Below are 72,089 nucleotides of genomic sequence, written 5' to 3'. Positions count from 1 at the left end.
TGTGTTACTTATTGTTATTGTATTTGACGTGGTAATAACTTTGATGTGATTGGTTTGGATAGAAGTGTCTAGACCGTATGACACTTGGCATTTTTATATTTCTTTTCACTTTTAGGTGTTTGTGGCAATCTTGTTTTTCTCTTCTTTTTTCTTTTGGTATCCAACACTTGGAGTGATTTGTTTCCTTTTAGTTGACTTTTCTTTGTTTTTTTCCTTACAATTTATAACAAACTTGATTCATAGTTGATAATAATTTTGGTTACAATTAAGTTTATTTTATGTTTGGTATGAATTGTTAGTTAATTATAATTATTTTGTCTAATTATTTATATTCAGTAAAATATTTATTTCATATGAAAAATAAGATAAAATAATCTCATAAAATATTCTTACTTTATCTCATTTCGTGTATCAAACTACCCCTAATCTATGGATATTGCTGTGTTAGTCAAGATTTTTTTTCACATGATATTGATATGGTTAAGATGGCTAGGAGTGTGTTTGGATAAGCTTGTAAATTGTTCAAATTAACTTATTTTATTTTCAATTTAAAAGCTAAAATCAATCGTAAGTCTGATTGTCGTCAATTTATAATGTTTCAGCTTTTATGAATTTTGATTTTAATCAAATATTTTATTGTTTTATTCTTAATATCTTAGGATGCTCCCCAATTCCACTTCAAACCCACCCCCCACCCCCCCAAAAAAAATTTGTAAAAAAAAAAAAAAAAACTCTCCATTCCATTTTTTGTGATCGTCCTTTTCCATATAAAAGTATTAGAAAACACTTAATTATCATATATAATTTAAGTATGTCTTAATCACTTGAGCAAAACAATTGTTTGTCGTCATCTTTTTACGAACACGTCAACTAAATTATCAATTTCAGCATGTGTATTCAAATACACGTAACTCCCCCTCCCCTTTCATCTTTGTTTCCTTATATTATGAGAGAAAACCATATTCATCCTAAGAAGCAAGTAGTTTAAAGATTAAATGAGAAAATGTCACATTGAGATAGTTTGATCATATCCTACACCTACAGATGCACCGATTCATATATGATAACGGTGAGTGCTAGTGTTAAAAGAAGTCGATGTTGACTTGAAGCCACGTAAAAAAAAAAAGGTTGTCTCAAAAGATCTATAAATCCTTGGAATCAATATAGACTTAGCTACATATAGGACACAGTGAAAAGAAAAAGATCCATAAAGATAATATTTAGCAATTCATAGTACATTTTAAAGTCTTAGAGAATTTTTTTTCTCCTACTTATTTTTATTAGTGTGCACGTGTCATAATTTTATGATGATAAACAGTAAGAACTAAGAACACATACAATCAAATCAATTTATTTGGAAACTAACATAGTAGTGTTATTTTCCATCATATGCAATAGTGACAACAACTGAAGCAACCTCAATGATCTCCAATTCAATCTTGGGTCATAAGTATTCCACTCATTATAAGACCATGATAAGTGACCAACAAAATTGGGCTTATTGGTCCTTAAAGATACATGGTTTGATGTTATATGGGCCAAGGGTAATTGGCAAAACTTCAACATGAAGAGCTTCTTGATAATAGAAGGAAATGACATTTTGATACAATGAAGCACTGTTTGTTCAGAAGGGCAATCCATGGCCCTTCTGTAGTTCCTTCTCAGTAGTAGGGTTGCCACATATAGGTCGTAGGATAGGGTTGGTGGTACCTCTCTGCGGCCAATCTTCCTAATTAAGCCCGGTCTGAGCTTAAAATGTGTGAAATCCATCCTATTTCATAAGAACTTTGAGACCATAGCATCTTACTCAAAAGCTTCAACTTTTTTCGTAGTATTGTCATGCAGCTGCCCATCTAGAAAAGCAACATTATAGTAATATTATGCACAGCCTTTTAACAAGTAACAATGACATCAGCCAAAAAAATCTAGTTCATGAGTTATCTTGAAAGGTTATATTTAATTGTCTTTTCATAACGCACGTGAGCACTTGGAGCCTTAGGTCCCTTCATATTTGTATCCACCTTATGTTATTTTTGGTTAGCAAATGAATTGATTGTCCTAATCCACTCTAAAAATTAAGAGAATGGAAAATTTCCTTTTGTAGATTTAATTGAAATCAATTCTCATGATTGCGCCCTTATCGTAAGGAGAAAATCACAAGGAAAAAAAAATCAGAATTATTACATTCAATAACATACCATATAATATAGTCATCAAAGGAATTCTATGAAGCAAATCTCCATGTGAGTTTGATTTCAATAACATCCCAATATTTTATTTCATTTCATCCTTTTAAATGTGAGTTTGATTCTTTTTATGGGCTAAACCCCTCAATTTTTAAATTTTTTTTTTTTTTGACAACAGACGACAACGAGATCTTAACCTAGGACCCCTGCTTGCCTTGATACGATATTAAAGTGTGGGATGCTCCTATTGAAAAATCCATTCAAACGAATACGAAGTTCAACTTAAAGTAAATAGATTAATAAAGAAAAAGACATAATATATAAATATGATCCTAAACTTTACATCAAAACTATAACATTGACCTTAAATTTTGACAGTGCACAAATAAGCCCTTGAACTATCCAAAACATAAACAAATAAACATTTCAATCCTATGTGGCAAAATTCGTGTGCACACGCAAAACTGAGCGCGGCAGAGTTGGAATTGAAGTATTTTTTTGTTCAACTTTTGTATAATTAAAGGGTCTATTTGTGCACTGACCAAGTTAAAGGTCATACTTATAATGTGTTTTTTTAATTAGGTGGCACCATATGAGTGGATTAGTAATCCACGTCAGAGCAAGTGAGGTACATGCGTGAAGCTGCAAAATCGGAGTATTTTTTTGTTCAGATTTTATATAGTTAAATGACCTACTTGTGCACTATCAAAGTTTAAGGTGTGTTATAATTTTGTGTTAAGTTTAGGGTATTATGCCTAAAGAAAATGATTCTTAGTTGTTTTTAAAATCCAAGTGGCTGTTGGCCCCAAGAAGGCAACTTGTCTTGTAAAAGTATTTCTAAGTGGGAAACCATACTGGAAAATTGCAAAAGTATTACTGGTTCTTAACTGTTAAATGATCAAAAAGGATAAAGACATTCCCACAAGGAATATGTATGCATATATGGACCTACATAATCATCAAACAACCAAGCTAAGTTGTTTTCTGTCTTAGTTGAAACCATGTAAGTTTTAGCACCTATGTTACATGCCATGTTATGCCACTCTGTCAAATGCATTATTATCTTATTTTCTCTTATAAAATTTGTATTTCAGCTCTGTAGTAGGTATTTCCACTTTGGTTAATTGGATCTCGTTCTTTTCAGCTCTTGCCTGCCCTCTTTTTTTAATTATTTTTTTCAATTAAAGTCAAGGTAGATCTTTTAGTGCATTAGTGAGTTAATTCCAAGTGCTTTGTGTTAATCAATTGATAAAGAGTGATTAGTACCCTTTAACTACTTTTATTTGATATTAAAGTGTTTGGCCTACATTGGTCAACCAGTTTATGAAATAACTTTTGAGGTTGAGTTAGTTCCCAATTCCATTTTATTTCTCAATGTTGAACTTCGATGTTATTCTATTCACGCGGTTATCTAGGCTAGATATGCCGAGAAGTTTTAAGTGTCGCACACTAATTAAAAGGAATGAATTATTGTCTTGATGTTGTGTTATCTACGCTCCAATTGTCCATGTTTGAGGTGTGAGAAAGTGTTAATTGTCCTACATTAGTTAAACGAGTGTGGACTATGTTCATTTAATTAGCTAACTTTTGACGTTGAGTAAGACCAGACGGACATTTTGTTGACATTAATATTGATGGAAACACAAAGTGTGTGTTTGGGGGGGGGGGGGGGTAACTAGTGAACTATTTTATTCTTCTAGTCTTTTTATTGGTAATAAAGATTTGTCTTGATGCAAGTTCATAGCCAGCTCATTCCACCAAGGATTAGCCCCAAAACTTATCCCATAAATTTCACACAATCCCCTCTTACTACTCCACAAATCAACTCACCATTCACATATTACTCTCTATCCCACCTTTCTCTTCCAACAATGGCTCATCAAAAGCCTCTTTCTCTCATTCTTCTATCTTTAATCCCACTTTTCTTCATTCTTTTTCCTCAAACAATTCAAGCTCAATCTCCAACAGCACCAGCTCCAGCACCCACAGGACCAATTGACATCTTTGCAATCCTCAAGAAAGAAAATCAATACAACACATTCATCAAATTCCTCAATGAAACACAAGTTGGAACCCAAATCAACAACCAAGTCAACAATTCCAACGAAGGCATGACAGTTTTTGCACCATCAGACAATGCATTTAACAACCTCCCAGGTGGCACACTCAACAAACTGAATGACCAACAAAAAGTACAACTCATCCAGTACCATGTCATACCAAAGTTCTACACATTTGATGACTTACAAACAGTTAGCAACCCTGTTAGGACACAAGCAACAGGACAAAAAGGTGAGCCTTTTGGACTTAACTTTACTGGACAGAACAATCAAGTGAATGTCTCATCTGGTGTTGTGACAACAAATATATACAATGCTATAAGGAAAGACCGCCCATTGGCTGTTTTCCAATTAGACAAAGTTTTGTTGCCTGTGGAGTTTACTGATGCTAAGGCTCCATCTACTGATGATGCACCTGCCCCTTCTGGTGACACTACCAAGAAAGGTACTAGTGCTGATAATACAAAAGCTAACGAGCCATCACCAGCCAGTACTACTCCAAATGATGCTAAAAGGATTAGTGTTGGAATTCTTGGTTTGATTTCTGGTGTTTTCTTGATGGGAGCACTTTCTTGAGTGGCAGGTTATAACGGACATGTGGGGTTCGGAGAAGGACTGGACCACAAATTATACAGCTCTTAAATTATGATCTTTTGCTTATAAAAATTCATTCCTGCCATTTTGTAACTCCCTCTTTTTTTACTTTTATCTTCTTGATGTTTGATTGTTGTTTGTTAATTTTTACGATTTGATTCTTTTTGTGCTGTAATTTCTTCTTCTTATAAGTATTACAGTTGTACAATCTTGCAAATACAGTTGTGCTTTCTTTTATTTACTTGTTTATTCTCCATTGTGGTGGTGGGGTGGAGTAGGTAACTAATGTTTTGGAATATCTTTGCTATTTCTCCATCAAATGCTAACAAACATGTTTTGATGTAAAAGAAAATCACATGCAACCTTGACTTTAGAGAACTAGAAAATGTCAGCATGTAGTTTAGTTGGGATATCAATTTAGAAGTTATTGTTTACTCTATTACACAATTCAACTATTTTAAAAAATAAAGTCTTGGCCTTTATAAGATCAATCTTTTTTTAAGATTGAAGGCTCATTTGGTAGATGATGAACCAACATTAAACATCTACTCGTATCAAAATGAAAAGCAAAGAAATAATTCATTTTGCGCTCGCCAAATTTATTCTTTTTCGACCTATTCTTATAGGCACAACACGAAGCCTTTATTCAAAAGGTTCTCATGCGGTGTTAACATGATTTATTAACTATTAAGTCTTATAACATATTTAGGTGGAGTTCACGTTTAAATTTGTTTGAAGATTAACTTATATACTGATAATATAAAGAATTTCTTGCACTAACTATCAGATTGCTCAGATTACTCACTACAGCCATACTTTCTAAAAGATTTGACTTATAACTACCTAATAAAAACTATTCATTATACCAAACTTAAAACTCATTTGTAAAAACTATGTTAAGGAACCAAGTAATCAGCAAAATTTACCATCTTGGAATCTGTTTAGTCAACAGAACTAGCTTATATATATCTCTTGGATAATAATTATTTTCAAATGAATCAACGTAATAATGATGATAATAAATTGACTCAAATGAAAAAATAATTGTGGCCAAGTGGCCATGTTGTCAAGATTTTCTCACTAATATATCATATCTAAAGATTTTTTGGTTAAAGTTCTGAATAGTTATTGATTAAAATCGATATGTAGACATGACACTTCAAATTAATACATTTGGGAATGTTGATAATCTGGGAAATTTTCTCAGTCTGTCCAATCAAACATCAAAAAAATCAATTTCCGAAGAAAATATTGTTTAGCACTGTTAAATGTAACAAATATAGCAAATAATATACAACAAACCAGTTTCTAAATGTGTTTTATACAAGGATAAGTAGTGTTTATAATGGAACACAACTTTAACTTCAACTCTAACTTAAAAAATAAATAAATATTATTTTCATGACCAAACGGAGTCCAAAATTAAGGGAGCAGGATAAATTGAATCATTGAGTAGTTAAAGCATAAGTTATGATTACTAAAATCTAAAACAGAAATTTGAGAAACTCAAAAACAAAAGAGGAAGGAGGAAAGCTTGAGCTTGACTTGGTTTACTTAGGCCCAATCTCACAGAATTAATTGGTCCAGTCGAACCTGTTCAATGACATTTAAAAAGGCTAAATTTCACATATAATCAATTTACATCTCTGTTAATTAACTTCTTAATCTAAGTTTTAGTAATTATAATTTATAAGTTTTAGCTAGTGATTAAATGTATTTTGAACTCGAATATACAAATATTAACTAGCAAATTTTATTACTATTTCATTTATGTTTAGAAATTAAAAAGGAAAGAGTAGTGATTCACTTTCTGTATTTTCGTCAATATATCTTTTTCAATTTTTTTTTTCACATGGATTATTCCAAACCCCACTATGTGGGAATACACTGGGTTTGTTGTTATTGTTGTTGTTGTTTTTCACATGGATTATTATATCTTACTTTTAATTTTTGAATATGAAAATAGAATTCAAACTAAAATTCCTCCAATTTTTTCATATGACTTCAGAATTTAAAATATAATTTTAATGTATTTATACATTTAATGTATGTATCCACAAAAATTAGCTATAAAGAGAAACACAAAAGTAGAATTGCTCCAAATGAAAATTAACTCTGAATTTAACATTTAAATACAAATACAAACGCTTTCGATTCATATTCTTCAAGACAAATACGAATTAATACAAATTCAAAAGTATAAACTGAATATAAATTCAGATTATATAGATAAATGTACAATTCAAATGTATAAATGTATACAAATTTAAAATGTATGTGAAAGAAATTTAACAAAATAATATCAAAATACAAATGCACCGATGAAAATATACCAACAAATTCACTTCATGACTAAATATAATTTATAAAAGATACCTTTGAATTATATACAAGCACATGATAGTTATATACATATATGTAATGTATAAAACATGAAACAACATATTTTATATGAATCAAAAACTGATTATATAATTTATATATATATTTTATATATGTGTATATACTAATACATGACAATTGTCTAATCGTATAAGTATTTGTATACTTCTACATTTTTAAGAAGTTGGCATTGTATACATATATTTGTGTGTAACTAAAAGAAAAGAAAGATATATAAACATGCATATCTGTTTTATACACATTCATACCAGTATACTTTTGGGGAAAGAACAGAAATGGTACTTCAAATTAAACTATTTCCATGAAAATGACCATGAAATTTAAATTCCACTTTCTAACCATTTCAATTTATTGGCTTGTTCTATACTGTTTCTACACACCTTCTATACAATTTTTATACAAATCTTATACATATAAATATTCTATACGAAAATTATACAGTTTTGATACATAATTTATATAATAACTGTACATTTTTTTTACACGTTTTATACAACAATTATATAATTTTTATACATTTTCTATATATTTATATATATATATATATATATATATATATATATATATATGTATATATATATATTGTAAATATACATATTTGATAGAACTATATAATTTCTATACATATATCTTATATAGATACATATTCTATTTAATAATTATGTCGCTTTTATATAAAATTTAATTATTATTTCTAAACAATAGAAAAAAACAGAATATTTGATCAATTAAAAAATTTATAGAAAAAAAAATTGAAATCTATAATTTATATCTATAATCTATTAAAAGTGTGAAAAACCCTTAGAAAAGTGATTTGAACATTTTGCCCTTCATTAAAAGTCTCCATTTTATACAAAATAGTCTTTTCACCTATCCTTATTATTTTAGTAATATTAAATATTTACTATATTACAAAAAAAAATTCTTTACAAAAATAGAATTCCTTTTCCATCATCTAAAGAAAACTTACCATTCCTAATTTAAAAAGGATAATCCAAAAAATTCAAATAGAATATTCATTTATTTTAATAAACTATAAATATAGGAAGTCCATAATTTACCAAACTCTATTTCTACGTGTAGGAAGTCCATAATTTGATTCAAACATTGTGGTTTGTGTGGTCCGAGTAAAAAACAAACAATAAAATTTTCCTTTAAATTAAATACATATATGGAAACTTTACAATGATAAAAGTAAGAACTCTTATGGTTATAAACAACTTCTTTATTGTCATTGCAGTTGACGTGAACCTTTTTTTTTTTAGAATAATAGAATTGTTAAATTTTGCTTTTGTCTATTCGAAATCGTGGTAGTTTATATTTATCTTGAATTATTTGTTGCAGAGAATTCATGGATTGTGGTGATTTTTTCTTTCGGCAATAATTGATGATTTATTGAAGTTGCTACTAATCTCCGACATTATGACTGGTGAGTAATATATATACCATTGATTATATTATATTCATTTATCTAAATCTAAAATTTTATATGATTAAATTCAATGACTTAAATTTTCAACAACTGTCAATTATTACGCATAATAGAATTAAACTTAAATTTAATTTTGAGATCACATTATTTTTCAAATTAGCTAAAGCTCAAAGGAAAAGAAATTAATGATTTTTGTGTTTTCTGTCGATAATGAATTATGATCTCAAGAATGTTATTCAAAATTAGTTCTAATCAAAGAGACTATGATTTGGTAGACAATCTTTCTTTTTTAATAGTCATACTTCATTTTTCTTTATTTTTGTCCTTTTAATTATAAATTAAATAAATTTACAGTATAACTGCTACCTGAGTAAACCAACATTTAATTAGGTTTAATCCATGTAAATTATTATCGTATTATTTTATTAAAATTTACAGGTAGTAGATGAATGTTGATTGACTTTAAAAAATTTAGTTTGTAAAATTTAAGTTTAATTGTATTGTTTTGATTTATCTTTTATTGTATTGTTGTATTGTAGTTTACAGGTCGTATATAAATGTCAGTTAGTTAGGTTTAATTGTATTGCTTTGATATCTCTACTTTGAGAATTTTTGTATGTAAAGATTAGGTTTAATTGTATTATTTTGGTATCTCTGTTATAGTCTTATATAATTTATAGGTGGTAGATGAGTGTCAGACAACTTTGAGGAATTATTTGTGTAAAGGTAGATTTAATTGTATTGTTTTGATGTCTCATCATATTGTTTGGCTGCAGTTTATAGATGGTAGATGAATGTCGATCGGCTTTGAGATTTTTTTTTTGGTAAAGGTTAGATTTAGTTAAATAAATTCTCCATCTTTACATATTCAAAAGATGTTGAATTTAATTATTTTATTCATCTTTATTATTTAAACAATTATCCTATTTAGTGTAATATTTAAACTTATTAAAGTGAGGTACACACGCGAGGCGCGTACAACTAAACTAGTATTTTTAAAAGAGCCTAATTGTCCAAGTTGAATATTGTATCAGTATTGTATATAAACTGTATCAGTATTGTATATGAACTGTATAGGGATTACGTGGACCAAAATGACCCCAATTGAAAAAGATTAGGAAATGGCCATAAAATGACATTTATTTACCCGAATGGACATTATATGTCCAAATGCCCAAACTGAGCTATTATTTTTTAAAAAGACCATAGAATGTCCTTTTCCCTATACTTTTAGGTATATGCAAAACACCCGCAAGCCACTCACAATGTCGTTTCTCCCCTTTTGGAGTGAGAATCCTTGAAATTTTTTTCCTTTAGTTCATACAAAATATCAATAATAGATTATACAAACTGAGATATAGTTAATGTCTAATAGAAGAACAAACATAGTTTATACAAACCAACTTAAAAAATAAACATGTCTAATAGAAGAACAAACATAGTTTATACAAACCAACTTAAAAAATAAACAATTTAGTTATATACAAACACATGATAGTTGTATATCTATATGTAATGTATAAAATATAAACCAATATATTTCATACAGATCAAAAACTGATTATACAACTTATATATATATATATATATATATATATATTATATGTGTATATATATGTCTATGCCAACACATGACAACTGTCTAATTGTATATAATGATTATTTATATACATATATATAGATTCAAAATTTGACACGATCTACATACTTATATGTAACTAACAGAATGTATATATATACACACACACATATATTTAAATGTTTTTTTCATGAATTGAAAGAAAAAATTTGAAAAAATGTCTTTTGATGTAATTAATTAATTTTTGGACAAATCATAAAAATATACTATTTAAGAGTTAACTTAATAAAACCTACCAATAGTTTCTACTTTTGAAGGAAAAAGATTGAAGAAGATGGTGGAACACTTGAGAGAGAAAAATAAAATAAAGTGATCTATTTTTAAAATAAAATTAGTAAAAATTATATATATAACGACATGTTTACTATTAACATGTTTACTATTAATTACTAAAAATCACAACTTTTTTCAAAATCTCATAAAATCTTAACATTTGACCTCCGATAATACATGTTAATCACATTAGATACATAATACAGATACAAGTCTTAATTAACTAAATCAGCACGTTTTAAGGGTTGTAACAGATGAGTTTGCATTAAAACAACATTTAAGCTAACTAATTAAGGTAATAAAACAAAATGAAATCCCATAATTTATGGTAATCAATTTTTTATTCAACCACGTTAACACAAACGTTTTCATAATTTTTTTTGAAATTAAAAAATCTTCACATTCTTCTTGTTCAGAGAAAACATACGAACCTTTTTTTTTATTTGTTAATTTCGTTTGTTTGATATGAATATTTCGATGCTGTTACGTCATTCCGGTGTTTGTATTAACGAAATCGAGTATGTTGATTATAAGAGTGATGGAATTGTGATCAGTGAACATGTTACTTACGAAAATTTGATTTCTATAATTGTAGGACAACTGGAAATCGAAGAAACAAGGAAAAAAATTGAAGCTCGTTACATTGTTGAAGGAAATGCTTGTCCGTTGTTGATTCGTAACGAAATGAGCGTGAAACTGTATGTCAAAAGTAAAAAAACTGAGCGTGGATTTGGGACGTATCCTCTTATCATCACTACATTAGATAAGTCTGCTAGTGAAATATTTTTTGATGAGAAAGTTGGTGCTGTAATGTGTTTGAAAAGTCCATCAGAAAAAGTTGCAGAAATAATTAGTTATAAATCTAATTATTCTTCTCCTATGTCTTTGTTGGATAGGAAGGGGAACAAGATCATTACTGATTGCAAACATAGTGATGTTAAGGTTGGGCAAATCTACAAGGACAAGTGTAATCTCATTTTGGTTATGGCGCGATTTGCAATTGAGCATTCCTTCAATTACTATGCCAAAAGATCAGACAAGAAAAGGTATGTTATGTTTTTTATGTAGCAGGTGTTGTTAATTTTGTGTATGTTAATTTAATTTTATATTCAATGTTTGGTTGATGATTATTTTACAGAATGTTTTTTGTCTTTATGATATTAAGGTGGAGATATATTTTGTTATGAAAATAATACATTTTGCTCATCTTGTATCTCAGTTTATGAAGTTCTATTTAATTATGTTTCTTCTTGTGTTTTAGTTTCACCTATATAATATAAATGTCCTAGATACATGTTGTACAAGTCTGTGCAGTTAATGAATATAAAAATTTGATTTTTTTTAGTGCATGAAGAAAAATAATTTGAACTTTTGTTTTCATTGATTCAACGAAGAAAAATAATTTAAACTTTTGTTTTCATTGATTCAGCTATGTCCTACTATGCCGTTCGGAGGATTGTGTTTGAATCTTTAAAGCATCATGTCATCGGGGGACTGAACTATTTAAAGTTAGATTTTTTCAAGATGTGCACACATGCCCGTGGAAAGATCGAGTTTTTACTCAACTTCAAGCTACAGTTGAATTTGTTAGAGATTTTGCTGCACTAAAACTTGTCAATTATAAGAGAATACACACCCCGAATGATATAATCGAACATATTAAAAATGCTTTTGGTGTAGACATTAACTATCAGAAGGCTTGGAGGGCTAAAGAACGTGCGATTGAGATTTTAAGGAGAAAACCTGTGGATGGTTATCGACAAATGGCTAGATATATATACATGTTAAATTCCGTATATCCAGGTTCACATATTAGAATGCCTAAATCAGAGGATAATAAATTTATGTATTTGTTCGTTGCATTACAACCTTTGAAGAGTGAATTCGAGTATTGCAGGCCTGTAGTTGTGGTTGATGGTGCTCATTTGAGTGGAGCATATAAATATACATTTGTTTCCTCAAGTACTCTTGATGGAGCAGGTAATTTATATTTATTTGTATGTATAATTATTTTGTGATGTAATTCAGATCATAATTTGTGTTAATTATTTTTTTATTTAAGAAATTATTTACTTGTATATACTTAATTAATTTTTTTATCATCAAAATTGTAGGATGCATTATGTTGATTGCATATGGTGTTGTTGACAGTGAAAACGATAATTCGTGAACTTAATTTTTTGAGAATTTCAGAATTGCTTTTGGAGAGCGCGATAATATGTGTGTTGTATCCGACCATCATGAAACCATAATAAAGGCTATGAGTGTTGTATATCTAAATGTGCCACACCTCGCATGCATATGAAACTTGTGGAAGAATGTTTGCACAAACTTCAAGAAGCGTAAAGATAAACTTAGTGATATTTATTATGCTTTGGTCAAGGCTTACCGTAAAGATGAGTTTGATTTTTTTTGAAATCAAGTTGGGAAGATTGATCAGAGGGTAAAGTTGAGGATGCTGGATTTGAAAAGTGGGCACACGTGTATGCACCTGTTAACTGTGGTAGAATGATGACTTCAAATATAGCGGAGTGCATAAATGGTAAATTGAAGCTAGCACGTGAGTTGCCGATAATAGAATTTTTGGAGCAGACTAGAAAATTATTTGAAAAATGAAATTGCAAGAAAAAAGAAACAACATCTTATGCAAACATGTCACTGGGCAATAGATTTAAAGGAATTCTTCAGCTAAATGCTTCAAAATCTTCAAGGCTTAAGGTTAGTTTTGATGTTTTGTTTTGTTTTTCATATTATAGAATGTTTGATTCATACTACAGGATATTATTTGTTTTAATTTTTTTTTTTTTGGAAAATGTTACAGTAATTTAATCAATTTTTTTGTTGAAGTTATACAAAATATTCTAAAAAAGATCAATATGTATCTATGTGTTAACATATTATGATTAATCTTGTAGGTTAGTGAATCATCAACATATGTATATTCTGTTTACGATGACGGCAGAAAGTACATAGTATATCTTGATGGGAGGACTTGCACTTGGTAGATTCCAATTGGATGAGATAACATGTGAATATGCGATTGCAGTACCAAAAAGCAAGCATGTAGTTGATATGAAGTCTTATTGCTCAGAGTTTTATTATCCTGAAATATTAAGAAAGATGTATGAAGAATCTATGTTTTCAATGCCCGATAAGAAGGACTGGACTATGCCACAACAAGTTATGGATGAAGTTGTGTTACCACCAAAATAAAATGTTCACCCGGAAGGCCAAAGAAAAACAAGCACAAGAAATTAAGTGAAACAATGACATCGAGCAGTAATTATTGCGGGAGGTGTGGTTATGCAGGTAATAACAGGCGTACTTGTAACTTCTTTCCAAAGGATGAATGACATGCAGTTTACTGATTAATAACGTGGAATAATTTGTTATTTTGTAGTTGTTGTTTTTTTCTTTTTTATGCGACGTTTTAAATGATGACATTGTTGTTTTTTAAGAATTTTAAGAAAAACAATTTTCGAAATAAATAGTTATTTTTGCTCCTTTGTTAATTATTTATATATATTTTGTAAAGATTTAAATTGTCGTGACACATCATATAGAAAGTAAAATATATTGAACTGATAATGTTATTAAATTTTATTTTAGTTGTTATGCTGTAATAAATAATTGAAAAGAGTTATATTTTTATAGGATGTATCTTTCATAAATTTATAGATACAAGTTTACACAATTTGTATCGATTGTAAAATATAATTGTATCATGTAGGACTATAAGTTTTGATGTAATTTGTTATGCAGATTATAGGCAAACATCTTTTCTGAGTAAATAAAAATAGTTATAGATACATAATAATGTAATGTTTTGTTATTTACAATTATTATATAGTAAAATATGTTTCCTTGTACTAGATACATATAATTTAATAAGATGTTTCTCAGATAATTTTGTAGATACAAATTTAAATAATTATTTCTAGAATCTAATATGTCATTAGTTTTTAGATATAGTACTATTAACTTGTGCTATAATTTGTTATGTATTTTAGAGACAACAGGTGTTAATTGGAATAAAAAACTATTGTAAATACTAAACAATCTAATGTTGTGAAGGTTACTACCATTATATTGTAATGTATGTTTTATTATTTTTGATACATATGATTGTAAAATCTTATAAAATAGGTATCTAATATAATGTCTTTATAAAGTGCAAGAACAACGTATTTTGAAACATAAATATATCTTAAATGCTTGAGCATTGTATTATAATGGGTAACAAAATAAAACTATTTAATCATTAAAAGAACATAATGTAGGATTATCTCAAAACATCATTAAAGTTTCTATCAACTTCCTTGTGTTGTAATAGCCAACTAGCAAACAAATAAACAACTTCTTAATATGCAAAATACGGTTTGTTTCTTTTGGTGCGAAATTGCTCCTTGGCCTTGGTGGATCATCATTCTCATTAAAGTAGTCATTCTCTACTTTTTCAGACCCGTACTTGCACAAAAGAGCAGCTTATCTCAGACGATGGTATTGAGCATTAATACCCGAAAATGAAATGCCTATTCCCTCACTCAGATACTCGGCATAGACAGCTACAATCATACCACAATTCCCTCATTTCAATGAATAATTAAATTTAAAACATCAATATACATGAGTACGGTAACGAAAACAACCAAAAAGGTAATGTAATGCGTACAAATTTTCACTATCTTGTTTTGCTATCTCAGATACATATTTCACTTGAAATGGATCCCGTTCAGTCTTTCCCTTGTATGATTTCAATGCAACCCAGTCAGCGGGTACCTTGTGCTAAAAAAAGTCACTGTACTAAAGGTAAGTCGAAATTATTACAGATAACTTTTCAATATCACTTGTTTGTGTTCTTTATCGTGAAGAGGCCATTGAATCATACACACGAATGCATCGATCCTTTAAAGCAATGACTATCAATACCCAGTGAAAGGCACCGTCACAGTTAATTGGGACAAATACCTCATTAACCAGATGCCAAGGCTGACGTGCGCGCGTACTCAATCCCTTGATGGTGTTAATTAATGACATCTCCATATCAGCAACCTCATCAGTCTTGACAGATGCATCTTGAGTTGCAAGATCCTTAGCAACGTCAGCATTATAGTAATTCACATATGTCTTATCGATGTACACTTTGAAAAAATAATCTGTGGTAGTGTATCTGGTGATTGAAAAATTCTTGTTCTTGTACTTCTTCCTCAAGTAGTACATAATGACATTCAGATGTTGTTCAAATTGTAATAAATTAAAATATATGTTATTGCAATCAACTGTAATAATTAGAAATGAGATACAAATTATTATTTATGTATCTAATATTTTAAAATGTAAAATTCTGGTTACTATAATAGCAATAAATGAACAACATATATATTCATATAGAATGATACATTTTTTGCTATTATGTATCAAATACAAATTACATTTGGCTAAAACATTTCAAATATCTTTACTAATATCAGATCAACAAATCTGACAGAAACAAGTTCCTTTAGCATGATGTTTAGCTTAAACAATTTTTATAACTTGTGAAGTCAATGTAACTCATGTAATAGACTTTAATACTTCATCATAAATATCACACAATCTGAAATGTATTTAATAATGAAAATTTTCTTAAACAGAGTTTGAAGAAAAAATGAAGGTAATTGAAAAACAAATATTTCAATAAGAAAGATATTAATATATGATCTTACATCTTTTGCTATCATGTATCTAATAAAATATAAGAACATAATAAAATAACCAACATCTAAAATGCAGTAAATAATAAAAATTGACAAAAATAAGTTTCTTAGAATGCATTATTAATTAAAGAATTCATCTAATTTATGCAGTCTATATAAAAACCTCATGTTAAAGACTTTAATACATCATATATATCACGATGTCACAATTTAAGATTTTTGATATCCACTATGAAAATACCTCATCATTCCAACACTTGTTCTGTTGATACATCAAGTAAAATCAGTTCTTGAATTTTGGAAAAGCAACTACGAAATTTAGTTGACGAAATTCAAGTGTTGAACAATTAACCTTGTAGTGATCGTCCTTATCTTTCCTGTAACATAAAAGTACAGTTGATTTTTAAAAAAATAGTAAGTTGTATATTATTTTTAAATTTAGAATAAGACATGTGTTGCTGGTAAAGGCCATCATTAATCCATTCTTCAAATATTTTCATCTCTACATTTGGTGAATTCCCAGTAATGTCATAACCTTCGAATGAGTATTTTTTTCGCTCTTTAGAAGCCAACTCTTTCTTTACTTTCGAACTTGATCCAGAATGGGTCAAAAAAGAAGAACGGTAAATCTTTGATGGTTTTTTTCAGCGTGGTGCAGGTGTGTTTTTAGCATCTGACATATTCTTTTTTGGCGTAAAAAAGGAAAATAAAGTTGTGGTTTCACTAATCATATACTCGCCTGGAGTTGTTGGTGAAGACTTGTAAATTGTTAATGTCATATCATGTTCTCGACTTGAAATAATATTATCAAGCGGCTGCATTTCTTCAACCACAATGCCACTCTGTTTCTCAATTCTATCAACCTGAAAATGATTTAAAACATTAACAAATATTTTACCAAAAAATTCAGTGATTTTAAAACCAAAATAGTAAAAATAATGTTCATTTATGTATCTCAACTTTACCAATAAATAGTAACTTGTATCTCAATTTTATTTGAACTTGTATCTCTACTATATTTTAAAACAGAGTGTATTCTATTAAAGTAGTAATCACTGGTACCTGTTGTTTCTTTGTTGTATATCAAGAACCAACACAATACTAGGCATTTGATGATTATCTCTTAAGCATTAATTTTTGTCTAACGAGCAGAATCATGCTAGCCCCAATTAAGGATGAATCATTTTTTATCTTACTATTTTCGGTGCCAAAAAATAAAAAGAGCCAAGATTTATGTATTCTTTTCTTAAATTAGTGCAGGTGTTGTTCTTAAGTTAAGGTTTTCCCAGGTATCACACGCAGATGTCTGACCTTTTGCATAAGGGCAGTAACTTATGTGTAATATTTGTTCACTTATAATGACATAGTTATAATATCTGTTCACTTATAATGACATACTTTCTAGGCTGACCATTATGGCTTCAGAAAGAGTGCTTATTCTGCAGCCTCACAATTGGGTTCTGGGGTGAGACCATTGAATGATGTTGTACTATAGTAGGTATGAAGAGGCATACCAATGCATTGAAACTTTTGTTATGCCCAATGTTTGGGAAAAGGTTTTAACAAAAACATTTTGGACTTATTTTTTAGAATTATATAAGAAAATTTTAAAGAGTTTTCAATGTCATTTGTGATGGTATAACATGGATAAGAAAATAGGAGCCTGTGCATTACATGCATTTCTGTAAGAGGCTGAAGTATATAAACTTTATTTTAACTTATATCTGAACTTTATTTTTATATTTATCTCAACTTTATTTTAACTTGTATCTCAATTTTATTTTAACTTATACCTAAACTTTAGTTTAACTTGTACCTAAACTTTATTTTAACTTATATCTAAACTTATTTTAACTTGTATCTAAACTTATTTTAACTTCTATATCAATTTTATTTTAACTTGTTTCTAAACTATATTTTAACTTGTATCTGTACTTTATTTTAAATTATATCTGAACTTTATTTTAACTTGTATTTCAACTTTAGTTTAACTTGTATCTCAACTTTATTTTATCTTGTACCTAAATTTTATTTTAACTTGTATCTAAATTTTATTTTAACTTGTATCTAAACATTATTTTAAATTTGAAATATTAATAACATAACTTTCTGTTCAATTATTTTTTAGTGAATTAGATTCTTACTACTAAATTAATTAAACTGCAGAAGATACCTAAATGTTAATTACATATATGTCTTAGTTTACATTTATCATTTCAATCATGCGAAAATAGTCATGTTAATTACAAAACACATAATGAATGTTAATTACCTTTTCATGTTGTTCACCATTCTTGCAATGTGATGTTTGCTTTATCCTCCTCCATTTCAACTAGTTTGTCAGCTTCTTTTACTAGACTGTCAGTACTAGTAGGTCTTGCATCATCAACAACATCATCTGAAGGATCACCTTCTTGCGGGCTCTGTTTTAGAATATTTTCCTGCAGATTTTTTATCAGAGAATAAAAATATTCTATACAATATAATTAGCTAATTAGTACTTATGAAAAGTAAACATATAATATGTACTAATGAGCATCTCCATTTCATCTGTTTTTTTCGAGACAAAATGTGGACTGATGGGATTACTATGGCTTTCAAAATCAGCAACATCATTTGAATATTGAACCTCTTTCGGGCTTTGTTTTGCAACTTTTTCTAAAACATAAGGATGATCAGCAAGAATAAATTTAATATAGTCGTTAATAAATGTGTGTTGTTTTAAAGCATGTTACCTTCTCCACAGTCTCTTTTTTCTGCTGCAATGACTTCAAAACTTCATAGAATCTTTCATTCATCACGCACTTCAAATCTTTGAATTTTTGATCAATCTAATAAATATGCATAGTTGATTAGTTAAAATGAATACAAATCATAAATTTATACAGTAATAATTTATAGATTCTTACGTATGTCTTCACATATGTCTTTATTTCGGACTCTAACGAATCTAGGTCCGCTTTAATTAAAAGATTTTTCTTATTTATGCATGTTGAATCAGCATCCACTTTACTCTTTTCTTCTGTATCTGTTGGATTCGCCAGTATTTGTTAAGCATGAAAAACAACACAATATAGAAATGTTTACATTATGAGAAAAATATAACATATGTTGATATGGAAAATACCTACTGTCTGTTTTTTTTTGGCGTTTCGAATCTGCCTTTGTTCTTTACGATAGGATCTTCTTCCTGTACGAACATCTTTTCCACTCTTTGACAGAGGTGTAAATACTTTACGAGATACATGCATCGACTTCCTCATCAAAAATTGTGGAGGGGTCATACTGAAGTCATCAAAACTATCATGATCTTTGGTAACTTGGGGTAAATTCACTCTGTAATTCCTCTGATATTGATTTTCAGTTGACGATGACATCGAAGATGTATCATGGTGATCAAATGCAAAACTAGTGCGTGGCAAATCAACTTTTTCAAGCTCCTTCGCAGTAGGACCAATGTTGGAATATGAACACTATGTACAAAAAATTTATCCGTTAAAAATAATTACGATTGCAATGTATGAAAAAAATTCAATCATATCGTACCTTGCTAAATATTTCGATCATAAATTGATTAAACTGAGGCCGGACTGTAACAACCCTTTAATTCAATATACGAGGTATGTTATTACCCTTTTTCACAACAACTTTGGTATCAACATTTGAACAGAGTTCAAACATCTATACATTATGAACCTGAGGGATACCACCCAATCTATAAAAATGCTTCTCCATTGAAAATTCCTGCCTAAGTGAGGCCATCAACCTGGAGAAAGATACTTTACCCCAAGAAAAGAATTTATATTTTTCATCTTCAACCATTTTAAAATAAGAAAATGACACGGAAGAATCATTCAACTGTGAGTAGATAAATGTGTGGATGAAGTATAGGATTGCCATTTGAAGGGCATCCTCTTTGTTTTCAAAATTTTTCTTTAGAAAACGTTCCACCAATTTCTCCTTATGTACCCCATTCGCTGATTGCGAAAAATACCTTTTCATAAGTCAATTCGGAGAATAATATTCATAGTTGAAATCACCAACATTACCAAAACAGTTTAAGCCAGTTATCAAAGCAAATTCATAGATGAAAAATCTAAGAATCTGTCTTTTAACAAAAACATGAATCTCTTCTTGATTTGATTGCTCGATCTCGAGCATAAAAAATATTTTATTATTTGTTCAATATAATTGGAAAGAGATATGTTGAGATAACATCCAAAAATAGTCTTCTCACATAAGTGTAAAACTTCTTGGCCGGCAACTTCTTTAATTTTATCCTTAAATCTTAAATTGCATGAATGTAACGCCCCGAGAACCTATCTTGAGACATCACATGGTGCTCAAGGCAACACGTGGCCTCAAGCTAACCCTCTAAGCCTGTCATTACTTTCAGAACTCTCTACGACACGAATCATCATAAAGTAGGGAAGAATAATCATGACATGAACATACTGAAATACGAAGTAATACTGTCCTGTACAATCAAAATACTAACGTTCTGTACATACTGGTACTCTAGTCTGACAAAACCTCTACTACATAAGACTGAAGATCCATTGGGATAGATCCCCAACTGGCTCATACTAAACGGAAAAATAAGCAACCATCAATTAGCAAGACAAAAATCATGAACACAGGTCCTCGAACCATGAGGACTCACCAACTGCAGGAATGTAGATGAAGGTACTCGTAGATCACTGTCGCGGCTGAGAATGACCACCTAAACCTATATCACAAGGAAATATAGAATATAAAAGAGTATGGGAGTCAGTACTTGGGAATGTACTGAGTGTGTGGGGATGGGTGCATCATTTTAAATAATATCATAAATGTATAAGAAAATCATGCATGCTAACAATAACAACTCTTTTCGCTTGAATTAGCTAAACATCATTTCCAGAAGTTATCAGTAATAACATATGATTCATAAATCTCGTAAATCATTTAACTCAACTCAAACTCTTTGACTCATGACTTAGAGTGACTCGATAACTCATGGTACTTAGATCATTATGGACGTGGGATTTTCTTATTACCGACATAGCTACACCATGTGAGCCGCATGGAGTCCAACATTTTGCTCTTCTAAGGAGAGAACCCCACATTGGTAGGGGTGTCGTACTCTTGCCAGGGAGTACAACCTCAATCTCATCATTACAATTTCATACTCGGCCTTTGGCCCACAACTATCAACATCAATCCTACGGTGGCACGTAGTTCTAGAAAAATACCAAATTTTTCGCTCGGTGCTAAATACTCCTCCCAGATTCAGCTCAAAACGCATTAGGAAATCCACCTCAATCAATATCAACTCATGGGTCTATCATGATGACCAAAACAACAGTATATCTTATCGGTAAATCATATACGACTGTGGATTCCTAACTCGACTCAAATTCAAACAATGTTTCTCAACATCAAGTACATTTGCTTATCAAATCATTTCAAATGCCAAAGCTTCAAAGAAACATCATCAAACTCATTCTTGAATTTCAATTCAAATATCGATATATATATATATATATTCAATAGTCAAATTTCTCATAGAAAAACACAAATCTTGACACTTATCATAAATCACTGAGAAATCATCAATATATAATGACAATATACATCTCATGGAATAAATACTCAATTTAAGAAGCATGATGGTGAAATAACCATAAATATCAAGCTTATTCAACTCAAGTCTCATAAATCATACATAAAGAAATTTGGGTGTAAACCCATTTGCAAAATCATGTAAATCAATAATAGAAAGTAAATCTTTAGGCACAAGAACGAAAAGAGTGTTCTTGTTCAAACCCCACATAACTTGGATTTTGATTTGAAGATGTGGAAATTTTTTTGGAACTCTTCTCAAACTTTTAGGCCAAGATTCTTGATGCCTTTGACTTGGAAAACTTAGTTCTTGAACAACTTGGAGAAATTCATGGAAGATTCTATGAATTTCTTGGAAGAGGATTTGGATTTTGGATCTTGTAGAAACCCTAGTTTCTAGGAGATTCTTAGAAGATTGGAAGAGAAAGGAGAAGAAAATGAGCGGCTCTTCTCCACTTTGATATATATATAAGACCACATGGGGAGGAAATGACCAAAATGCTCTTTTTTAAAAATGCTAAAATTTGCTGATCGGGGCCTGTGACGGTTGATCTGACGGTTCGTCAAGTTTCCTGACGGTCCACCAGATCGTCCATTACTCGAGTGCCAAAATTGGAACGTTCTGCCTCGATGTGACGTTCGAAGTGACGGTCCGCCAGGAAACTGATGGTTCACCAAGTCGTCCGTCACTCGAGGGCCAGAAATGAGATATTTTGTCTCGACTTGACGGACCCCTTGACAGTCCGTCAACTTTTTGACGGTCCACCAACTTGGCCATCGCACGATGGCCTGAAAAAAGAGTCAATGCCTTGGCTTGATGGGGTACTTGACGGTCCACCAGGTCGACCGTCAAACCTAGCCTGATCCGATACCGTTGAGTAAAACGGCCCTAACTCACTCATCTGATGTCGGATTTTGATGAAACTGGTATCGATGAAAAGCTTATTCAATGCTCTACATGAAAAAAAAAGTAGAAATTAGAGAAATACAATATGGTTTAAACATCAATCACTTTGGAAGTCATACATATCCACTCAAAAGACGGATTTAGGCTTAAGAAACGATCGGGGTATTACAATATTTCCCCTTTGGATACATTCGTCCTCGAATGTTGCCAAATAGGCCAAGAATAAGATAAAATGAGGATGTATAGCTGGAATGACTCACGTCTAAGGGCTCACTTTACTCTAAACTTTTGAGTACTTCACCAAATGCACGAATCATAGATGGAATAACCATATAGCTGAATACATTAGATTAGGAGAAAACTCAATTAAGGGAATAGTACCTTCAGCTTGATTCGAACTCATGGAGAAAAGATGAGGGTAACTAGCTCGCATGTCTTCTTCTGCTTCCCAAGTGGCACCCTCTACTGACTGAATTCGCCACAGAACTTTAACCAAGGGAACTTTTTTGTTCCTCAGTCTACGGACTTGATAATCTAGGATTTCAACTGGGATTTCAGCATACGAAAGGCTATCCTGAACATCATAGCCTTCCGACGGATCAACAACAAAGGAGTCTCCAATGTGCTTCTTGAGCATAGAAACATGAAACAAAGGATGGACAACTGATAATTCTGCAGGCAACTTAACCTCATAAGCTGCTTTCCCAACACGATCCAAAACTCTATAAGGGCCAACATATCTGGGACTCAGCTTTCCTTTCTTTCCAAATCTTTTCACCCCTTTCATGGGTGAGATTTTTCTAATACACCAAATCATCGACTTCAAACTCAAGATCTCTTATTCTCATATCTGCATACGACTTCTGATGACTCTGGGCTGTCTTTAACCTCTCCCGAATTAACTTAACTTTCTCCATAGCCTCATATACAACATCAAGTCCAATCACAACAGCTTTACCCACTTCGAACCAACCTATGAGCGATCTACATCTTCTCCCATACAAAGCTTTAAATAGAGTCATTCCAATGCTAGCATGAAAACTATTATTGTAAGCAAATTCAATCAACGGTAAATGTTCAACCCAACTTCCTTTGAAATCAAGAACACAAGATCTCAACATATCCTCCAAAGTCTGAATAGTCCTCTCAGCCTGATCGTCTATCTATGGATGAAAAGCGGAGCTAAGATAAACTTGGGTGCCAAGACCTTTCTGAAAGGCTCTCCAAAACTGAGAAGTAAACTGAATACCTCTATCGGAGATGATAGACAACGAAACTCTATGCAACCTGACTAACTCTCGAATATACAACTTAGCATAGTCCTTAGCATAGTCCTCCGCGGTGAAAGATGTATGTACTGGCAGAAAATATGCTGACTTAGTCAACCTGTCTACAACAACCCAAATAGAATCACGATGATGACGAGAGAGAGGTAAACCGATCACGAAATCCATGTTCACCACTTTCCACTTCCAAGTAGGAATGTTAAATTCTTGCATCACACCACCGGGTCTCTGGTGCTCTATCTTTACCTGCTGGTAAGTTGCACACTTTTTTACAAACTTCGCTATATCCTTTTTCATACCATTCCACCAATAAATTTCCCGCAAATCGCGGTACATCTTGGTAGCACCGGGATGAATAGAATACCGCGCGCCATGCGCCTTAGCCATAATTCTCTGGCTCAGATCATCAACACTAGGCACACATAATCTATTCTGGAATCTCAATACACCATCTTCCCCTTGGGAGAAAACCTCCACCTTTTGGCCTTTAACTGATTCTTTCAGTTCGACCAAACGAGAATCTGTATCATGCTTCTCCTTCACTTTAGAAACTAGGGAAGATTCGAAACTACTTTGGACCCAAGCATTACCATCAGTTGAGTCAAGCAATCTAACACCTAACCTAGCCAAACGGTGCACTTCACGGGCTAAGTCCCTCTTATCATCCTCGACATGTGCTACACTACCCATGGACGACCTGCTAAGAGCATCTGCCACTACATTGGCCTTGCCCGGGTGATATAACACACTCATATCGTAATGCTTTAGTAATTCTAACCATCGCCTCTGCCAAAGATTCAACTCTCTCTGAGTGAATACATACTGTACACTCTTATGATCCGTAAAGACATCAACATGAACACCGTACAAATAGTGTCTCCAAATTTTCAAAGCAAAAACCACTGCAGCTAACTCGAGGTCCTGGGTCGGATAATTCTTTTCATGAGGTTTCAACTACCGGGAGGCATAGGCTATAACTTTACCCTTCTGCATCAACACACAACCCAAACCAATTCTGGAAGCATCACAATATACCACAAAATCATCTATAACATTAGGCAGGGTCATCATAGGGGCTGAAGTGAGTCGAGGCTTCAACTCCTGAAAACTCTTCTCGCAAAAATCTGACCACTAAAATTTAACCTTCTTTTGGGTCAACCGGGTCAAAGGAGCAGCAATGGAAGAGAAACCTTTGACAAAACAACGATAGTAGCCAGCTAGACCTAAGAAACTCATAATATCATACAGGGAAATAGGTCTAGGCCAATTCTTTATAGCTTTTACCTTTTGAGGATCAACTTGAATACCATCAAAAGAAATAATATGACCCAGAAAAGCAACTGACCTTAGCCAGAATTCACACTTGCTAAATTTGGCAAATAACTATTGATCCCTAAGGGTCTGTAAGACAATTTGAAGATGATCTGCATGGTCGTTCTCACTTCGGGAGTATACAAGAATATCATCTATGAACACAATAACGAACATACCCAGGTGCTATCTAAACACTCGATTCATGAGGTCCATAAAAGCTGTCGAAACATTCGTTAGCCTGAAGGACATGACCAAGAATTCAAAATGACCATAGCAAGTGTGGAAAGCCGTCTTTGGAATATCACTCTCTCTGACTTTAAGTTGGTGATAACCGGATCTCAAATCTATTTTTGAGAAGTAGCTGGCACCTTGCAGCTGATCAATAGGTCATCAATTCTAGGAAGAGGGTACTTGTTCTTGACTGTGACCTTGTTAAGCTGACGATAGTCATTGCACATGCGCAATGAATCATCTTTCTTTCGTACGAATAGCACGGGTGCATCCTAGGGAGATACACTAGGCCTTATAAAACCCTTATCAAGAAGATTTTTAAGTTGCTCCTTCAACTCCTTAAGTTCTGTGGGGGCCATATGATACGGAGGAATAGAAATAGGATGTGTATCAGGGAGAAGATCAATTTCGAATTCTATCTCTCTATCGGGAGGTACCCCTGGGAGATCTTTTGGGAAAACATCAGGAAACTCATTGACAACACTAAGAGAATGAATAGTTGGAGTCTCAGTCTTAGTGTCCTTAACTCGAACTAAATGATAGATACAACCTTTGGATATCAATTTCCTAGCTTTTAGATAGGATATGAAATTACTTTTAGGAGAGGATGAGTTGGAATTTCCTTTATAACGTAACTCAATTCCTAAAAATAAAAAAGAAACAATAATGATAAAATTAGTCGAGATGCAACAACTCTACATTAAGACAGTACAATAAAATCAAAAACTCGAAGAACATCACACTTTAGATACAGTTAATACAACATGTATGTATGTAGGTATAAAATCCCCTATCTTTTGTAATACGACTTTCAATAATAATTAAACAACACTAGATACATTTCAAGGCATTAACAATTAGTTCTAGATACAAGTTAACACAATATGTATCTATGAAGTCATAACTTGTATCTCTTACATAAAGAATTTCAGTAAAATTTAAACACAAATAGATACATATCAAAGGAGTAACAACAACTCACAGATACAAGTCAACATAACATGTATCTATGATAAACTTGTATCTTTTGTAATCCTACTTTCAATAACAATTAAACAACACTAGATACATTTCAAGGCATTAACAGTTAGTCCCAGATACAAGTTAACGCAACATGTATCTATGAAGTCATAACTTGTATCTCTAACAATAAAACTTTCAGTAAAATGTAAACACCAATAGATACATATCAAAGCATTAACAACAACTCACAGATACAAGTCAACATAAAATGTATCTATGTACTTAAAAACTTGTATCTTTTGTTATATTAATTTCAATATAAAAATAAATCACAAGATACATATAAAATTAGAAACAAAGAACCAGATAAACAATGAATTTCCAAACGTATCATTCACGTCAAAATATGTATCTCGGCCTAATATTGAACAGATCTGGACATGCAATTACCTTAGGAAGCTCATCTTTAAAAATTTCTTCGACAATTCTTCTTCTCTTGGCGGGAGCTTTACTTGCAGGAGTGTTGGATTTCTTAGATCCACTTTCTTTTTCCTTGTCCTTCTTAGCATGATTTTGCCGTAGTTTCTTCATAGTTTGGGGATCGTTTCTAAATTCTTATCTATTTTCATGAAAATCATCAAATTCATAGTCAAAATTACAACTTCTTGAGATTCTTTGATACTTTTAAATTGAGAAAACCCAAGACTAAAAGAAGGTCCAGAATCTCTATTCATACTGATAATTCAAACAATGAAGCATAAAAAAAGTGAAAACAAAGAAATCGCTCAACCAAAATACTCAAATTTCACATAGCTTTGCTTGCGCCAATTTAAAAAAAAAGCGTAAAATAAAATAAAATAAATTGAAGTTGATTTTATGGGAAAAATTACCTTGATTGAAAGTTTTAAATTAGACAGAGAAGATGGATAGAAACTGCACCAAATTTTACGGTGTACGATGAGGAGATGTGGAGTATTTTTGGTAAAGAGGCGGCTTATTAGTTGTAGGTTTAACTTGTATCTCAAATTTAACAAAAAATATGAAACATTGGATTTAAGTAATATTTTAGAAGTGGGGGGATTTTTAGAAGTTTAGAAACTTATGTTGTTTATTTAGGTAATTTTTTCATAAAATTAAGTGATCTAAGTCAACCAAAATTTAAGATAATTAGACGAGAGAGATTAATTGCATAATATACAAGCTATTATTTTTGTATATGAGGGTCCAATTAAATAATAGTTCTTTAAATAATTTTTTGACTATGTCGGATATTTATTTTAAACATTAACCATTATAGATAATTAAGGACCTTTTTTTTTTATCTATGCTATGTAATTTGTTTTTCTGCTACAATTTTTGGCTAAAAAATCTTTATTTTTTTTTAAAGAAAATTTAGTAGAATTATATAAAAACTGTAAAATTCTTGTATAGAATATTTATCTGTTATATATAGAAATAGTATAAAATATATATAGAAATTACTATAATGTGTATAGAAAGTGTATCACTGTGTTGTTTAAAATATGTATACATATAGTATGAGAATAGAAATTGTATTGTTATTTATAAATATATATATATATATATATAGTGCATAAAAATGGTATAACCGTTGCGTGTGTGTGGTTGTATGATATTTATAGAAATTATGTCATTATTGTATAGAATATATATATGTATAGGGCAAAATTCAGAAATAGCATACTTATCCCCTTAATTATGAGTTTCATAGCAACAGTTTCATAATTACATAATATAGCAAGTTGTATTCTGTATTTTTGCAAATTGTTGCTATAAAAATATAAATACATATGATTTTTACTGCCCTTATGATCGATATGTATTTGTATTTTTGCAAACTGTTGCTACAAAAACACAAATACATATGCTACAAAATGTAATTTAATAAAAGCGTTGCTATTTTTTGTAATTTAATATTTAAGTATGCTATTTTATGTATTTTTTCCTAGATTATTATTTACAATCTAGATATTGTATGATTGGCAAGTGATATCTTCTTTACATTCATCACTATATCATTTTTGCACTACATATCTACATGCTATATTATTTACATATTTGGTCCGCATTTTGTGTTCTTTGTAACTTGTTGAAAAGATTTGGCAAATTATACCTGCACAGTTGTTAATTGTTCCCGCAAAGAAATCAAAACATCACGTTATTATTCATGAAGCTAAACACGAAATCACCAAGGAAGTTATTGGATGTGCAGTGTCTCTCAATTCAATATTTAAAGATTTAAGTCCTCTAAATGTTACTGTCATATCTCTAGCATGAGAAATTCTCTAAATATTACTGTCATATATGGGACCAAATACAAATGTACACAGGTGATGTTAACAACAACAACAAAAAGAAATATCACAATAACTTTATGTTCTATTTGATGCAAATATCTTCTGGTCTCATGTTTGTATTTTCACCTACATAAAGAATAGAGGGGAAAGTAAAAGCCGAATTAAAGAATCCTTTTGGAATCTCCTGAGAACACCTCAATCCCAATTTAAACAGTAAAAGTCAAAGTAAACACCCACTTAGAATCTCATGAGACTACTATAACAATTACTACGCCTCAATCTGAACCTCGTTAGGCTCGACTATATGAATTCTCACATTCATGCTCCATTTAAACCGATCTCAATCCAATATTTAAATATTTAGGTTCCCTAGGATTAGAATTTCTCAACCCATATAAATCTCCAACAATATACTCCTAGCACATATTGGAGCGCTAGTAAATGTATCAACTTAACTAAAACTTAATCCTTCCAGAAAATAGTGATGGAAAGTTATCAGTTTAACTACTTAGCAATAATAATACAAATCAAGGATTGTATTTTTCTACATAAAAAATACATGTGTACTTCTAAGACCCTCATTTCTCTTTCCAAATAATAACAAATAGCAGGATTCTCCTTCTTGATTTCTCTTTCCAGTAAGAAGTTGGAGAAGGTACAAATTTTCTAGGAAATAAAAATAGAATAAGAGATGGTTTGGTGGTCTGAATCAATTTTCTTTTCTCGTAGAGAGAATATGAATGAATGAAAAAAGAAAATGCTTATTACATATTGCTGCATTTGTTTTGCAGCACAAAGATACGAAGTGGATAGAAAATTTAAGGAAAAGATATAGAATGAACACAGGGACAAGTGTCCTTAGAATTGGACAAGCAATAGATCAGCCAAACCACCAAATGAAAGACGAATATCAATGACATAGTAGAAAGTAGAAAAAGGGAAGGTATCCACACATTTTTACTTGCAAAATGGATGATGCGAGCTTGATACTTGTAAAGAGAAAAAAGCAAAAGCAAATTATTACGAGGACTTCATAGTTCATACTTGTAAGGTAGAAAGAAATATTGTAACGAATAAGACCTATAAAGCTTAGACTTCATACGTGGACTTAAGGTCCACGATCAATGAGTATTTTGAGGATAACATTTTCTTGTATTAAAATAAGTTGATCAGAGAATTATTACTACGTTGTTGTCCGGCTTCTTTAAAAATGTTACTACACTCATGTCGAATTGAAGAATCAAACACGCACTAGTTAATATTCTTGAATAGTCCAAGCAACGTAAGAAAACTGCATATATAAGGAAGATATATGCTTTAGCTTTCTAGGAGGAATATCCTCCACTATCTTCTTTTTTGTAAGTATGTATTTTTGAATGCTATCAAGTCATTTCCTCAAAAATAGGGCAGAAGAAAAACAAAATAATCATACAAAACTCACTTTAATGGCATCTATTCTTGGATCAATTCATACAACAACCTTTGTTTTGAAAATGTTCCTCGAAATGAATCATTTCAGTTTTCTAAGTGAGAAAAAAGATTTCACACTTAGGTGGCTGAAAAGTTAGCTATTCACACACCTGCTGGTGATAATATAATCACTGATATTGAATTTGAGATCTACATCAAGTCCTTCAAATTTAATCACAACATGATCATATATCCTGAAATTACTATGATAATTTAACATCATAATAATTCAGTTTCTGTAATTTAAATAATATCATTATACCTTGGCAAACAAAATTCGAAATCTAACTACAATGTTATGCCTACCAGCGACGCGTGCAATGTGACGAACAAAGTATGAAAAAAGTATAAATCAGCAGAATAGTAGTATGGAACAAAAACATTTGCTTATTCCCCTTTATTAGTAAATGTAAAATTATCTCTTCTCTTTATCAATAATATGATAACCATATGAGGGATAGTAATCTGTAACCTGAAATATAACTATACTTTACTTCCCATCTAACTGAGTAAACAAAAGTTCATCGATAGATTAATGTTTCTATAAATAACAGAACGTACGAGATGATATGCACTGAGTGGATGTGAGATTCATTGTCCAGTGAGCAGTAGGATGTAAAACAATTGTATTGAAAATTGAAGTCAGATACGTGTCGGATCTAGAATTTAAAGGTCGTGGCTTCTCAACTTATAATTTTTACCACTAACTAATAACACACTTTGTTTGTGGATTTCCAACTTATAATTCTTATATATTTACTAATTTTTTCAATATAAATTTAAGAATCGGATGAAAGTTATGAATTTCCGGAACCGCACTTTATGTTGTGCATCCGGCCCTTGTCCACTTAATAAACTTCTCAAGACTCCATTAAGTCAATTATGAAGCTCTGAAATGACAAACTTACCCTCAAATATCTGAATTAAAGGACAGAAAAGAGACATACTTACCCTCAAATATCTGAATTAAAGGACAGAAAAGAGACATGTTGAAATCTTTTCCTTTCTAATATAGTAGTAATGATGTGTATAGAAGAACATGTATCTGTTATCAGATATGCCTTAGAGGTGGTCGGTTGATTGTTGCGAACGGTACGGTCATATGATAATTATTGTTGGTCAGTCACTTTTGTTGCAGGAAAAAATGGACGAGAGTATTAATTAATGGAATGTATAAATATGGATGAAAGAAAAGTGAGAGTGAAATAGATGATTGTTAATGGAGATAAGAATGGGGTGATGTAAGACGTGTAAGGAGGTAGAGAAGTTAAGGTACATGCAAAAGCATGCATGAAAATAATATTCCTAAACATGCTTTGAGCAGAATTGGACCTTTTGTGCTTTGAATAATTTGCATGAAGTTTATTTTTTGAAGTGGAAAGCAAACTTTATCGAGATCTATAAAGAAAAAAAGAAAATAAAAAAAAAAACAAGAAAGCAACAGAAGGTTGCTAAAAAGACCAAAAAAAGAAAAATTGTTATAAATGTATTTACATTATAGTGAATGTCTATTAAGATCTATCAAGATCTATTTGATATCTATTAGGATTTGAAGCATCTGTCTTTTACTCAGACTAGAGTAAATTTCCCTTATAATAGAGGGGTTTGTTCATTGTATTTACAATCTTATGATCTCTCATCCCTTAAGAGAAGAAATAAGAATCACCCTCTCTTCTCTCTCTACTCTTGTTCTTTATTCTTTCTTGCTTTATAACACGTTATCAGCACGAGACTCTATCATGAGCACTTATTCTACGATAAAAGCAAGAGATGTCAAGTAAAGTTTTGATTGAAAGAAAAAAAAGAAAAAGGTTATTGTTCTGTCTTCATAATCCATATATGACCTTTAAAAGGTACGTTTTTATTTTACTAGGTATTATTTTATTTTATTTCTTTTCATATGACTAATAATTTTACAAAACTTGAGTTCGTTGCCTCGAGCAAGAACTACCTCTCATGGATGTTGGGATGTTGAAATCCACTTAGATGTTATGGGTCTTGGAGACGCCATAAAGAAACAAAATACAACATATAATCAAAATCGTACTAAGGCTATGATTTTCTTGCGTCATCATCTTGACGAAATTCTAAAAATTGAATACCTTACTACTAAGGATCCACTTGTTTTGTGGAATAGCCTAAAGAAAGATCTGACCACTTGAAGATGGTCATCATCCCAAAAGCACGATATGAATGCATAAACTATGAAAATAAGATGTTGGGTTCAAGTCCCATTGATTTATGCCTAAGACACCTTTATATGGATAAGACGTTGAGTTTGAATCTAAATGCACCATACTGATGATATTATGATGGCTAAGGCAAAATAATGGGTACTTGGTGAAAAGTCATGAAATCTGACCCATTGATTATGCTCCATTCCATGAAGTGAATGTGGTAGCAATATATGATAAATCTGAAATATGACAACTTACTTCATTCTTGAGGTGTATGTGGCAGCAGTGCATAATATGTCTGAAAGGAGACAAGTGATTGAATGCACGAATATAAGTGTAAAGGGACAATATGATTATGATCATCAAAAGTGATGATATTTTCACATGCATATTATGATCATAAGATATGATAGAGAAAAAATTCTCTACATCATATGTATGCCTCGATTTGCTTCTGAAGTAGCAAAATCTTGAAAGAGATTATAAGTTATCATAATTTGATAGGCTTAAGACACGATTATATTCCATTCCTGGGAATGAGAAGCTTATTAATGCAAACGTGTACTTGATTGTGATGGTATCACAACTCCCCTCCGAATGAGGCAGAATAACTAAGAAGAGTTATTTCGAAATCTACTTCTAAAGTAGTAAATCTGAAATTTATTCATGTAATAGTAAATCTGAAATTTACTAAAGAAAAAAGTACATGTCATGGTAAACTTGGAGTTTACTATAATAAAAGTTTATAAATTGATATGAACGATTGTGACATCTCCAAGATGTGCATATTGAATATTAGACATGTATTGAAGAACTAGAAGATTCTTTGAAAATTGTTTATGTCGTTTGTTCTCATGATAAATTGGTTGGACCAACTAATGTTGGGATTAAATTCCTTAAATCTGAAAAAGGATAAAAGGTGAATAAGGATCCGTTCACCTATCATGTGATATGTTGAAAAGATGCATCAATAAGATGATCACATGTACTTTCATGGTCAACCTACGTTTGACATTCATAAAGTTACTTGTTCAATATAAATTGAGCATAATTTTCAGATTATGTAATCAAGATAGTTTATCTTGATGATGATGGTTTAGCATTGAATGTCTTCGATAAATATCTAAACCATTGTTAATGAGAACAAAACTTAATGTATTGGTCTGAAATATGATATATTGCAATAGCATTTGTATGCATTAAACCAATAAATTATGATTATTTCTTCCCTCTCAATTGGTTCAAGGTTGGGAACCAATTATTCCATCTAATAATTTTGATGTGCGGTATACGATTAATGAATATACCATAATGCACAACGATGGATTTCTCAAAGAAATAGAGGATGATGTTAGTTTTCCTAACATAAGGGGGAGATTATAAGCGCTATGAAATATGTTAGGAATTATCACCATATCCTCATCCAAAAGATAATTCAAGTCAAATGTTGAAAACATCTCATATTAAGCACAGGTGCTCTTATTTTGTGTTCCTAAAGGACAAAGTCTATGCATGCGTGAAGCGTGGTAGACTGATCGGTTCCAAATGAAATAGTCCATGAAAAATAAGGAGCAAATAATCATAATAAGAAGGCAATGAGCTCTTAAAGAGCCTACGACATACCACTTCATGAAACCTTATGAAACATTCATGTACCTGAAAATAATAAAGTGATGAGATCTCAAAATACTATGTCGCATTGTGAACTGATACAAAATGATATATCATCAATATCTTTGACACAATATTGACACAATATTGTGAAAGATTATGAGGATCTGAATTCTACGTTTATTTAAACATGCTGACGTAGAAACATTTATCAAGTGACATGAAATGATGCATCTTGGTAAGTATTAAACTTATTTGATTTGCAGTCCAGATATTTGAAGATGCCACTCATGAAATGTTGAATATTGTCACTTGACAAAACTTATGTGAAAAACTTTTAAGGATTCAAAATGCTTGAAGCATATAAAAGTTTTTGGGAAACTTATTTATAATCCTTATATTGTATAAGCTTATTGCTTGAACATCATTGGAACTCTTGGAGAGTTTTCAAAGCAATATATTATTTACTGAAATTCGAAATATATCGAATTGGATTGGTTATGAAGTATCATATCTTAGTGCAATTGATGCACTCATGTACCTTGCAAATACTACAAGGCCTATAGCCTTTACAGTCAATTTATTAGCAAGGTATATTTCTGCTCGTACTATGAGACATCAAAATGGGATAAAACATATGAGCTTATTTTATTCTAAAGATTGTAGTCCCGATCTTATTGATCATGCTGATGTTGGGTACTTATCTGACCGGCATAAAGCTCGATCTCAAATAGGTTATGTGTTCATATATGGTGTTACTGCCATATCTTAGAGATATACAAAACAATCTATTGTAGCCACTTCATCGAATCATGCTGAGATAATAGCTATTCATAAAGCAAGCCGAGAATGTGTATGGTTGAGGTCCATGATACATCTCATTCGAGAAAAATATGGTGTGAAATATGACAATCTACCCGCAATTTTATATAGAGATAATTCAGCATACATAGCACATCTTAAGGGAGGATTCATAAATGGAGATAGAACGAAGCATATTTTGTTAAAGCTTTTCTACATACATGAGCCATAAAAGAATGATGATATTAACGTGCAACAGATTCATTCAACTGTCAATGTAACTGATTTATTCACCAAATCTTCTTCAATTGCAACTTTCAAGAAGATGTTGCACAAGATCGGGATGCAAAAGTTCAAGGATGTTCTCATTAAGGGGAGTTAATACGTGTTGTACTCTTTTTTCCTTACGAGGTTTTGTCTCACTGGATTTTCCTTTTAAGGTTTTTAACGAGGCAGCCGAAATGCGTATTATTAGAGATGTGTACTCTTTTTCCTTCACTAGATTTTTTTCCTACTGGTTTTTTCTAGTAAGGTTTTAACGAGGCACATTATCTGCCAATTAGACATTTAAGGGAAAGTGTTATAAATGTATTTATATTATAGTGAATGTCTATCAAGATCTATCAAGATCTGCTTTGATATCTATTAGGATTTGAAGCATCTGTCTTTTACTCAAACTAGGAGTAAATTTTCCCTATAATAGAGGGGTTTGTTCATTGTATTCACAATCTTATGATCTCTCATCCCTCAAGAGAAGAAATAAGAATCACTCTCTCTTCTCTCTCTACTCTTGTTCTTTATTCTTTCTTGCTTTATAACAAAAATAAAATTGGATAGGTATTCGCTGATAATTTTTTTAACCAAAATGTCATTTTGCTAATTATCGAAAACAGCAAAATTATGAGGCGCATAGCAAGTTTTTGTTAACTATCGAAAACAACTACATATACATGTATTTAATGCGTAAGACAACATTAAATACATATATACAAGTACAATTAATTATCTTATTTTTAGATTTAAAACGAAAAAAGAATTTCAACTTTCTTAAATCATATTCACCCAATTAATTGAAGATTCTATTTTCAAATAGGAAGTTTTTAATGAGTTTCAAAACTCAAAATAAGTTTGAATGATAAAAATAATTCTCCTTGATTTTCTCTCTTTTATCTCTAGTCTCTCTTTCTCTTCCTCTTCTTTATTATTATTATTATTATTATTATTATTATTATTATTATTATTATTATTACATTCTCACCCTTTTGACCAAATCATAAAAGGGTTGGGCCATGTCCCGTGTGGGTTAGTGGGTAGAATTTGTTTTGTTAATTTATGATTCGGGCCGCTTGGTCCATGTATGTTTTGAGATTTTGACTAAGTAATGAAAGTTCAAAAATTGTCCAAGAAAAAAAAATCAATATTGCACATTGTTATGAATTCGATAATTATTATATTATGTATAAATAACATAAATACCAACCTTTTGAAAGTAATTACACTTTTTTCCACTTTTTTAATTACTTAATATACATAACATAACCGACATATACATAACATTTTGTGTATATGTTGGAATTTTTGTAATATGTTTAGGGAGTTGAAATTTTTTGTAATATTGGAAACATAAGTTGTGTATTTGTGTAATTTTTAGTTATATTATAGCAAATATAATACAATTGTAACAACTTACCTGTTTGTGCTTGACATGAAATATCTGAACAGAACTCTCAAACAATTAAGGTACGTTCCTAATTTCAATTACCATCCTCGATGTGAGAAAATGCATCTGGTACATGTATGTTTTGTTGTAGAGCTGACCATACTTCTATTCAACTTATGCTACAATCCTTTAATCATTTTTCTCAAGTGTCTGCACTTCATGCCAACTTGGGTAAGAGTTCTATCTACCTAGCAGGTGTCACTCAAGTTATTAAAGATCAAATCTTGGCTGATATGCAGTTCATGGAAGGGAAAATGTCATTTCGCTATTTAGGGGTTCCTTTATCTTCTAAGAAACTAAGTATCCAGCAATGTATGCCTTTGATTGAGAAGATGGTAGCGTATCCAGCAATGTATGCCTTTGATTGAGAAGATGGTAGCAAGAACAAAATGTTGGACCACGAAGCTCTTCTTATATAGTGACAGATTGCAGCATATAAAAAGTGTTCTATTCGAGATGCAGACATACAGGGCACAAGTATTTTTACTACCTAAGAAGATTACTGAATTAATTACTAGAGTATGCAGAACATTCTTATGGATTGGGAGTGTTGATACTTCAACTGGGAAAAGTTGTGCCTACCTAGATTGGCAGGAGGGTTGAATATCATTGATGTCTACCGATGAAATAGAGAAGCGATATGTAAATTGCTATGGGTTATTGCTACGAAGAAGGACACATCATGTATACAGTGGGTACATGCATATTACATCAAGAACAACAACATTGACACTATTTTGAGTCCCAAGAGAGCTAGTTGGATTGTAAGGAAGATTATTGGTGTCAAAGGACTGATTTCCTAATGGAAATGTGCAGGCAGAACTGAATAGTTTTTGTAAGAAGGAAAAATCCAGTATCAAACTAGCCTACCAGTCCTTTATCCCTCAGTGCCCCAAAGTTACATAGAAGAGTATCACAATAGGGGTTGGTATCATCCCGAGGCATCAATTCATAACTTGGTTAGCACTTCAACAAATTGTCCCGATGGGGGATTCAGGTGTCCAAAGAGTATGTATTGTGTGACACTGGATTGGAGGAGACATTCTCCCACTTTTTTGTATGACTGTACATACTTTAGCGCAATCTGGAGGGGCTTATTGAAATGTGTGGGTTTTTGTACAGTAAAAGAATGAAACAGTAACTGCAATGCAGTAGTACTCAATTTACAAAGAAATGGAAGAAACTGAGGGAAGAAGATGAAGTCATTATCTACTATATTGATCTTTTATTGAATGATTACAAATGAGGTATATGTGTGTATATATAGGCTGAAATAATCAGTAACTAACTACCTAATTAGTTAGAGAGTTAATCACCTACCTAATTAGTTAGAGAGTTAATCACCTGATTAAGGCTCAATTAATAACTAACTTAACTAAGTAGTTTCTTAGTTGTGGACTTAAATGACTAAACAGTCCCTATCTCTCTTATGTATTAACACTCCCCCTCAAGCTGGAAGGGATGAAAATGTTCAGGACGCCAAGCTTGGATAAGAGCAATTCATGTTGCAATCTGCTAAGTCCCTTAGTGAAGATGTCTGAGGGTTGATGTTGTGTAGGCAAGTAGATGATTTCAATCAATCCTTGTTGTAGTTTCTCCCCGATGAAGTGACAGTCTATTTCTATGTGTTTGGTTCTCTCATGATATACAGGATTAGCTGCAAGTTGAATAGCAGCCTTACTGTCACTAAATAGTTTAAAAGGAAGCCTGAGTTCTGCACCTAATTCCTTTAGTAATCCCACTAGCCAGACCAGTTCTGTCGTTGTAGTTGCCAAGCTTCTGTACTCAGCTTCAGCAGAGCTTCTTGACACAGTTGATTGCTTTTTAGCTTTCCATGAAATCAAGGAATTTCCCATCTTTACTGCATATCCATCACAATATGCAGAGATAGTGTTATCTGTACTACTTGATAATAATATTCCTTGTCCTGGATTTTTCTTGATGTACCTTACTATCCTTAAGGCGACATCCATGTGATACTTTTTAGGTTGTTGAAGGAATTGACTCAAGGTCTGTACACTAAATGAGATATCAGGTCTTGTCATATTTAAATACAACAGTTTTCCAATGAGTTTCTGATAAGAACTTTGGTCTACAAGAGGATCTTCAATATTTTCTCTTAGTTGATCATCATATTGTTTAGAAGTTAACTTGACATTCACATCTATAGGTGTACCAGCTGGTTTGATGCAACCAACTTCATAAATAAGCTCAAGTGCATATTTCCTTTGATGTATTGTAATCCCAGCTTTGTACCTTGCAAATTCAATGCCTAAGAAGTATTTCAATTCTCCCAAGTCTTTCATCTTGAATGTTTGTTGTAAAGACTTCTTTGTTTCTTCTACAAGCTTCAAACTACTACCTGTGACTAGCATATCATCAACATAGACTAATACCATAGCAGTTCCTTCCTTTGTCTTCTTTGTGAATAAAGAGTAATCATGTTGACTTTGCTTGAATTGTAGCTTTAATAGAGCTTCAGTTAACTTTTGGCTCCACTTCCTTGGAGCCTGTTTTAGGCCATATAAGGATTTTTCAGTCTATATGCTTTCTTCTCCCCCTGACGAAAAAATCCTTGAGGGAGGGACATGTATATCTCATCATGGAGGTCACCTTGTAAAAAGGCATTGTACACATCCATTTGATGGATATGCCAACGTCTAGAAACAACAAGAGCTAAAATGGTCCTTACAGTGACCATTTTGACCACCGGTGAAAATGTTTCCTTATAGTCTATCCCTTCCCTTTGACTATAACCTTTGGCTACTAACCTTGCCTTGAACCTTTCCACTTCACTTGTAGATTTGTACTTAATTTTGTAAATCCATCTACATCTAATAGTAGTTTTTCCTGCCGGTAATTTTGATAATTCCCAGGTTTTGTTGCTTTCCAACGCTTGTATTTCGGCTTGCATTGCCTCTATCCACCTAGGATCTTTGATGGCTTCTGCATATGTTGTTGGTTCAACTAGAATAGATGTAGCAGCAATAAATTTTTGATAGTGCTTAAAGAGATAAGCATATGACATATATTCAGAAATAGGATATTTAACATCCTTGTTGATGTTAAGAGACACAAAATCCTTCCACCATCCTGGTGGATGAGATTCTCTTACAGATCTTCTAGTAGGCATCATAACAGGATTAAGCACTTGTATAGCAGGAGTCAAAGTAGCCTGTTCTGCACTCTTAGTTTGCATTTGAGGCGATGTTGCATTATCAGATGGTGATATATGATATGTAGGCTCATTAATTGTAGGATAACTTAGAGACCAGTTTGCTATGTCAAGTAGAAAATCTGAATTGGCAAATATATCTACAAAGGGAGCTTAAGATAGTTGAGTCTGAGCTTGAGAGAAAGGAAACACAGCTTCTTTAAAAATAACATCTTTACCGATAAAAAAGGACTTAACAGATCATACAGTATGTAGCCTTTATGAATTTCTGAATATCCCATATGAACAGATATCTTTGATCTAGGAGCTAGCTTATCAGATTCTGTTATAGTTTTTGTAAAACATAGATATCCTAGCACTCTTAAATGCAGGATAAGAGGAGGTCTACCATATAATCTCTCATAGGGAGATTGATCATTAATAACTTTGCTAGGCATCCTATTAATCAAATATACTGCAGCTAACACACAATGACCCCAAAAATATGGAGATATATAACCTTGAAACATCAAGGCTCTAGTTACCTCTAAAACATGTCTATGTTTTCTCTCAGCTATACCATTTTGTTGAGGGATATATGGATATGATCTTTGATGAATTATTCCTAATTCTTTAAAGAACTTATCACATACAGAATTTACAAATTCTGTACCATTGTCTGATCTAAGAGTTTTTACTGATTTACCAAATTGAGTCATAACATATTTCACAAAGTATTGAAGAGATACACACACATCTGATTTAAATTTCAATAAGAACAACCATGTCATTCTAGTAAAATCATCAAAGATAGGGAGAAAGTATTTATTACCATCAAACGTAGGAGTTTTATAGGGTCCTCATACATCAAGATGTAGTAATTCAAAGCTATCACTAGTTTTGATACTACTTAAAGGAAAGGGCATTCTTGTTTGTTTAGCACAAGAACATATAGTACATCCATCAACTATTTTGGTACTTGCAGAACTACTTGTAGATAACAATCTATCTAAGACTTTAGAAGGCATATGGCCAATCCTTTTATGCCATAGACTTATATCTGCATCTTTCATAGTTTTATGCTTATCAAAAATTCCTGTAGCTATACAAGACACATTCAGTAACTCATTCTTAGTCAGTTTATTGAGTAGCAGGTATAATCCGCCATCTTCTTTACCAATCTACCTCACCTTCCTAGTGTAGAGTTCCTGAAAAACACAAAAGTGAGGAAAAAATGTGACTGAGCACCCTAACTCTTTAGTCACTTTGCTTACAGACAGAAGATAATATTTAAATTCAGGAACATGAAACACATTTGTAATAAGACTTCTAGGTGAAATGAGAGAAGATCCAATATGAGATACAGTAGTTAGATCTCCAGTAGGTAAATAAACTTGTTTAGGATACTTAGGCTTGACAATAGAATCTTGTGTAAGCATGCCAATCTGTGACGCCATATGATTTGTTGCACCTTTATCAATTATCCAAATATCACTATTTGCAGACACAAATAAAGCTTTACCTGTTATAGTAGCTGCATTAGCATGATCTGCGTTGGTTGTGTTGGTTGCAACATAGTTTTGATTCAGTAGTTGTAGAATTTGTTCATATTGTCCCTTAGTAAATGTACAATTCTGCAGTTGGCTAGCACATTTCTCAACATCTTTACCCTGAGCCTGCACTGGTACATTGGTATTAAGACCATAGTTGAGCCTTCCTTGTGCATGATCAGTACCTCCACCATAACCCTTCTTTTTTGACTTAAAATCAGATGGATACCCTACCAATTTATAGCACTGATCTTTTGAATGCCCCTTATAGTTACAGAATTCACAGATGACATTAAAATTCTTCTTGAACTTATTTGTATTACTAACTTGATAAACAGAACCACTATAACCTGAGTTGTTTACTACATTCCGATTTCTACCATTGTTACCACCAGTTCTTGAGTACATAACCATAGGGTCTATTCCATTTGACATCATTGTGTTCATGCCAAGATTACCACTGCTGGAGGTCACTGATTTCTGACATTCATCACTAACTATCATAGCATAGGCTTGATTGACACTAGGAACTGGATCCATAAGTAATATTTGACTTCTTGCCTGATTGTAGTTTTCATTTAATCCCATCAAAAATTGGTATAACTTTTGTCTATTCAAGTGAGCCACAAAGCCTCTTGATCTATCACAATTACAGTCAGGGGAGGGAATCAATGCCTCAAACTCATCCCACAATGATTTAAGTCTAGTGTAATACACAGACATAGTAGAAGTACCCTGCTGTAGAGTCACAATTTTCTTATGTAGACTAAAGGTCCTTGATCCATCTACTCTATCAAATCTTTCTCTCAAATCTTCCCAAACACTATAGGCAGACGAAGCAAAAGCAACCCCTCCAAAAAGACTTTTGGAGATAGAGTTTAACAGCCAAGAGAGTACAATTGCATTAACTCTCTCCCATTGACCCCATCGCTCTTCATTAACACTTTCTTTTGTACAAGAACCATCAACTAAACCAATTTTATTCCTATCAAGTAAAGCTAAACATATAGATCGACTCCATAAGGCATAATTTTTAGTCCCAAGTAACTGAAATGAGATCAAATTCACACCACTAATATCAGTAGGACTTAAGAACAAGGGATGTTTATAATCAATACCTTGACTCGAATTCATCTAAGGATTGGAATTGTTAGAATTCCCTCCATTGGTTGATGTTGATCCATTTGCATAACCACGGGAGTTTAATTCACGCGGAAGATCTGCATTGGCATGTTCATTTCCAGTCCCCATTTGGGCAAATTCTTGAATGAATTGAACAGTAATTTCAACAAACAGTTCTCAATCTTCAGATCAGAATTCTTCTTTGATCTTGAAACCAAGATCTTTTGCGGAAGCTTTCTTTGTATTCTTTCTAAGAAGAACGATGATCTAGTTCAACACATGAAAGCTCGATCTACTCAGACTTCGATCGTTGCTTTGATACCATGTAGGTTTTTGTACAGTAAAAGAATGAAATAATAACTGCAATGCAGTAGTACTCAATTTACAGAGAAATGGAAGAAACAGAGGGAAGAAGATGAAGTCATTATCTACTATATTGATCTTTTATTGAATGATTACAAATGAGGTATATGTGTGTATATATAGGCTGAAATAATCAGTAACTACCTACCTAATTAGTTAGAGAGTTAATCACCTGATTAAGGCTCAAGTAATAACTAACTTAACTAACTAAGTAGTTTCTTAGTTGTGGACTTAAATGACTAAACAGTCCCTATCTCTCTTATGTATTAACAAAATGGTTAAATGTTACAAGGCAAACTATATGCTGGGAAACTAGAGTTAGATTGTTGGAACAGAGAGTGAAGAGTACAAGACCCAAAGCAGAAGTACTACAGTTTCTTTTTAATGCAATAGTTTATCACGTTTGATCGGAAAGAAACACCGGGAGATTTCAAAGACTGCAGCGAGTGTGTTCTGATAGAGTGAAGGAGATAGTAGTTTAGGTACACCTCCGAGGGGTTCATCAAGCTAAATGGAAGCGCATGCCAGAGGCTCTTAATAGTTACCCTGAAAAAATATACTCATAAACACTGTTTTTTCCACTCTAGGAGTGTTTTCATTATTTTGAAGTCTAGTTCTAGCAATCACATGAACTAGCAGTTGTAAGTTGAATCACTTTTGGTTGAATAAAATTCTTCTGTTTCGACCAAAAAAACCTTAAACTTATTTAAATTATAATGAAATATTTGAAATTCACTCTTGCCCCTCTCCTTCTTTAAAACTTCATGTCTAATCAAACGGTTCCACATACATTAGTACAATTGTTTTCTTCTCTATAGTTTTCCATTTCATTTTCTAAATATTTTTGGAAAGGTCGAAGGGAGGGTGTTAAGAAAGATAAAATCGGAATGACATTATATGCCATTCTTGTATCAAATCTCAAATTATTTGTTTTATCACCATCGTGGTATACAAATCTCGAATTCGAATTTTGTATATAAAATTTTTTTTGATAGAAAACACTTCTTTCGAATGAACTCGAACTCACATGTGACTTGATTATTAATGAAATTTTAATACAAATAATGAACATTCGATAAAGAAAAAAAAAAAAAAACTAGAAAAGGACATGTGATCTAGGGAACAAAGTGCATGGCCGCACAATTTTTTTTTTCCACGAAAAAAGTCCTATAGTATAATTTGGTGACCGACAATATAAAGGAAAAAAATTAAAATCCAAAGACTAAATAGTAGAAATAGCGGAGAAATTATTATTATTCGGCGGCCGTTTACGTTTACCAAATCATAGAAATACAAAACATGCCACGCCTTTTCCCCTTTCCTCCGAAAACAACTGTGGACGGCTTTAATTTACTCAACTTCTTTCTCTGTTGCTCGGACTCATTAAGATACAGTTATATTCGTATTAAATTTTTTAAAAGTATATATTTTGGGAGGATTTAATGCATATTAAGTGACATTAAAGTATAAATTTTGGGAGGATTTAATGCATATTCAGTGACATTTTTAATTTAAAAGTTCCGAGCAATATGACATCTACTCAGCACTCATCTTTGGAGGTAACACATCGGGGCGCATCTAGGTGGGGATTACCGGATTCATGTGAACCTATGCTCCTCTCTTTGGATCATATATAGTAGTGTTATATTTTTTTAAAAATATTTAAATATAAATATGTGAAACGACGCTCAAAGTACTTTCACAATTTTGATTTGTATATTATCTCCATAATGATAACATGAACATGTTAGAGCATCTTCAAGATATATTTTTGAGTACTGCTATACAATTACGATCCATTTTCTCTCAATGGATACAAAACACCCTAATGTCTCTTTTCTTAACTTTATATATTTGATTTTTTACAAATATCAATCTATTCAAGATCAAACGCAAAACATAAAATTTTAACAAAAAAAACTCTTATTAACCATGTGAAAAACAATGGTGGAGGCTGAAGCAGGACCAGCTCCCAGTTTATAAGTGTTATTTTATACTAATAAAATATTACACGTTAGCTTTGACTGTACAACTTCACAAATTATACAATTGATAAGCAATAAGAACTAGGCATGTGTTTTATTTTTTAAATAAGTAAAAAGAGAAACCTTTCATAGTGGGACTGCTGAATCAGTCCTTACGTAGTCTAAAATCAAAATCGAAATTGCCTTCCTTATCGACAATAGTAAATTCAATATAATTTTATAAGTGAAGTTAAAAATTTAAAAAAATATAAACAATAACTTTCCTCTACCTTTATAAAAGAAAGAAGATACTTTCGGTTCATTCTCAATATTTTTTTTTTTACCTAATTTGAACCGACAATATGAACGGGCTCACAAAAATTAAATTGCCTTTCTTAACAGTTTAAAAGAGGACAAAAACATCAGCATTGAATGAGATGACATATTGGTATATAGTAATTTATATATTTTTCTAATTTCATGTTTTAATTAGCTATACAATGACGTATTGGTAACTTGTTGGTATTTGATTAATGAAAAAATGGTTTACTTGTGGACATAAATAATTGAGTCACTGTTTCTAGCACAACTTACAACAGCAATACAAAAAAAATCCACAGAATTAAAAACTTGTCTTTTAACCATATATGTGTGCCAATTAATGCATAGAATAGTAATATGTCAAATTGTCAATTTGCAATATCCCCACATATTTAACCCTATGATTGCCCATTACACTACAAATTTTAATGATTCAATTTATTAACGAGAGATATCTCAGTATAGGATAGAACATACAAATACGATATAACTCAATATAGTATCTGACAAGTTGCACTATAATTATAATCCATGACAATATACATTTAATATCTTGTCTTCCAATAGATAAAATAATACATTAAGTTCTCGGAAGGAGTAAAAGTATTATTATAATGGCACGTGAATTTAAGGAAGTAATCAATTTTTCAAGTTTCTTGGAATAAATTTTTATTATTAGACATAATATATACACTAGAAATCACACACTTCTTTTATAATTAAATCATAAACGTAGTTAGAAAATGTTAAAACCTAAAAAGGTCTATTTACAAATAGTAGTGGTAACTTTGAACGATACATTATATGGACACTAAATTTATGGCCTGTAGGTCACTCTCTCTCTTTATGTTTGTCCATCAAGCAAGTTATAACTCAGCAGTAACAAATTAGATAAATGTCATTTTCTTCCATCTCTTTTTCGATTTTCTATTAGGTATTCGGTATCCGCATAAGAGCTCAATAAAATTTAGATCTACTCGATATTACCGTGTCATTTCAGGAGACAATGCTCCTAACCTGATTTATCCATTCTCATAAGTTTGAGTCCGAGCCCGAGTCGCCTTTAATTGATGATAGAGAAATCTCGAACCATATACCATAATCCACGTCAATAATGTCATTTTCTTGTACCGCAATGGGATTGATGTTGGAGTAATGCAGAAATCACGAGCATCACGAGATGAAGTTACATTTTATTATACACTTGGCTGAAAATATTGCTTCATCGCAACTTTTTGTCCTCATTTTTTTCCTCAATTATTATTATTATTCAAGCCTTTTTTTTTTTCTAAAAAAAAGGAGACAATACAATTAAATTTCTGTGACAACTGTAATATTAAAGATGAAAATAACATTTTATTCTTATCAAGTTAAATTAGTTGGCTTGAATAGAATTTTCAATTAACTATGCGTGAAGCATGTTAAAGAAAAACTATTGATTGGGAGAAGTACGTTACACATATAAGAAGATTTACAAGAAAAGATAAAAGAGAAGTATGGTGAACAAGTTGTCTCTATATAGAAGGAACATATAATTAGATTTGTTTAATTGGGAGCATTTAACACACATTTATATTCTGTTTACATGTAACAATATTTTTTTCATGGGGTTAAAGACTTACACTAGCTATTCTTTGGCTGCGCACAAGGCAAGCTCCATGCAATGAATTTAATGATAAATTATATAAAAGATTCTTAACTCGAGATTCTATTTGAGAGTTACTTAATGATAAATTATATAAAAGATTCTTAACTCGAGATTCTATTTGAGAGTTACGTGGCATAAATAATTGATCATAAATGAATTTGAAAGAAGTTTATGAGGAATATATAGTTATTGAAATCATAAAAATTCCATTTTGTAACACAATAATTTGAATTGGTCTATTACCTACCACTTGACTATTTAGTTAGAAGTTCATGTTTCTGGAAAAGACTATAATAAAAATGCATAGTAGCCTTCAAAGATGATTCTTTGGTTTTTCGACTCGCTTCGACGATTTTGCCCTTTAAGTGATAAGGGGGTGAGCCACTCCAAGTGAAAAATGATAGTAAATTCCAAACTTGCCCAAGCTCATTTAAACTAGCCTCAAAAAGCGATTGGAAAACGAAGGTCTTCCTTCTTAATTATATTATCCTTATTAATTGATGTCTAGTAATAGATATTGAAAAATGATTTGGTGAATTGAATAATTAATGCTAAAGATAAACATGAAAAAAAAATTATTTTTTTTAATTTGTCAAAAATAATAAGTATAAATGAAAATTAAATTTGAAAAATAACATATTATACTATAGACCAAATCAAACTATGTGCTAGTATATTGTGAAGTGTTATGTAATCACAAAAGGACATCCGCGTTATGTGGCGGGCGTAATTTTGTCGTTATAATAAATTCCACGTCATCACCTACGTGGTACGTCACAATATTTTTTAATTATTTTATTAAAGCAATATTGTCAATGCCACGTTGTGGGACCCATTCTACCCTCTAGATCCTATCTATTGCTTATGTCATCTCCACAGCTGCTGACGTAGACTATTACATTTGTTTCCTAAATAAAACGCTGTCGTTTAGCTGACGTTGTCATTGCGCACCGTCCGCTTTAATTACTCCACCTGTTTACGTCACCCTCAATGTGTTTTTCAATTGTCTACACCTTTTCTTTTAAAAAAAGAAAAAAACTATTGTTAAAGATAAAATTATTGGGAAGATTATTTTATTTATGTACTCGCTTAGGAAAAAACATTAAAGACATAAATTTAATACAACTTTCTATTTTTACCCCAAAAAATAAAAAACTGATCTTGTAATACATTTTCAAAAGTTAATTAGTTGTCAAATCATAAGGATAAATTTAAAAAAAAATTCAATGATTCATTTATTTTAAAATATCAATAAATACCCCAATAATTCATTTATCTCAAAACGGTGGGAGTATCAAATAGTCAAAAGACTGAAAAAGAGTAGAATAAATATTCCTTGATTCGTACAAAATCATCATGACTTAATTGATGAAGACGTATTAACAAATCTAAATCTTACAAGAATTTTATAAAGATAAATCTAGCTTCACAATTCTTTTAAAACTTTTTAAAATAAGAAAAGATACATATTAGATTTGTTTGGAAATAACGTTTTCACCCCATAAAGATAGAAAAAATTATCTTTCTTAGATTTTATACTTGAGTGGATTTTATCTGAACATATTGTTGTTGTTATGTTTGATTGAGATATAAGCTTTATGCTTCACCTTTTTCGAAACTAAGTTTAATAATTTTGTAACGACAAAGAATGACATAATTTATTTCTTTTTGGTTCGCTTTGGTGTTTCGTGTTGTTGGAGTGTCAACTGATCCAGAATTGTGCAGCGTAAGTAAGGTTTGTTATAAGTAAAAATACTTACTAGCAAAAGAAATTTTCATTCTTCACGACTAAAGTACGAAACATTTGATTAAGAATGAAGAGATCTTATTATCCATCCGATCACGAATGTTGATGGTAAAAAATAATATAAAAACGAAACATTTTTTTTTTGCAAGTTGCAACGTATAAAATGGGATAACAATCCAAAATTAGAGAAGTGTTACAAATTGGAATGTGTAACAAAATAAGCCAATTAAAGGAATAAAAACGAAATAAGTGACGTCGAGGAATGATGAAACATCATCCATTTTAAAATTAATAAACAATTTAACAGTTTTGACTATAATTTTTTTACTTTACACGAGTGTTCTAATTTATTTTTTTATTTTTAAAGATAAAAATAAAAGGTATACATTATTTTCGTAGATTGCGTTCATGAAATTATATAAAATACGTTATTGTTGATTACAATTTCTTAAGAACCTTTATAATGTAATTTTCAAAAATTTAAATCTCTTACCAAAACTAATAATTAAGAAAGTTGAATAAGCATATCAAGTGTATTAGCTGTTTTTTTGGTCTTTTTACTCCACCTCTCAAGTCAAATCTGATAAAGATATTATATCTAAAGGTATATTGGATATCTTGTATGTCACATTTAAATTTAATGGGTTAAGTTAAATTAAAGTGTAAATCAGCAAAATACCTAACTTTATATAGCACCTTTAATTGGGAGATTAGGCCAACAATATTACTATTTCTTGTCAAGTATTTATTGGATAAATTAGCAACTCACAACTTAGAAGTAATTAGTATGTGTATCCAAACTATAGGATAAGTTAATCTAACATGGTAATCCCACATAAAACTTCAATCCTAAGCTCGACTACTAAAAATTCCATTGTCAAAAATAAACTCAAATTTAATCAAAGTCCAATATAAATATCGATCAAGTCAATTTAATAGCTCAATTAAATGACTATCTAAATTTTCACCAAGATAATAATAAGTTTAATTCTGCACAATATAATCTCTTTCCCGATTTTCCCTTCATCCTTTTTAATCATTAAAGGTAAAATAGTGAAGAAATAAAAAAAAAAATGTGAGTAAGGAGGTAAGCAAATGGTACCCACTTACATACACATCACAGGCAGATGATGACATATTTTAACGTAAGCCACAACTTATCTTACGCGTAATATATCGTAACTGCCGTTGACAGGCCGACCCCCGTACCCCATCCACCACCCTAGAACCTTTATATAAATTACACCATATCTAATCAACACAAAATCAAAAAACTAACACAACACAAATCTCTTGATCTAACTTTCATGATGCAACAAGCACTTCCATACAAGTGATCATATCTACCTACACCTCATGATGTAACTACCAGGAATTCATCCTTATACGTTAAAGGTTCAAAAGACGACCTTAAAAAGGTTGTTAAGGACAACGCAGTTATAATCATAGGAAAACGAGGTTGTTGCATGAGCCATGTAGTCAAGCGTTTACTTCAATGTCTTGGAGCAAATCCCACTATTTATGAAATCGAAGATGAAGACGAAAATGAAGTTGTTGATGAGTTGGAAAATATTATCAGAGATAAATGTGATGGGAAAGAGGCTGGAAAGTTGCAGTTTCCAGCAGTGTTTGTTGGTGGAGAATTGTTTGGTGGATTGGATAGAATTATGGCTGCTCATATTACTGGAGAGTTGACTCCTGTTTTGAAAAAAGCTGGTGCCTTGTGGCTTTGAGCTTTTTCTTTTTTTTTTTCTTTTTTTTCGAAAACGAAAAGAAGAATCTATCAATGAAATGATTTCACCGAATTCATGAGAAATAGGGCTTTGGGTGGGTTTTTCTTTTTCTGCCTATTTTGTTTAATTGTAGTTTTAGACTAATTGTTGAAGTGAAATTCTTTTCTTTCCTCTTCTCTTTTTTTTTTTTTCCACTTTCTTTTTGGAAGTTGGGTAATAAATCAAAAGGAAATCTTAGTATCCTAATTGGTTGATTATTTGAGTTTTCGTGTGTGTTGTTGGTGAGAGTTCGATTTTTCTGCCTCTCCCGTTTCTTGTTCCGCTACCCGGGATTCTTCGGAGAGAAAGGGAAATTATTAATCAAATAAATTTTTGGATCTTGAAAATATTATGCTAAATACTACAATATTGTTTATATAGGCGGATTTGTTCTAAGAGATCACAACTTTGCTTTGTACTGCTTACGAAATCTAATAAATTTGGAGTTTTTATAATGTGTTTTGAAGTTCGATTCATGTTGAAATATTTTAATTTGAAGTTAAACTATTTTCTATCAAAAGCGAATCGGTGAAGGCTTGTGGCTTATGCTTGGCTTCTGAGAAATATTTTAATTTTGCTTGGTTTCTGGTTGTACTTGACCTAGATTTTCTATTTAGTTACTCTTTTGATTTTAATTTATGTATATAAGCCTGTATTGTTTTAGCTTATTTTGAAAATAACTTATATCTTAATTTATTTATTTTTTAAATTTTATTTATAACGAAAAACATCTACTGATATGCAAATCTTATGAAAAATCTAAAATCACACGTTTATTTTTAAAAGACTTATATTTAAATAAACAACTTTACATACCTTAAATTGGATGAATATATTGCACCCAAAAGTAGCTTAGTAGTCAATGAATTGGATTGAGAACTTGAAGTCTCTGATTTATATTTCAACAGAAAGAAAAAAAGTAGGTGTTTCTTCTTTTCATTTGTCCTAATCTTGATGAATGAAGTTACTTGATACCTATTAATAGTAAAAGATGCTAAGGTAATAAATATCTGTTGAATCTAGTCGAAGCGTACGAAAACTAAGGCGAACACTATTATCATAAAATAAAATGAATGGGCATATTTATTTAAGTTGACTAGTACTTTTCTTCATGGGTCTACTTTAAAAATTAAAATGGTGTCATGAATTACATTTTCCACAATGCTGTCTGCCAAATTAGAGTACAAAGATAGAAGAAAAGGAAACCTAACAAACAAGATATTTGATGTACCATCATCTCTATCTTCAAATTTTAAAGTGGCAAGTGTAACTTCTCTGCATAAGCCTTATCATTTCAACGACCTTTCTTTTTCTCCAAATTACTCCACCAAATTTCGTCCAATATACTAAAAAATATATATTTCTCCTTTACCGGTTTACTTTAGCAGATGATGAGAGTATTGATTTTTTTTTCTTCTATTTAACTTTTTATTAAATAAGTACTTTTCAAAATACTTTTACTAGTTATCAAATTCAAATTTTTAAAGTCTCTCCAGTAACAATTTTAACACTTAAATAATGTTCTTTTTAAGAAGAATGCAGTAGTAGCAGGCGTTTGATCATGAAATTTTTTTCGCATCAAGAAGAATGCAGCAGTAGGCATTTGATCGTGAGAATTTTTTCAATTTTCTTTCTATAATATTATTTCGCTTTAGTGAAAAAGGTGAAAATAGAGTGTTTGAACATAAGAATTATTTCAGTTTAGTGAAAATTATTTTTAGAGGAGTGAAAACAAGTTTCTATTTTTTGCACGCCTATTTCTCTCACAAAATTTCAAAAACAACTTTAACTGACCAAACAACCAAACACAACACCAACCTCCAGCTTTGAAAAATTATCATTTTCATGGCGAAACAGTAAGAGAAATGAACAAGGGAGGGAATAACTAAATCATGGAAGAAAATGAGCTCAAGTCAACTTTCATTGGAGGCAATAAGTCGTTTTCCAATGTAAAATTAGCTGGAATAGGTTATATGAATTTTTTTGGGTTCCAATTGATTGATCAATGTCTTGAAAAACAATTGCAATTGTTTTAAGCTTTAACTTTTGCAACTTATCCATGTATTAATAATTTCTCCATGAGTTATACAACTATCTGATACCTAGTACCTAGTGCTGAAGTAAGTTAAATCATGTACTATAAAATTAATCTAACATTTGATTTACAAGTTAAAAACTCACATAACTAATACATGTGTCTTATACGGTGTAGAAAATGGACTAACTAATATCTGCAACAAACGACCCCATAGGAGTTTAGGACTTCGGACCAACGGAAAAACACTTGAACGAATTGAAATCTGTCGTGTCAACTTTAATCCCAGTCAAATTATCCTGCTATATGTGTCGAAGTGGAAACACCCTCTACAACTACAAATTAGTAACTTTGTTACCTCAGCTTCAGTTGACAAAGTCAGATTTTTAACACAACTTGTAGAGGATAACAATCAGAAATAGACACTTTTGTGCCGCGATGTGAGTTTAACAGGGAAAAAATTGCCCAAAAGGATGAGATGATCACTGCTCAAAATGTGGGGTTCAGTTACAATGTGTCAAACCATGAATCAAAATCATCCATAATTTTAGACTTGGAGACAGGCTGAGAAGCAGATGGTGTACGATCAGCAGTGGAGTTTACCTTGCTAGGAGGCAAACGCTCGTTTTTGCTAGTCACAGTGGATGTTTCTTTGAGAAGATCATCCAGTGTATCGTCCAAACTGATATCTGATATTGCAGGTTTGGCCAGATCATGGCCTCTCTTGGGCTGGGATGAAGTCCCTTCTGACAAAGGAGCTGGTGTTCCTGCTTGTGTCACGGGGTAAAGACGAATAGACTGGTCGATTACATTTGTGGACTCAGAAATTTCAATCTTGGTGACTGAATCAAGAAGCATGTCAAGCTCTGCCTCTGCAGCTGCAGCCTTAAATGCAGACGGTTTCTTAGAAACAGAACTCGTGTTGAATTCTGAAGTACGTATCAGTGTATCATTTTGTCCAGATCCTTTGGATGGCCCAGCCTCATCCTTAAAAGCAGTCGAAGGTTTAGAGGATTCATCATCTAAAGTTGGATGACTGCTACTGCTGGTTGTGGTGCCCAGATGCGAGAATTCAGAATGTTGATGCCTGTTTTTATTGCTATTGTAGACGCTAGTGGAGATTGGTGAATTGGAGTCCTTTTCGGCTATTGAACTCTGGCTCGAGGCTAGACTGCCATCATGTTTCTCTTCAGCTGCTGCTTGCGACTCCACAGCGCACTGCCAGTTATGCACATTACGTACATGTATTAGACTATATTACAAGATGGAACAAAAACATCTTACAGGCGTTCACAAAATAAAAGTTTAAATAAATATTGATCATTCTGAACTATTAAGTACTATTCCGAAATATAGTATACTCCATATGTGATGTAAAACTATCTTTTCTTGGACTTTAAAGACCTGACACAATGCTGCTTAAATTTAAAATGATAGTTTATAAAGGCATCCTGTGACAGCAGAACATCCAGACCAACTGATAAGGAACTATGCTGACATCCCAAAGCGACCAAACATAAGAAAACAAGGTTATTTTACAGAGTAAAGAGGACATCGTTTAGAACTTAGCCTCACCCCCCCACCCCACCCCAAAAAATAGCTCGAGAGTCATAGAAGGATGGCTGCTAGTAACCTCACTGTTATTAGATTAAGTTGGAACCTCATAAGTTGGAACTCCCGTTAGTTCAATAAAATTGACTATCAGGCAATTCAGAAGCACAATTTCTTTTCTCAATTCTCACTATCCTCACCCAATAATGAAACACACATACCTAACTTTACATTCTATATAAAACATGAAATCATTTTACGCCATTTAGGACACTGAAGCGGCAGCATGATAAATTCTAATGGAGTAGCTGGAGAGGAAACCACCTATCTTATTGCAGGATTCATCTGCATCATATATGTTGTGCAGTTTTATGCTCTTATTAGGTGCACTACCATGCGACAGCTGTGGACAGAAGGTCTAAAATTCATTTTAAGCTCTCTGAGAATTAATAGAGAAAATATTATTGAAAATTGTGTCTCTAAATTATTACATTGAGACTCTATTTATAGACACTACATTCCAATCCTATTCCTAATAGGACACTACATTACAATCCCTTTCTAAGTAGAGTTCTATATGCTATTCCTATTCATATTCTAACACTTCCTCTCAAGCTGGTGCATACAAGTCATATGTACCCAGCTTGTTACAAATGTAATTAATACGAGGACTGGTGAGGGACTTGGTGAAGATATCTGCAAGTTGATCACTTGACTTCACAAATTTTGTAACAATATCTCCCAAGAGTATCTTTTCTCTCACAAAGTGACAATCAATCTCTATGTGCTTGGTCCTCTCATGAAACACTGGATTAGATGCAATATGAAGGGCTGCCTGATTATCACATACAAGTTCCATCTTACAAGTATCTCCAAATTTTAATTCTCTCACCAATTGCTTGATCCAAATCAGCTCGCAAGTTGCTGCAGCAATTGCTCGATATTCTTCTTCGGCACTAGATCGAGCAACCACACTTTGTTTCTTACTCTTCCAGGACACCAAATTACCTCCTACTGAAACACAATATCCAGATGTAGAACGTCTATTAGAGGGTGATCCTGCCCAATCAGCATCTGTATATCCAATGATATGCTCATGGCCACGATTCTCGAAGAGTAGTCCTTTACCTGGAGATGACTTTATATATCGCAAAATCCGAACAACTGCGTCCCAATAACTATCACAGGGGAAGTCATAAACTGACTTACAACACTCACACAAAAAAAGATGTCAGGTCTAGTCACTGTGAGATAATTCAGTCACTGTGAGATAATTCAACTTTCCAACCAACCGTCTATACCTTCCAGGATCACTGAGTGGCTCCCCCTGTCTTGGCAGAAGTTTAGCATTTGGTTCCATAGGAGTGTCAATGGGTCGACATCCCATCATTCCCGTTTCCTCAAGAATGTCTAAAGCATACTTGCGTTGAGAAATAACAATACCTGAGCAGGACTAAGCAACCTCAATACCTAGAAAGTATTTTAATCTGCCAAGGTCTTTAGTCTGAAAATGCTGAAAGAGATATTGCTTCAAGTTAGTGAATCTTGATCATTGCCGGTGATAACAATATCGTCAACATAAACCACCAAATAAATACACAGATTTGGTTCAGAATGGCGATAAAACACTGAATGATCAGCTCCACTACGAATCATGCCAAACTCCTGAATAACTGTGCTAAACTTTCCGAACCAGGCCCAAGGGGATTGTTTCAAACCATAGAGTGACTTGCGCAATCGACATACAAGGCTACTAGACTCCCCCTGAGCAACAAAACCAGGTGGTTGCTCCATATAAACTTCTTTCTCAAGATCACCATGCAGAAAAGCATTCTTAATGTCCAACTGATAAAGAGGCCAATGACGAACGGCAGCCATAGAGAGAAAAAGACGGACTGATGCTATTTTAGTCACAAGAGAGAAAGTGTCACTATAATCAAGCCCAAATATCTGTGTACACACTTTGGCAACAAGGCGAGCCTTCAGCCGATCAACCTGACCATCTGGACCAACTTTGACTGTATAAACCCAACGACAACCAACAGTAGATTTACCTACAGGAAGGGAAACAAGCTCCCAAGTACCACTCGTATGTAAAGAAGCCATCTCATCAATCATAGCCTGTTTCCATCCTGAATGGGAAAATGCTTCACCTGTAGTCTTAGGAATGGAAATAGAGGACAAAAATGATACAAAAGCATAATGGGGTAATGACAAACGATGATAACTCAAGAAAGTATAATGTGGGTCAGCATTACAAGTGGATCTTATACCTTTTTGAAGTGCAACTGATTGACTAGGAAGAGGCTGATTGACTAGGAAGAGGCAGGTCCGCAGTAGGGGAAGCGTCAGGCGTAGGACATAAATCATCTGGGACTGATACTGGACGTGGGCAGCGGTGATAAGTCAAAAGTGATGGCACTGTAGCTAGAGATGGAGAAGTAAACGCAGATTCCTCAAAGATTGGTGTGGGTAAGACTGGAGGTATGGGTAAAACCTCAGAGATATTAAGATGATCAGAAGATGTATAGTAAGGTTGAGATTCAAAGAATGTGACATCAGCGGACATAAGGTAGTGACCCAGATCAGGTGAATAGCATTGATACCCTCTTTGAACTCTAGACTAACAAAGGAAGACACATTTGAGAGCACGAGGGGCTAATTTATCTTTTCCTGGGGCTAAGTTATGAACAAAACATGTGCTCCAAAAAACACGAGTGGGGATAAAGTAGAGATATGACTGAGGAAATAGTATGGAATGGGGAACCTTATTCTGGATCGAAGATGATGGCATTCTGTTAATGAGATAACAAGATGTGAGGACTGCATCGCCCCAAAAACGCAGTGGAACATGGGATTCAATGAGAAGAGTGCGAGCAGTCTCAATGAGATGCCTATTTTTTCTCTCTGCTATACCGTTCTGCTGAGGGGTGTATGGACATGATGTTTGGTGAATGATTCCTTGATGAGTCATAAACTCCTGAAACTGGGAGGATAAGTAGTCTAAGGCATTATCACTACGAAAAGCACGAATAGAAACACCAAATTGATTTTGTATTTCAGCACAAAAACTTTTGAATATAGAGAATAACTCGGAACGATCTTTCATTAAGTAAACCTAAGTACATCTTGAAAATTCATCGATAAAAGTAACAAAGTAACGAAATCCTGAGGGTGAACTGACTCTACTAGGACCCCAGATATCGGAATGAACTAATGAGAAAATAGACTCTGAGCGACTCTCAATACTACGTGAAAATGTAGCACGAGTGTGTTTTCCAAGTTGACATGACTCACAATCTAATGTGGATAGACTAGACAAACTAGGCACCATCTTTTGTAGCTTGGATAGACTAGAATGTCCCAAACGTTTGTGAATAAGGTTGGGAGGATCTATAGCGGAGCATGCTGTGAAGGAATTTGAAGAGGTAAGATGGTAAAGGCCTTGTGATTCATGTCTTATGCCAATTGTCTGTCCCGTTTTGCGGTCCTGCATTAGAAAAGAATCATTAAAAAAAGTTATACTACAATCAAAGGCACGTGTCAAACGACTAACAGATGCAAGATTAAAAGGACAACCAGGGATATAAAGAACAGAGTCTAGAGTGATAGAAGATAGGGGTTTGGCTTGTCCAACTCCTTTTGGCTCTGTTCGAATTCCATTAGCTAAAGTAATAGCTGGAAGAGATTGTGAATAAACAATATCAGACAAAAGTGATTTATCACCAGAAATATGATCAGAAGCACCTGAGTCCACAACCCATGATCCAAAGCTACAAGATTGTGTGGTTGAGGCTATTGGTAGAAATATATGCTTACTTGCTCGATACTGAAGATACTCATTATATTCCTTGCCAGATAAATACACCCGTTGATTAGACTGAGCAATATGAGCATTTTTAGTTGGTCAACCATGTAAAGAATAGCATATTCCATGAGTATGTCCAAGCCTATTACAATAACTACACTTAGGTCGAGAATAACATACGCCACGAGTATGTCCAAGCCTTTTACACTTAGGACGCGATCTTCCGAATCGACCTTCCCCTCGTCGATTCTTCATGGACTGTGACGTTTGATTTTCGGATCTTCTCATTAAGGACTCAGATTTAATCATAGGACTTGAACTTCCAATTTCAATATTTTTGGAGCCAAAAAATATCATGCCCAAAACATATCTTGGGAATTTGACTTGAAAATACCAAGAAACAGTTCTGGAAATCTGGAAATTTGAACTTGCAGTTTTTTTTGTTTTTTTTTTCGTCGGAACCCTAATTTCGGCGGCCGGAATTTTTCAAAAGTCGCCGGAATCTGAACAAAAAAATAAGTGGTCGGATCGGAGTATAACAGCGACCCCAAAAAAAAGGAACCACTCAAAAAAATTTAACCGGAGAAGTCTCACGTGCCGGCGCGTGATTGATGTTGTCGGATTTCCGACAGGCGCTTGGGGGCGCGTGGAGGGTGATTTTCCGGAGGTGTTGGTCGGGTTTGTGTCGTCTGAGTTTTCCAATCCTCTTGGTGGTGTTGTATTTTTCACACAACCCACAAAATAAAAAATGGCACAAATCAATCACCGAAATTGACGACGGTGACTATTTTTTTTTTTTTTCCTGAAGTTTCTCACCAACGCTCTGATACCATGTGAGAATTAATAGAGAAAATATTATTGAAAATTGTGTCTCTAAATTATTAGATTGAGACCCTATTAATAGACACTACATTCCAATCCTATTCGACACTACATTACAATGCCTTTCTAAGTAGAATTCTATATGTTATTCCTATTCATATTCTAACAAGCTCAAGACTCATTTTGCAGGCGTTCTTTATAAACAGACATTTCCGCACCTTAACAAAATGAAAGGCCCCATGTTTCCAGCGTATAACCATTAACCAACATTAAATTTTGGGAGATACAACATAGAAGGATATCATAGATAACATCACATACCAGTACCAAAGGAAGTAGATCTGGTTCTATGAAGAGCCTCTCTTGTAGACTAGCTCTTTCAAGCTGCTCTGAAAGAGCTTGCAGATCAAGTGAAAGAAATGATGCCTGCAAATACAAGAGTGACATAGCTGCCATTGAGTTTGATCACAGGTAGCCAAGCAATCTAGATGAGACACAACAACGTTTAAGGAAAATAAAACAAACCAAATCACAAATCAGACATGGCCTGATTAAAAGAAAACTGGTGTTCAGCAGGATTACAATGAACACATGCTATTGCTTCCCAGACAAAGGGATTAAACGTGCCATTAATATGATTTTCCAACAACCCAAGCAATAGTTCACTTCAATAAACATCACTTTATTACCAGAAGAAAGAATAAAGATATGAAGTTAAGTGATATGGAATCATCAGGAATTACTAGTGAGCAAGCATCTCACACATTAACACCTTTCTTTCCTTCATTAGCTGGAAAATCATAATGTCAACTGATTGTTCCAAAACACGTAACACGTGTCTAATTTGACAGTTCACTGAAAGACTTATGGATTTTTCTCACTTATTTACAAGGAAGCTACATTAACTGTTAGTAATTCTTATATTGCATAGTTAACTTAATGCATACCAAAAAAATTCTAACTTACAGTATCCTTATGCAAATAAGAGAGTCATCCTATGGTAAGTTGGAAAATATTAGTATAGCAAAGGTACATGTTATAGAGCCCTACAGTAACGGACTGGGTTTTCCTCAATCTTAGCTTGATTTAGGAGGTTATGCAAATATACCTCTCCTTCAAATTACGACTTCTGTTTCTATTTGGTTTCAGTGAAACAGCAGGGTCTGAGACTAACCCACCACCTATTAGGTGGATTTGATTCAAAAAGAAGTCTAGGAGATTTGTGAAGATATAATTTTAAGCCTTTACATAAATCTTGCCAGGAGTCTATCTGTATGATCTGACATATGTGGATTCCAGAATTATGTTTAACAAAGAAATCAGACCTTGCTGATTCACTGAATGCAGGTTATTTGGGCTGGAGGATGTTAGGGGATATATGTCTGTATGGACTTATTCCAGAATCAAGTTTAAAAAGGTATATATGTCACATGTTGGGAGTAAAAAGGCATCCAAAGAGGTCTTAAAAGGTTTAAAAATCCAAATATCCTCTAATCGGTGTTGTGTTTAACACATAGCATGGGGCAGAATGTGAAGGCTTCTAGGCGATGGAGTTTTTTATGAGTATGGGATGTATAAGTACTTTTGTCAAATGTCAATATTCATCATAAGGTGGCACCCAAAGTAACAACCGAGCTGTGGGTGAGCTGGTTTCATTTGTTCTTTTCAACCACTTGGCCATGGATATACAACATGTATCACTTCCTTACAACAGAACCAAAGCCTCGGGTCAACAGAGTTTCTGTATGTATATTTTAGGTAATCTGGAATGAGATGACTTAGAATTGTTTCAAAGGATGAGCTGAACCAGTAAATCGACTCAAATAAAAGTTTCTGTATTTTGGCTTATGGCGTATGTGTGACTGGTCAAATCTATGCGACTTAGATACTTCACTTGATTTATCCGTACACACTGATTAATGTGAATCCTGTGATGAATGCCAAGCTAAGTTCTGGTAAATATAGATATAATGAAGTACGGGTTGAGGAATAAAATATTTCCTTACTTGTAAGAAAGGTTATGGGTCATTCTTCTCGGGATTTTGCTATTAAAAACTATTGAACCAGAGGGATCATTTACTTTTTATACAATTTCAAAGAAAAGATTGAATTTTCAACTAAAGTGGCAGCATATATTCAACATGTTAATATAACCATAGTATTAGAAGTTTCTAGTCTAACCTAAATGTTAGTGGCATTGAAAGCTGAGATAAATTGTAGTAAATCAATGGTATCAGCATACCATATCGCTCTCTTTATAACTCCAGAAAACAAGAACAGAAAATAAGCGCAAAGGAGACAGACGACGCCATGGATTGAGAGAAGAAAAATCACCTTAGTGGGAGGAGGTGCCTTATCTTCCATAGCAAAATTGTCTTCTGCTATCCACGTTAACTTGCTTTGCCCTTTTGCGGAGAGTAATGCTCCTAGTCCCTGATAAAAGTCTAAAAGATATTGAGTCAGTTACTATAGAGTTTTGACCAAAATTTCCAGACTTGCAGACTGCAGAAAGACTTGGGAACACAGCAGTCTCCGAAAATTTAATAGTGTAACAAAAATAAACATTACTGAAGCCAAACCTTCACATTTTCTAGCATTACATTGAGGTGATAAACTAGTCAGAACTCAGAATCAACAACTTAGACAATGTACAGCCAAGATAAGATTTCAATGTTGAAATTAACGCAATCACTTTTATAACCATGTTTCAAAATCTAAGCCCAAACTTCACTCTCTCAACACTTGTATACTTTCGAAAGAGTGAGTCATACCCTTATCCCTGACTCCAAGTGTGTGATTCTTTTTCCCAAGCCAAAACCTACTCCTAAGAAGTTGCTGGCTCAAAGTAGTGCGTTATACATCTACCCGCCAGCAGCAGAGGGGGTTCAATTCTAAGTCATGCCTAACCCCTAACATCCCCTTCCGCTCGAACTAACCTGAATCTAGTAATCAAACAGCAGACAGAACAATAGTAAAAAGAAAGGGTATGCTCTAACTAGTAACTTCTACATTTCCAAACCATTTATGGCCAACATGAGTTTGAGAAAGCAACAGTTTTCAAGAAGGAGAATAGTGAGCAAGATACCAGTTACAATTGTTATAAACCTTTGACAGGTTATGAATGATAGCATCAAAAAGAAATTCTAGATTGCTAAAAGTTCAGGGATAAAGCATTACCATCAAAAATATCATCAGAAAAAGAAACTTCCTCTGAAGAATACTGAAACTGAGCCTTAGCCTCCGAAAGCAAGTATGCATAATCTGCTCCTTTACTTTTCGGCTCAACTACATCACTTGCATTACTTGGGCCTTCCTGGATCCCAGTTTCAGAATCAGAATTTTCCTCTTCATATCGATCCCAATTCGAGGGGAGCTTAGATTTAGGCTTTTCCTTAACTTGCTTGACGGTAGCATTCTTACCGCCAGCGGGCGTGCCAGAAACAGCAGAAGAACCCTTAGATGCGTGATGTGGATTATGCTTCTTATTAAGAAGTAAAGAATGAGCTCTCTTTGACTTTGCTAAAGCTTTTGCATCCATTTTCTGTAATCAGAACTCTCGATCCTGTAGAACCAAAGAATACCCAATTTGGTCAAAAACATTAACTTTGCCAGCAAACTGATCTCCATGTTAAGCATAACATATATCGAAATATTTAAACAAGAAGTCCCTAAGGATTCTAGTCTTTTTGGTATAATCAAATGAAACATCAAAATTCAACACACCACAATTTGAATCACAATGGCTGCTTAGTTGGGCCTTCGTATATGTGTATGCATATTTTTTTAATATTCGTGGTATCCGGACCACACCTTGACAAATTCTACGGGATACCTTTCACCTCCCATGGTCCCACAAGCATCAGGTACCAAGTAACTCTGTCCACCAAGGCTAGAACATAAAACAACAACAATAGCAGCATACCCAGTGTATTCCCACAAAATGGGTTCCGGGGAGGGTAACGTGTACGCAGTCCATACCACTACCTTAGATGAAGTAGAGAGATTGTTTCCGATAGACCCCCGGCTCAAGACATATAACAACAAAAGAAACAAAAGCGCAAAAGCACACAACAAGATGGGATAACACACTGCTAGATACTAAAGGAAATAAGACACCCACAAGGTACTACTATAAACTATCTATCCAAAATCATATACATCACCGAAACACCATGAACAAGAAACCCCCCAGGCGCAGATACAAACAAAGCACACTTCCCTACTATAACGGCTGAAGTCCTACCCACTAACCCTCTACCCCAATTCGAGTCCTCCACACCTTCCACCAAGCTAGAACATATGGGAAGAAATCACTTAAGGGTCGGTTGGTAGCTGGATATGAAATAAGTTAGTCATGTATTAAATTATAGTTACAACATTTTGTTGGTGTATAGGAAATAAGTGATTCATGTACAAAATTAATACAATGTTTGGTTTAGAGTTTAAAAATCCACATAACTAGTACGTGTATGAGGAAATCTATACATTATTTTACGCAGGATAGAAGGCGGAATAAGTTACAGATGAGTAACTAAAATCTGCATAAAATAATACTACATATATTCCCTCATAACTAATTTACTACTTACTAATATCTACGCAACTCTAACCAGCTATTAAACGACACAAATTTTAACCTGAGATCTCATGGCGCTCAACCCACTTCACTAACCACTAGGCCACACTCTAGAGTGTTGTATGCATAATTTGTTTGTGTATATGCTAAACAATCACAATTGAATGCAACTATGGAAATAGAAACAAAATTAACATCTAATAGGTTATTTTTCTTCATAATAAAGGAACGATTAATGTGAGAAAATCAACTATTTAAAAATTGGCTTACCGCAATAAAAACAACTGAAGCTGGAAAGCTTTGATGGATGTTGATCCACATTTGAAAACAAAGAATGTTCTCAGGTTCGGGTCCTTCAATTTGAGATGGATGGGCCGGGTCGTTGATTTTGGGTTAGTTGAAAGGGATGGGCCGAATTTGTTAGAATTTGGGTTTATAGCTGATGAATAAATAAAGGGAAAATTAACTATATAAACTTATTAGATTAGTTATTACAAATTATAGCAAAACTTTTAAGTTTTCAAGTTATAGCAACTTTCATTTTAAAAAAATATATAAAAAAGGTTTTTTTGTTTTGTTGAAAATACAAAAAAGTAATTAATGAAAAAAGAAATCAAAGATTTAATACACTTAATATACAATTTACCTTCCTTAAATATAGTTAACCTTAATTACTGATATTTATCCAGTCCAAATCCCTCTAATCATTGTTTTTTCCTCCTATTTTAATGCTTGCATTAAGAGTTTTCATCTTCATACACTACCTTCCTCTTTGTACACGATTAATTTCTGCCAGTAAACAAAACACCGTAATTTCGGCGTCAACAAATTGTTGAAGATTATAATTTGAAAGAAAAGCAAAAACAAGTATTTCTTTTGATAAGAAATGTGAATTTTATTAATTTGCATTCAATCATGATACGTCATGGAGACAAGTGGGATTCGTCAGATTTGTTAATTTTTTTTATAAAAATGGATATTTTTCATTCAAAACGAATTTAAAGATTTATTTTTTTGTGTTTTTTAAATTCTCTATTGTTACATTGTTGAATTTTGTACGTTTATCAATTGCATGAAAACTAAAATTGTTGTTTAAATAAGAATACCGAGGGACTTTGAAATTGATGGGATTATGTATGATGCAACAACAAAGTATAAAGGATTAGTAGAAGCAACCGCAACACAGCTGATGATAGACATATCGAACTGAAAGGTCAAGCACAAACAGGTAAAAGAGATTGTATATTTTTAGTGTATTAAATTGAATATTATAGTTGTACGTAATTCGGGTATCTGTTTTTTGAGTATTAATTTTTTTAAATTTAACAACTACTATTTGTTTGTTTGGTGGATGATTGTACTTGGTTTCTTCATTATTCCAGAATTAGCAAATCAAAGATTTTTAAGATAAGAAAGTATTGTGACATTCATACATGCTCAATAAAGGATCAAGTTATGCAAGGCGTCAAGGGATGACAAAGTGGTAGTCTGACTGATTTTAACAAGTCAAAGATTCCAAAATTACTCAGGAGTAATGATATATTTAGATCAGAAAAGTATTGATTTTTTTTGTTAAATATCTATTGTATGTGACACCAAAATATATGACAATGGATATTAATTAAAATACTGAACAATATGTTATTTGTGTTGGCATATAAGATTCTCCATACAAATGACGTATTCTTATATAACAGTTTTTAGTGTACGAAACTAGTATAGCACACAATACAATATCCATGAATTGTTTAATAAATTACGCTGAAATCAATTTATATACTCATTTCATACTTAAATAATTTATTTTTTTTTGAGTTCTCAATGTATTAAGTTGATGTTAAAATTGGTATCGATGAAGTTTCACATATATCATATTTGTACTGAATGAGTTTTATGAATGTAACAATCGATAAGAAAAATTATGTTTTATTTTACATAACCTTTGTAGTGTATGCAATTGATATTACATGAAAAACTATCACGGTAAATATTGAAAATAAATTAATTGATAATTGTTTAATGTCAAATAATTTTTCGTTGCAATAAAGAAATAATCAGTGTTAACCATGATTGATATTGGTGTTTGTCAAGTTTTCTTAACCTACTTTAATATTGTCAACAAAACTCGTCAAAATGTTTTATTTTTAATTTGATGATTACCAATGGTTCCTTTGTTGAAAAGTAAAACTTCAGCAATTACTTCTGGCTTTAGAAGATAAAAGTGGGTTAGTACTATTTTTAACCGAATATGTTTTCGCATTAATATGAAAAGATTGTAACTCAATCTATTTTTATTCAAGTCATTTTTTAACCCGTTCATTTGTCATTACTATGCTAACTTAAGGTATAAGTAGAGAATCCGCATAATAAATAGATGAATTTTACGATAGGATGTAAGTAAAATCATTAAGAAAGCAATTTTATTTAACGGAAACATACAAATGATATTCTCAGCATACTATGACTGTCCATTTCATTTTAGGTAAAAATGTCTTATTGAAAATTAAGTTTAAGGAATAAAACAAAGATTTTCAAACATATATATAAGCAACATATAGAAAATATATGCAAATTAAAGTACGTTAATTGTAATTTTGAATGAGCAATGGTAAGAGTTTCACGTGTATTTTTATTTTTTTTCTCGTGGTAAAAGAATAAACTTTTATATCAACGAGCCTCAACAAATCATCACCTTACTAGTGGCCGTTTAAACATGAGAATTTTTTTTCAAAAATTCTTTTTCACTTTATTTAAATATAACTTTAAATTGGTGTTTGATCATGAGAATTTCAAATATAATTTAAAATTATATTTAAAAAAATTAAAATAAGTAAAAAAGATTTAACTGTTTTCACTTTTTTTACTTTTATCTCTCTCACAAAAATTCAAAACAACCTCAATTTAAACACAATTCCAATTTCAACTTTAAAAAAATTAGTAATTTTTGTAGCTCAACACCTATTAATATTAACAATAAAATGTGAATATTGTGTTAGACAATTTCAAAAAAAGTAAGACTATTTGTGATAGATTAAAAAGGAAAATGTCTCATAGAACACAATACTAATTATCAGCATGAAGACTGTTGCTTTTGACATATATAAAAAGTAAGTAAAAAATATTAAAGTTAAGTTAATTATTAAGGTTAATAAAAAGTAAAATATCAATTCTTAACTTTAAAAAAAATATGTTTACATATGACACCTTAAATTGTGAACAACTTTAATACTTAATTATTAAAATAAAATAAAAAAACGTTGATACCAATAATATAACTTGCCATAATTATTCAAAGCTTTAATTAAAAGTGATAAATGTTAAATGCTAAAAATAAGAAAATAATATAAATAATAAATATTAGATAATTAATTTTCGAATATTTAATTAAAATAATTTTTTAAAAAAAGTTGTTATAACTTGTAATTATTTCTTTAGTCTAGTAATTATTGAAAAGTTTTGCTATAACTTGTAATTAACAATCTAATAAGTCTATTTAGGATAATTTTCACATAAAGGGCAAACAACATAAATTTCGACAGTTTAAACCTTAATTACAAAAAATATTCACATTTTTCATAATTATTGAAAATTCTAATTTTCTATCCGTCGAATACATAATTAGCCCCCGATACAACCAACGAAGATATATTTTTTTCTTTGTAAAGATATATAACTAGTTCTCCGTGTATTTTTTCAGATTTTAGGTCTGTTGAGATACATAATACATCGAACGAAGATATGTTTTTCCTTTATAAAGATACAAAATTATCTCTCAATATATATTTTTTGATTTTGGGTATATCAAGATACATAATCAGCTCCTGATACATTCAACAAAGATACATAACTAGTTGATATTTTTGTAATTACTTTGTAAGGGTGAAAATTTGTGTAAATGTGATAAGTTTAAGTTGTATGTTTATATTTTTATTTCATAAAAAAGGTTGTCGTTGCACTAAAGTTTTCACTATGCGCAGAGTCCGAGGAAGGGCCCCACCAAAATGGTATATTGTACACAGTCTTACCTTACATTTCTGTCAGAGGCTGTTTCTAAGGCTTGAAATCGTATCACATGAAAGCAACTTTACCAGTTACCTCAAAGCTTCACTTCGATAGTTGATGAATGGACCAAAAAATCATTCCCAAAGTGTCTGGTCTTGAATTTTTATCCCTTAAAGTTAGTGGTTTTGAATTTTTGTCTCTACTAAATAACTTTCTAGTGTTTGCATATAAGACCCAACTTGTTATTAATTGGTCATGTTCATTGACTTAAAATGTTCTCAATGTGTGTTGTATGAGCAAACATTAAAACTTATATTTTATATGCAACAAACCTAAGTTCTAACTGTTGTTTATAGCATGTAACTCCTGATTAATTGGACAGATTAATTGTCTTTAAAATATCATGAATGTTTACCTTATGAGTAAAAGTTAGAACGTGTGTCTTATGAGCAACATATCTAAGTTCTAACCCTCACCTGTAAGGCACAACATCTAATGAATTATGCAAGTTCTTTGTATTAAAATGTCTCAATTGATGGGCTCCCAATTGAGAGCTGTTGGGCCGGGTTGTAGTACTTTGGATTTGAAATCTAATGGACTAACAATTTCCTTTTTTTTTCTTTGCCAAATATCGATTTTTCAACAATTCTTTACGAGATCTCTTTAAAATTACTAAAAATTACATATATACACAAGGTAATTTTATCATATTACATAAAATCCCATATTAGAAAATAAATTACAAAAATACCAAATAAATTACTTAAATTCCTACCTTTTTTACTTTCTCTCTCTTCCTTATACATCCCAAATAGCTTCATATTTTTCTCCTAAAATCTTACTACATTATCTATCCAATTATTTATTCGCATTAAACCTGCTTATTATCTCTCCATACCCACAAATTTTGATCTATAATAATCTCTCTTCAAAAAAAATATTCTCCATTTTCTCCATCCAAAATCAACAAAATCTTTTCCGTCCAAAATTATCTCCATTCAAAATCGACAAAATCTTCTCTATTTTCATCAAAAACCAAAAAAAAAAAACCTGCAATTTCATCCAATATATACTTATCTGAATCCGGGAATATATGCTTCTCTGAATTTCATCAAAAACGAATTAAGTTGAATCTTCTCCATTTAATGATCACGTATTGTTATTCTCATTGTTGGTTTCGTTCTTGGTTCTTTTGATTATGAAAAACCCAATTTCGCAGATAACTATTCGAAGCACCGAAGAGATCCAGTAACAATGAAGAAATTGAGGAAAGTTGCCGGTTCAAGTTCAAACAAAAAAACTCTAAAATCGTCAAGTAAGAAAAAAGTTGATGATTCTGGACGATCACGTCTGTCGAAGGTTTAGTTATCATTAAAATATGTATTAGCAGCATTATTCAATGTATAAGATTTCATTATACAGTTGTTAAGATTATATAGTGAATTGTATAAGGTGTTCATATACATGTGAACCACTATTAGATTATATTTATTATTTATATAAGATTTACACATACACGTGAAATTGTTGTATGAGGTTGTCTTTTATTTCTTTTGGCAGTATGATTCTATGTATAAGATTTCATTATACATGTATTAATACTATATTATTAATTGTATAAGATTTACACATGCATGTTTAATAATGTTCTAAAATTTGGTAACCTTATACATGAAACTATATTGTATGAAGATATTGTAGCATTGAATTGATTGATCCATACAAACGCTTCACTACATGTATATTACTATAGCATAAAATTTTACGATGATAGCTGGGAAAGAAAAATTTCTCACGAAAATATTGTACGATGATATAGATATCATGTCAAAATATTTCATCATACATAAGTCTATATGTATGATGAGTCATTAGACATTAGTATACCAGACTTTTACACATTTTATAATGTATAGGAACAATCAATACAATAGTAATTACATTAACATCAGTAACACATTAAAAAACGAACTTCTTTAAAATCTATAACAATCAAAGTTTTCATAGTTATTCAGCGTATAATATAATACAATACATATAAAAAAAAGTAACAAAACTTAACAACTATAATACGACAACTGCAATTTATATTAAAATATGTATTAGCAACACCATTCTATGTTCATATTGATTTTTCTGAGAACTGCAAAAAGCAGTGTAAGATGTTTTTTTTTCATTGAATGCAACAAAGAAGGAAATTTAATGTGATGTTTAACATATTTTTTGAATTTAAATTTCAATTACTATATTTAATAATACACCACTAAATATTGAGTAATTAATGGCGTGAATTAAGGAACAAATTAATATTATTAGATTTATCTTTCCTTAACTATAGCCTAATCAGTTTTATCATACATTCCAACAATGCATAAGGATTGACCAGACGTATGAGTATCTTTCTCAAAATCGGGAGAGAAAGGCTGAAGGGATTTTATGTAATTACTTTCACTTAATAAGAGATTTATGTAGTTTATACTTATAATTACACATAACTTGGTGCTTTAGTAGGTTATATTAGGATATTACTCTGCTAAAAGTAATCAAATATGAACTAACAAAAAGTACTGCTACACAAATTTTTAAATGTTCATGTTAATTATTAGATATAGCTCTTTTCGCCTTAATTTTATCAATAGCCTTGGAAATTATGGAGAAGCAGTACGTATTTATTCATTAACAAAGGTCTAGGATTTGAACCTCGAAAATAAAATGTTACTACCAAAAACCTTTTATTAACTCTTAAAATGACACTTTCTTATACAAATTTAGTTATATAGATTATTCAAGACTCAAAATCAACACCAAAAAGTTCGATGAGATTTCAAAAAAGAAATAGATTATGTCTGTTTGGATTGACTTTTGATTTATAAGTCATAAGTTAAAAATCCTAATTTATAGTTTTTGACTTATTTTTAGTATTTTAAACTAAAAGTCATTAAGTTAAGGCTTCTAACTTATGACTTTTAACTTATTTTTAGCATTTTAATTTAAAATTAAATGATTATAAAAACTTTTTAAATATATTCACACACTTTAAAAATGCTTAAAAATCAATTTTAACTTAAAAACACTTACAATAAGCCAAAAACCAAATTGGCACATAGGCCAACTAGTCCTCGATGCCTAAACCATCAGATAATTGGAGGGGTAACTAAGAGGAAGATTTCTGAACAAGTTGTCAGCACCAATATCTGGAAATCACTGGGTGACAGAAATTACTGTCCACATTTTGTTAGCTGAAAAAGGAAGGTAAACTAAAACCTCAGTCACTAAGAAACTTCTTGAACAATGCACATGTTAAGGATTCTAGCTGTGCATGAGTAGAGAGAACCCAGCCTTTGCAGTTTTCTTTTGTCATATCACATCCTTGTAGATGATTGTGACACCCCCACCCCACCCCTACTCCTACTTTTCTTTTTCTCAGCACTAGTCAAAAGGTAAACATGAACACCTTCATGATAGGCGTCGTTTAGTTGGGAAGGAGTAATCTCGAGATAATTAATCCCAAAATTAGTTATTCCATCATATATATGAAATAACTTATCCTATCATTATGACATAAATGATGAGATAAATAATTCCAGTACTAACTAATAATACCTTACACCAAACATGGAAACCCTTAGTTTTATTCCCAAACTATTTATCCCTTATACTTCACACCAAACGAGCCTTAATAATAGCTTACCAATATGATTTGTGGGGAGATGGCTCAGGATTCCTTCTCCCTTAACAAAGATTTCGAGTTCGGGTACTCCTTAAGAATGAAAAAAGAACTATGTTGGAGGTACAGGCCTTGCAGTATGCAAATTTTGAATTAGTCAGGGCTCTAATACCTAACATCGGATGATAAACAAAAAATATATATATATATAGACTAGTAGTGGTAGTCTAAGATTTGTGGGGCAATGGTTTAGGATTTCTTCGTCTCCTTAATCAAGGTTTTCGAGCAAGTGAAATTTATTTTGTTGGAAGCGTATAGGCTCTACAACGAGCAAATTTGAATTAGTCGGGTCATAATGGGGTACCTGACGCCGGGTGGGGGAAAAAAGATATAGGATTGTAGTGGCAGCTTTCTTTTTAGCCACCCCCTTGGCGTCACTCATATACATATTCATGTCTTTTGAATAATTGTCCCCTTTGGCAAATCTCTAGCATATTATAAGGTTTTTGAATTTTGGAACATTTGGTCGTGTGTATATATGTGGCTGACGAACTATAATAATGTACACATCTATGATTCCAATTATTTGAGATTGCTAGTCCTTTTTGATTCTGTTCAATCATGTCATGATCACCACAATCTATAAAGTACAAAAACTACTATTGAGACTGCTTGAAGCAATAGTACATTCACCATTACCTTCCATAATTCATGTAGAAATAGCGTCCACCGATACTTTTCGATATTATTTTTAAAAAATAACCACTATTATCGACTTGCAAATTATACTAGTGAACTAGAACTCAAATAAAATTCTATTTGTGAATTTTACTCTTTTTTCCTATTGGTGGTACTTGACTCCCCAATTAGGTTAATTATCACTGCCTCTAGTTTGGTCTTGGATCGATATGATTGTGCCCCTAATCTGCGTTAACCGACATGTAAGTCTTGGGTCTAACTCACCACTAATCTTATAAGGAGACTATCTATCTCATTAACTACCAACATGAGACTTTTCTTCATTTTTCTACGCAACGGAAAATTATTTTTCATGGACAAGTACATGAAATGAGTTTATTAACATTGTTTGGTGATGAGAAACTTCGGTCTGTTTATCATATTAAATTGTGTGATCACCCGCCGTAACTAAAGCTGAGAGAGATAAGTTTAACTTTTGACCTTAGGAAATTACCATAATAACTTTCCTTATTTTACTTTCTTTGGTTTGAAGGAAAATTTTCTTGAATGCATTTATTTTCCAAATTCTGTTTTATGAGTATCAAGTAAATTAGAACAGCTTCA

The 72,089-nt window shown here is 32.1% G+C and overlaps 4 protein-coding genes across 4 annotated transcripts in view; 2 read left to right on the top strand and 2 right to left on the bottom strand.

The window, feature by feature from the left end:
• LOC107878397 overlaps positions 1 to 88 on the bottom strand; it is a 15,326-nt gene extending 15,238 nt beyond the window's left edge. Inside the window, exon 1 of the mRNA XM_016725373.2 lies at positions 1 to 88. This exon is cut by the window's left edge and continues 1,285 nt beyond it. The gene's annotated coding sequence lies outside the window, so the exon portion shown is untranslated.
• Positions 89 to 3,595: 3,507 nt separating this feature from the next.
• LOC107878395 (fasciclin-like arabinogalactan protein 9) lies at positions 3,596 to 5,057 on the top strand. Its single transcript, XM_016725369.2, has one exon. It carries the CDS (start codon positions 3,917 to 3,919, stop codon positions 4,820 to 4,822), a length of 906 nt encoding a protein of 301 aa, XP_016580855.2. The 5' UTR covers positions 3,596 to 3,916; the 3' UTR covers positions 4,823 to 5,057.
• A 44,789-nt stretch (positions 5,058 to 49,846) lies between these two features.
• Positions 49,847 to 50,673, top strand: LOC107878394 (glutaredoxin-C9). Its single transcript, XM_016725368.2, is given in 1 exon segment — positions 49,847 to 50,673. A coding segment is annotated over 1 exon segment (426 nt). The 5' UTR covers positions 49,847 to 49,861; the 3' UTR covers positions 50,288 to 50,673.
• Positions 50,674 to 52,610: 1,937 nt separating this feature from the next.
• On the bottom strand, positions 52,611 to 63,526 carry LOC107878393 (protein ECERIFERUM 16). The gene is made up of 5 exons (XM_016725367.2): positions 63,389 to 63,526; positions 61,720 to 62,104; positions 60,877 to 60,986; positions 58,864 to 58,968; positions 52,611 to 53,579 (listed from the first exon to the last, which is right to left on the bottom strand). Exons 2-5 carry the CDS (start codon positions 62,078 to 62,080, stop codon positions 52,869 to 52,871), a joined length of 1,287 nt encoding a protein of 428 aa, XP_016580853.1. The 5' UTR covers positions 62,081 to 62,104; positions 63,389 to 63,526; the 3' UTR covers positions 52,611 to 52,868.
• Between the last annotated feature and the right edge of the window lie 8,563 nt (positions 63,527 to 72,089).

The sequence above is a fragment of the Capsicum annuum genome, chromosome 7 (genome assembly GCF_002878395.1).
Source record: "Capsicum annuum cultivar UCD-10X-F1 chromosome 7, UCD10Xv1.1, whole genome shotgun sequence".
In the NCBI taxonomy this organism is placed as follows: Eukaryota; Viridiplantae; Streptophyta; class Magnoliopsida; order Solanales; family Solanaceae; genus Capsicum; species Capsicum annuum.
The sequence above is the reverse complement of the archived record's forward strand: the minus strand, read 5'-3'. Positions and strand labels throughout refer to the sequence as shown.

What these genes read in the sequence shown, in the direction of transcription:
- LOC107878395 (XM_016725369.2), top strand. Translation starts at nt 3,917, where the DNA reads ATGCAAGTTCATAGCCAGCTCATTCCACCAAGGATTAGCCCCAAAACT.
- LOC107878393 (XM_016725367.2), bottom strand. Translation starts at nt 62,080, where the DNA reads ATGGATGCAAAAGCTTTAGCAAAGTCAAAGAGAGCTCATTCTTTACTT. An exon ending in AGGCACCTCCTCCCACTAAG is followed by an intron (nt 58,969 to 60,876) that starts GTGATTTTTCTT and finishes TTGTATTTGCAG; the next exon opens with GCATCATTTCTTTCACTTGA. An exon ending in ATCTACTTCCTTTGGTACTG is followed by an intron (nt 53,580 to 58,863) that starts GTATGTGATGTT and finishes CATAACTGGCAG; the next exon opens with TGCGCTGTGGAGTCGCAAGC.